This window comes from Silurus meridionalis, chromosome 5, assembly GCF_014805685.1.
Source record: "Silurus meridionalis isolate SWU-2019-XX chromosome 5, ASM1480568v1, whole genome shotgun sequence".
NCBI classification, from domain to species: Eukaryota; Metazoa; Chordata; class Actinopteri; order Siluriformes; family Siluridae; genus Silurus; species Silurus meridionalis.
The window spans coordinates 9867866-9935619 of record NC_060888.1 but is presented as its reverse complement, the minus strand read 5'-3'; the positions used below and the strand labels follow the sequence as shown (position 1 = coordinate 9935619).

The window sequence follows — 67754 nt, the reverse complement described above, 5'->3', positions numbered from 1 at the left end:
TTATGCAGCCAACGACCTCAAACAGGTGCATCTAATTTAGGATAATAAATGTAGTGGAGTCAAGTCAAGTCAAGTGGCTTTTATTGTCATTTTTACTATACACAGTGGTACACAGTACACAGTAAAAACGAAACAACGTTCCTCCGAAACCCTGGTGCTACACTAAACAACAAAACAACATAAAGTGCATCGAGTGCAGCCTGGTGCAAACAGTGCAAACAAAAGAACAGTACAGACAGACAGAGTGCAGACAGACAACACAAGACAAGACAAAAGACAAAAACCAAGTATAGCGCCGACTAGTAAACCTACTGTATACTTAAATATACAGTACTGTGTGAGGAGAAATGTAAAAACTATACCCAGGAGAAAGTACAAACAGAACAGAGCAATGTAGTGCAAAAAAACAGCAGCAAAGAGGTGCAAAGACAGCATGTAAACATTATACTGTAGTATAAAAGGTGCAAAAACAGCATGTAAACATTATACTGAATACAAGGTGAGAGTATAAATAATAATAAATATATAAATGGTGGTGGAGTGGATCGAGATGAGTGATGATTGTGTTTAGTCCAGGTTGTACAGTTCAGTAACAGTAACACACAGTGAGTGTGTGTGTGTGTGTGTGTGTGTGTGTGTGTGTGTGTGTGTGTGTGTAAGTGAGTGTGTGTGAGTTCTGTTCAGTTCTTTGTGTTGAGAAGCCTGATGGCTTGTGGAAAGAAACTGTTACACAGTCTAGTTGTGACGGCCCGAATGCTTCGGAACCGTTTTCCTGATGGTAGGAGGGTGAAGTATGTGTGTGAGGGGTGTGTGTGATCGTCCACAATGCTGTGTGCTTTGCGGATGCAGCCTGTGGTGTAAATGTCCATGATAGAGGGGAGAGAGACTCCGATGATCTTCTCAGCTGTCCTCACTATCCTCTGTAGGGTCTTGCGATCCGAGACGGTGCAATTCCCAAACCAGGCAGTGATGCAGCTGCTCAGGATGCTCTCAATGGCCCCTCTGTAGAACATGGACAGGATGGGGGGAGGGAGATGGGCTTTCCTCAGCCTTCTCAGGAAGTAGAGACGCTGCTGGGCTTTCTTGGTGATGGAGCTGGTGTTAAGTGACCAGGTGAGGTTGTGGCCATTTTAAAGGCAGACTAACAGGTCTTTGAGGGTCAGAATTCTAGCTGATAGACAGGTGTTCAAATACTTATTTGCAGCTGTATCATACAAATAAATAGTTTAAAAATCATATATTGTGATTTTTGTTTTTTCTTTTTTAGATTATGTCTCTCACAGTGGACATGCACCTACTATAACAATTTCAGACCCCTCCATGATTTCTAAGTGGGAGAACTTGCAAAATAGCAGGGTGTTCAAATACTTATTTTTCTCACTGTATATACATACATACATACATACATACATACATATACACAGTATCTCAAAAGTGAGTACACCCCACAAATTTCAGCAACCATTTTGATATCTTCTCAAGGGTCAATACTATAGAAATGAAACTTGGATAAATTTTAGACAATGTGCAGCTTGTATAGCAGTACAGATTTACTGTGGTCTGAAAATGACTCAACATACAGCCATTATTGTCCAAATAACTGACAACAAAAGTGAGTAAACCCAAGTGAACGTGTCAATAGTTCAAAAGTAAAAAGTGTGAATATATTGTGTGAGCACCATTGTTATCTAGCACTGCCTTAATCCTCCTGGGCATGGAATTTACCAGAGCTGCACAGGTTGTTGGATCATCTTCCATTTCTCCAAAATGACATCACCGAGCTGCTGGATGTTACACATATGACGCTTCTCCATCTTCCACTTGAGGATGCCCCACAGGTGCTAAATAGGGATCAGCTCTGGAGATACAGTGCCTTGCGAAAGTATTCGGCCCCCTTGAACTTTGCGACCTTTTGCCACATTTTAGGCTTCAAACATAAAGATATAAACCTGTAACTTTTTGTGAAGAATCAACAACAAGTGGGACACAATCATGAAGTGGAACGAAATTTATTGGATATTTCAAACTTTTTGAACAAATAAAAAACTGAAAAATTAGGTGTGCAAAATTATTCATCCCCATTAAGTTAATACTTTGTAGCGCCACCTTTTGCTGCGATCACAGCTGTAAGTCGCTTGGGGTATGTCTCTATCAGTTTTGCTCCGTCCCAGTCTCAGGTCTTTTGCAGACTCCATCAGGTTTTCTTCCAGAATGGTCCTGTATTTGGCTCCATCCATCTTCCCATCAATTTTAACCATCTTCCCTGTCCCTGCTGAAGAAAAGCAGGCCCAAACCATTATGCTGCCACCACCATGTTTGACAGTGGGGATGGTGTGTTCAGGGTGATGAGCTGTGTTGCTTTTACGCCAAACATAACGTTATGCATTGTTGCCAAAAAGTTCGATTTTGGTTTCATCTGACCAGAGCACCTTCTTCCACATGTTTGGTGTGTCTCCCAGGTGGCTTGTGGCAAACTTTAAACTACATTTTTTATGGATAATTTCAAGAAATGGCTTTCTTCTTGCCACTCTTCCATAAAGGCCAGATTTGTGCAGTATACGACTGATTTGTTGTCTTTTGGACAGAGTCTCCCACCTCAGCTGTAGATCTCTGCAGTTCATCCAGAGTGATCATGGGCCTCTTGACTGCATCTCTGATCAGTCTTCTCCTTGTATGAGCTGAAAGTTTAGAGGGACGGCCAGGTCTTGGTAGATTTGTAGTGGTCTAATACTCCTTCCATTTCAATATTATCGCTTGCACAGTGCTCCTTGGGATGTTTAAAGCTTGGAAAATCTTTTTGTATCCAAATCCGGCTTTAAACTTCTCCACATTAGTATCTCGGACCTGCCTGGTGTGTTCCTTGTTCTTCATGATGCTCTCTGCGCTTTAAACGGACCTCTGAGACTATCACAGTGCAGGTGCATTTATACGGAGACTTGATTACACACAGGTGGATTCTATTTATCATCATTAGTCATTTAGGTCAACATTGGATCATTCAGAGATCCTCACTGAACTTCTGGAGAGAGTTTGCTGCACTGAAAGTAAAGGGGCTGAATAATTTTGCACGCCCAATTTTTCAGTTTTTTATTTGTTAAAAAAGTTTGAAATATCCAATAAATTTCGTTCCACTTCATGATTGTGTCCCACTTGTTGTTGATTCTTTACAAAAAATTACAGTTTCATATCCTTATGTTTGAAGCCTGAAATGTGGCAAAAGGTCGCAAAGTTCAAGGGGGCCGAATACTTTCGCAAGGCACTGTATACTTGGCTAGTCCATCACCTTCACCTTCCTCAGTCTCATCTTGGCGGGGTGTTTGGGGTTGTTTATATGTTGGAAAACTGCCTTTCAACCCAGTTTCTGAATGGAGGGCATAAGCAGAATGTCACAGTACATGTTGGAATCCTTGTTTCCCTCAATGAACAGCAGCCCCCAGTACCAGCAGCAATCATGCAGCCCCAGACCATGATGCTACCACCACCATGCTTGACTGTAGCAATACATAGTTTTCTTTGTCATCCTCAACAGGGCATCACCACATGCTAGACACCATCTGAGCCAAACAAGTTTATCCTAGTCTCATCAGACCATAGAACATGGTGTCAGTAATTCATGCTCTTGGACAGGTTGTCTTTAGCAAACTGTTCTTAGGCTTTCTTGTGATCCCAGGCTTCCTTCTGTGAAGACTGCCATGCAAACCGACTTGTTGCAGTGTGCGGCGTATGGTCTGAGCACTGACAAGCAGACCATCCGCTTCTGCAACCTCTAAAGCAATGCTGGCAGCACTCATGCATCTGTTTTTTTTTTTAAGCCAGCTTCAGCACTTGACCAACAGCACGAGGACTTAACTTCTTTGATGGACCCTTGCGAGGCCTCTTCTCTGGGAAGCCTCTGCATGATCCTGGCCGCTGTACTGTAACTCAGTTTCAGGGTGATATCAATCTTCTTATAGACTAGGCCATCTTAGTGGAGAGCAACAATTCTAATTCTCAAATCCTCAGAGAGTTCTTTGTCATTAGGTGCCATGTTGAACATCCAATCCCTATTTTAACTGCTAATACAAGTGTGTATGGTCCTGTCAAGCAGACAAAAACTTGAACATAATAAATTGGACATGTTTAGCCATAGATTATTTATTAATATATGTACAGCTTTTATAACTTACTGTGTACTCACTTTTGTTGGCAGCTATTTTGACAATAATGGCTGTATGTTGAAAATCTACAAACCCGATTCCAAAAAAGCTAGGACACTGTACAAATTGTGAATAAAAACAGAATGCAATGATGTGGAAGTTTCAAATTTCAATATTTTATTCAGAATTTTCAGAATTTTATTCAGAATACAACATAGATGACATATCATATGTATATCATATGCATAATGACCAGCCTGAAGTCCAGATCTTTCACCCATAGAAAACATTTGGCACATCATAAAGAGGAAGATGCGACAAAGAAGACCTAAGACAGTTGAGCAACTAGAAGCCTGTATTAGACAAGAATGGGACAACATTCCTATTCCTAAACTTGAGCAACTTGTCTCCTCAGTCCCCAGACGTTTGCAGACTGTTATAAAAAGAAGAGGGGATGCCACCCAGTGGTAAACATGGCCTTGTGCCAACTTTTTTGAAATGTGTTGTTGCCACGAAATTTTAAATCAACTTATTTTTCCAGTTTAAACATTTGATATGTCATCTATGTTGTACTCTAAAATAAAATATTGAAACTTCCAAATCATTGCATTGTGTTTTTATTCACAATTTGTACAGTGTCCCAACTTTTTTGGAACCCGGGTTTGTTTATTGTTATACAAGGTGCATATTGACTAAAGTATTGTCCCTTAAGAAGATCTACTAAAAGGGTTGCTGAATATATATATATATATATATATATATATATATATATATATATATATATATATATATATATTCTGTATATACATACAGTGTATTTGATCTTTCTCAATCAGAATGTTTTTACCAGCAGCACCTCAGCTCGCGAGAAATACTCTCAAATACTCAAATCAATCTGCCACCAATAACGATGCCACAAAGACTATATGTACAATGCAGCTGAAAAATGATTGGTTGATTGGATAAATGCATGAATAAGCAGGTATACACATGTAAAGCAAGAAATATAATAAAAAAATTTACATTTTTTAAACAACACATTTTTTAAAAAGTGTCAGACTAAAAGACTAAGAATATGCAGTTGTATAGGATGACAATACTCCTGTAGACAAAGCTCCTTAAAAAAAACTGTACAGCTCTGACCTCAACCCTATTAAATACTTTTGGGGAAAAATTGAAATGCTGACTGCACCCCAGGTCTCCTCACCCTACATCAGTACCTGACTTTACTAACACCCTTGTGGCTGAATGAGCACAAATCTCTACAACCACACTCCAAAATTCTAGTGGAACATCTTCTCAGAAGAAGTTATTATAACAGCAAATGAGCACTAAATCTGGAATGGGATGTTCAAAAAGCACACCCGTGTACTTTACCTTTTCTACTGATATAAAAACATACTTATATTTATCAACTCAATAATGCAAAAGTCATAAAAACAGACATCCAATGCTAAATGATGAATTATGAATTAGCATAAATGTCTAAGACTTTCGCACAGTATTGTATGTGATTTTTTGCCACTAATAATAAAGGAATCGTGTCTTTTTCCTCGCCGTGTATAGTGTGGAGCACATCAAAGAGGTCACGTGGTCGTCATGCGAAAAGATCATGTGGTCCCTGCGACTGAAAGCACTTTCTATTCACTTCTTTAATTGGCATGACTGTATCCACTTTACAGTTCCTGTATTTCAGTGTGCGCAAAAGCAGTAACTTGTAGCTTAGTGGAAAGTGGCTAAGAATATAGATAACAACATTGGTTCTGTGAGAGTTTGGCCCCCAAGGCAAGTCTAATTAACTGGCTGTGGTCACACTGGATCTTTTCTTCATGGCAGAACAAAATATGGTGATTGTTACAGAGAGTACTGGTGTGCCATTTTTTTAAAAGGTGTGAATATAGTGAGTCATTCACCCTAATTTGAATCATGTAGAAATGTAACTTTGAGGACAGGTTTGTTCATATCAGCGAAAGTTTGTAAAGTGAATGCCTGTATATATACTGTATATATACAATTGAGTTCCCCCAGCTTTGTGGTAACAGTTTGGAAAAGAAACACATATGGCAGGAAAGATCAGGTGACCCAATACCTTTGGCAATATAGCTTTACTCTTAATTTAATCTTGACATAGATTTTTTCTTTGTTTTTTTTTGGATGTTTGTTACGTATTATAATGGAGAACGTTTGTAAAATGTGCATCAAATATTTTATTGCTTTACCCAAGCAAGTGCACACAGCTAGTAATATTCTGATAACATTAGTTTATTTGGTTTCTTATAAAACTTTGGTTTTAAAGACACATTATGGCTGCATATCATTACAGATTTATTATTGCTTACTATCCAAACAGTCATTGACACAAAATACAACTCATCAGGAGAGGCTTGAGCTACTGAGTACTGGCAAACTACATCAATTGTTTTGTATATCACGTGTAACTCAATATCACATGTTGTGGTATATAACGGTCTCTGCCATATTTTACCAACATGGGCATACAAGTATCCAGTTTAATAACAGTACATGAAAGGCATCAGCAAAAAATGGAGGCAGACGATTTTATCTTTTTTTATAATTGCCAGTAGGAGTCTTGGATCCTGATACCAGATAAACTTTTACCAAGACACCATAAGCTCAAACATGCTCAGGAGCAGCCATTTCATAAATCAAGATCAGAGATTTAAAAAAGTTCTGTTTTGGAGAAGTGTGTTATGTATGGCACATTGGGATGGATACAATAACAATAAGATGCCATTAAGAGTATGAGAGAGTGTGGAATTGATTCACACACACACAATAAGATGTATATAGACAAATAATGCTATTACACATAATGCAACTGCAGTGCAAGAAGATTTCCCTTTTTGATTAATGAGACATTTTCATTCTTATTTTTATTTTTTAAGTTGTTTTACTTAGTTTCTCCTAACCAGTGTTTCTTCTTTTGTGCACATGAATAGTCATTGAAGTCATAAATAAAATGACATAGTACCTACTACTGTATAGTTATTCAATATGTTGGGATTAGGGCTGTTGCTATTGATTATTTTAGTAATCGAGTATTCTACCGATTATACCAATGATTAATCGATTAATCGGATTAGAAGTGTTTATTCTTTATTAAAGAGCAATACTAAATATACAAGAGAAAATTAGACGGGTCTCTTAAAACGAACAAGTAATTTGTTTTCTTTTTAGATGAATTTATATTTTTATAGCTGAAATTGCATACAGGAATGTCTGTGAAAACTAAACCCATTTTGTGCATTTAATTGCCATATTACATCAAAATGCAAATACAAATATATACATAAAAAATCATAAATATAAATTCCAATTTCTCAAAACAAACAAACAAACAAAAAAAAAGGTAAATGCACTGTGTGGGGTTTTTGTTTTATTTTGAAATGACACAAACTTTGGAAACCTTCTGTCTCTTTATTTGGCCTGAATCATATGAAAGCTCGTTTCAACCACACAAAAAAAGTTTGCCTAATTCCGACTGTTTTCTCGTGATTCCAAGTTTTTTCTCGCAATTCTGACTTTATTTCTCGTAAACATCCGACATATTTGGTGCATCCTCTGGTAACTATGTTGTTAGCGTGAAGTTTCAAGCTGTTGGTGTATGAACGAGTCTATTTTGTTTTCAATATGTAAAGCTTTTTGGAACTACAAAGGAGTGGTGCTGACGACTGGCCAAAAAAACCTCGGAATTGCAAAAAAAACCAGTCAGAATCGGGAGGAAAATTTGTAATCATGGAAACTTTGAAATTGGGCAAACTTTATATTTAATGTGGCGGAAATGGGCTTCCATATGAATCCTCTCCTCGCCCTTTGCTGTTTTATAATTCAATATCAATAATTTGCCTCAATTTTTTTTATCGAATTGCTCGCGTTACTCGAGGAATCGTTACAGCCCTATTTGGATATCTTGTTGTGCTAGAGGTTATCCAGTGCCCAAATCCCTTAGAGACAGAGAATGACCATCTGCTGTATTTCACCCAAGTTGTCATTGTGGACCACTTGCACAACACAACCCTAAGCTTAGAGGCTTTTTGTGCTGAATGTTTGAGACCATCCAACACACAAAGATAAAACGTCCAAAATACATCTTAAAACCTTGTCTATAGTTGTTTAGAACCATGCCCCAGAACATGGAGGTGGCCCTGATCTGCCCAGTGGGTATAGCCATTGATGTCCCTTGTCTAAAGTTCTCTGGTTCTTAGCCTTCTTGCAACAGGAATACCAGTTCAAAGTTTATTATAATGGTGGCCTGTAGCCTTCCCTTGCACACTAAAAATACGTTTCAGGAGAGTTGCATCTAATGCAACAAATTTCGCTAAGTCAACTCCCTGTTGAGAAATAAATGGCTTTCTGGTTCAAACATTATCTCAAAGCTGGCCTTGTGACCTTCTGTATGCATTTCTGCCTCTTTCTCTTTCTCCTATCCACATTGCACAGGATCAGCTGTCAAATGATAGAGTTCTGCTTATGACCCCCACATGACCAGAAAAACCCTGGTTCCCACTCTTAATCTCACTATCGAAGGGAACACCCTGACGACTTCCACAATGAACGGATGTATGGGTAAAGAAGAATAGAAAGAAATCCCTGGCTAGATTATCTGCAGCTGCTGGTTTGGCCCCTCGGAGCAGTGAACAACTTGAAAGCTGTCAGCCTTTCAAGAAATGATACTGAAGTATAGAGCTTCTTATATGGCAAAGTTTAGCCCACTGTTTGAAAGCAGCATATAGATTTGGAAAAATTCTAAATTCACAAATTCACATGTACAGGTGAAAACCTGATTTAAACAGTGATTACAAGCAAAGTGACTACAAGCTACATACTGTATATCAGCAAGCATGAGATTAACCTAATGGATAATAGTTGTAATGAAACCTTGTAACAAAAAAATAGTTAGGATGTACAGTATTTCAACAGTAAGTCGTTTAACCCTGGTTGTTAACCACTAAATAATATTTCTGGTCTTTTATTACAAAATTAAACTCGGTTTAGTCAGTCATGGTATAGTTTGTTCTTTTAACAAATAAGCACCCTACTTCTTCTCCTTCCTCTTCCGTCTTCTTGTTCTTCTTCTTCTTCCTCTTCCGTCTTCTCCCATTAGGGGTCGCCACAGCAGATCATTCGTCTCCATACCTCCCTGTCCTCTACATCTGCCTTTTTCCAATCAACTATCTGCATGTTTTCCTCCACCACATCCATAAACCTCCTCCTTGATCTTCCTCTTTTCCTCCTTTCTGGTGGCTCCATCCTCAGCATTCTCCTACCGATATACCCCATGTCCCTCCTCCGCACATGTCCAAAACATCTCGATCTCACCTCCCTCACCTTGTCTCCAAAAAACTTATTGTATATTTTCATTTATTATTAGATCTGTATTCTATTATATTTATCTCTTAAGTGAGTGCATATAAAGCATTTAGACTCAGTAAATGCCCCACAAAATAAATTAGCAAAACTAGACTAAAAAAAAAAAGTATTTGCTCAAAGCCAGTATTTTCTTTATATATAAAATATGAATATTTAAATCAATTCAATTTAATTTGATTCAATTCAATTTATTTGTATTTGGACATTGTCTCAAAGCAGATTTACACAGATAAAGCAGTTATAAGCTTGTAAAAAGAATATACATTTGCACTAAGGATATAATTCAATTCAATTCAATTTTATTTTATTTGTATATGGCGCTTTTAACAATGAACATTGTCTCAAAGCAGCTTTACACAGATAATGTGTTGATAGAAATTAATAAGATGTTCTTTATAAGTGTTAGTTTGTCCCTGATGACGCCGGTGGCAAGGAAAAACTCCCCGAGATGGCATAAGGAAGAAACCCTGATAGGAACCAGATTTAAGAGGAACCCATCCTCATCTGGGTTGCACCGAATGTCCATTTATTACAGATAAACGATGTTGCGAGGTACAGTGATGGTGATCAGAAGCAAACTGCAGTCAGTGTAGCAAACTGACATTAACTACAGTCCAAGTCTATTCTCAAAGCTCCCATTCTTACTCCGGAATTTCGCGGAACCCCCCATGGCATTGATGAGAAACCGTCCCCAGCTGTACAGAGTGGCCTCCAGTTGAAGAGGCACTATCCAGAGGCAGGCCTGGACGTAGTGGGAAGATCCGCGCAGGGAAGAGGGGCAGGAACAGTGGTCACTGGAACCTCAGGAGCATGTTTATCTCGACCGAGAGAGAGAGAGAGAGAGAGAGAGAGAGAGAGAGAGAGAGAGAGAGAGAGAGAAGAGGGGTGACAGGAAGAGAAGAATATGGATTTTTATGTGTCCTTATTGTTGTATGAAAGTTAAGGACACTGTGTAGTTGGGGACTTCGACAAGATTAGCTATGGCAGCATAACTAAAGGAAAGAACCAGAAGGTAACACAGACATGAGGGATCTTTCGGATCAGAGCGACCCACCACACCATCGTCAACGAACCTGAGTGAACGTGTAAGAGTGAGGGGACAACAGCATACAAATATCACAGTTCACCGAACACTCTATATCCATGATACCTCCAGATCTGCTCCTTTACCTAAGAAAAACCTACTGATCAAAAGCTTGACTAAATAAATGTTTTCAGCCTCGACTTCCCGAACACTGATTGGAAGGCGGTTCCATAACTGTGGGGCTTTATAAGAGAAAGATCTGCCCCCTGCTGTAGTTTTCATTATTTAAGGTACCAACAAATAGCCTGCACCTTTTGATCTAAGTAGGCGTGAAGGATCATACTGGTACAGAAGTTCACTCAGATACTGTGGCGCGAGACCATTAAGCGCTTTATACATCAGTAGTAGTATTTTATAGTCAATGCGAAATTTGTTTGGGAGCAGTGTAGACTGATTAAAACAGTGGTGATGTGGTCATATTTTCTAGATCTAGTAAAGACTCTTGCTGCTGCATTCTGAACTAACTGAAGCTTATTTATGCACTTACTCGCACACCCAGACAGTAAAGCATTACACTAGTCTAATCTAGCTGTAACAAAAGCATGAACTAGTTTTTCTGCATCCTGTAATGACATTATATTTCTAATTTTAGCAATATTTATAAGGGGAAAGAAGACGATCCTTGTAATATTATTCATGTGAGCCTCAAAGGAAAGAGTAGGGTCAATAATTACACTAAGGTTTTTGACTGCTGTACACACTGAGACAGAAACACCATCCAGAGATGCTACGTAATCGGAAAGTTTACTTCTAGCTGCATGTGGTCCAAGTAAAAGTATTTCTGTCTTATCTGAGTTGAGCAGAAGGAACTTATCAAGCATCCACTGTCTAATGTCCTTTACACACTCCTCAAATGTTTAAGCTGATATATAAATGTTATGTATGTGATTTAATTAAAACAGTTTTGTCAGTGTGTATTTTTCTTAGCATATGTCAGCATCAAAAGCTTTGAATAGCAATTTTTTTTTTTATAAATGCAGTTATTGTATTTATAACAATATACTCTATAAGGATGCTAATATAAACCAAATAGAAGAGGAGGGAATGAAGCCCCAAGCCTATGTTTAAGTGAAAAATGTCGAAATATTGAGGAAAGCAGGAGGAATAAAAAAGATAACTGCTAGATTTAAATTATTCCTAATAAATCATGCTTGATGCAGTTTTTACAAATACCTTATTAGTCCTGCTTATAAATTCAGTACATAGGTTTCCTGGGTGGGACAGTCAAATTAATCAAGCGATTTTCTTCTAATCTTATAAGATAGAAAAATGATTGTAGCTTGTGTTTCTGGCATTGTCCAAATTAAACTGAAGCCAAAGAATTTAACACTAAATTTTCCAGCCTGTAGACTGGACAATGTCTTTGCAGTCTAACAGCTCACAAGGCAAGGCTCATGTGACTTCACAGTTTCTCCAAGTATAAGGCAAAGCAAAGATTTCAGAATATCCCAAAGGCATCCCTAACTCCTGATAATGCAATTGGTGGTCATTATTGTTATTGCCTAAGTCAATAGTCCACTTTTTCCCCTTAGGGTGTAGAAAAAAAAAGAGTAACTTGGGACTTTGAACACCGGGAAGCCCCTCTGATAATTGGAAGTCCATTTACCGTCCATGATAAGGGCTGTGTGACTAAAGCTTCCAGCTAAAGAACAAAAGCCAACTATTTTTCAGTTTAACAGCAGAAGCTCATGTGCCCTTCTGCTTGGATGGGAGGATCCGACAACATCCTGTGACTTTTAGCAAAGTGTGTTCTGTGCCCTGAGCTAATCCACAAATCCACACACATTTAATGGATTGCCAATGAACCAGGAAACTTTCTGTCTCTTTAATCATTGTGACATTTCTTCATATATATATATATATATATATATATATATATATATATATATATATATATATATATATATATGTGTGCCAAATGCCATCCAAATGCCATACATTTCATACAGTGTCTTATTCACATGTATGGCATTTGGCATATGCTAATCCAGAGATATCAGAGCGATTTATTTATAATTTTCTTTACAACTGAGCAGTTGAGAGTTAAGGACCTTGCTCAAAGGCAATGCAGTGACAGTTTTGTGGGGCTCACTACCATCCAATCTAAAATCTAACACTGTGACCACTGAGCAACCACTTTATCATAATGCAGCGTTTAAAAATGATATTTAAACAATTATTAATCAGTTATTGATTTACATAACAAACTGGTTCCCCTGATTATTATATCAAATATTATATTAGATATTACTCCCTTAGATTTAGATATTGCCCAATATATTATTTTATTAGCCTTTCAAACAGTGTGAAGATCAATTCCATTTGAACTGCATTGATCCCAAGGGCACATTCCTCATGCTTTCTTATAACCTCTGACACAGAGCTGTCTTGCTATGTTTTGTCACAGTTTATTTTTCACTAGCACTATGTAGCATCTGACAGCAAAGTGAGGCCAAACAGCCTAATAGGTTATCCTAGAAAAAAACATCATCGAGGCAGGCATTGTTCACGGGGGGTCTGTTACATAGAATAAGTGCCTGTTTAGAGATGTGCTTTGACTCAGACTCATGTTCTGCCATGACAGCCCTTTGGAACCTGTATTCTAATAAATACACTTGGGTAGTTCTTTACAGTTTTTTGGGGGGTCTTGTGCAAACTGTAGACAAATTGACTGCAATATCGCAAGCATAAAAGAAGATACGCATTTGTGATATTGCCTTATGAAAGGAAACGCCTTGGGTGGTTCCATGGAATTCCGGAGAAAGAACGGGAGCTTTGAAGATGGATTTGGACTGTAGTTAATGTCAACAGTCTGCTACATTGACTCAGGACTGCAGTTTGCTTCTGATCACCATCACTGCACCCCACAACATCGTATATCTGTAATAAATGGACATTTGGTGCAACCCAGATGAGGATGGGTTCCTTCTTGGGTCTGGTTCCTCTCAAGGTTCCTTCCTTTGCCATCTCGGGGGGTTTTCCTTGCCACAGCCACCACCAGTGTCATCAGGGACAAACTTACTTATAAAGAACATTAATTTTTTATCACCACTTGTATCTGTGCTTAGAGACAATGTTTATTGTTAAAAGCACTATACAAATAAAAATGAATTGAATTGAATCAAACAAGTTATAGATTTAAAGCACTGGATCTGTTTCCATGGATTTCTTTTAGAATTTTGAAAGCAGGTTTTACTTATTTGTGTGGAATCATATTTGTCTGTTAGACACACTTAAACTATATAATAATGTTTAATTTCCCAATGTTAGATTCAATCTTATAGTTAAAGCTGAGTTACTGTTATGCTTTTTAAAATTAAAACCTAGTGTCTATATTCTTATAGATAAACTGAGATGGAAAAAAGTGTCACATTAAAAAAATATATATCCTGCAAATAATTGCATGTACATGCATTCCTGTCTTTTATAATGTAGCTATAATAATTAATAATTAGGTTAAATGCATATATTGTCAGAATTGCTGGCTGTAAATTCCCTAAAGATGGACTAGTCAGTTGTTTTGCTTTTTTTCTTCACAGACTGTCTATTGTATTCTGGTCTCTCATCACATGATTCCTGGTCACTCAGTCATCAAAACACAGGAGTCACAGGAGTATATGCAGTATGTGAAATCTATAGAAGAATGTTAAATAACTTCTGAAATATACAGCAACATAAATCTGTATGTTTGATAATTGGGTCCATACAGTAATTATGATACAACTTTCATCATTTTGATTATACAACATAAAAACAAACAAACAAGCACAGAACAGGAACAGGAACATAAAGATGCTTGAACTATTCTGCATGGAGGAAGATCAAGAACTCTCCGCAGATGTCTTCAGCTTTAGAGGTTACAGGATACGGCATTACTGTTAATAAATATCAGTTATGGGGTACCATTACTTTCGAAGCTATTGTTCTGAAGACAAAAGAAAGAATGGCTTAAGAATCAACATGTCTTGTTTGGGATACTGATATACTATTAAAACTGCACTATGTGCAATTTTGGCTAACCAAATAAATATATATTAGATAAATATTTGATTACCCATGAGCACTGACTCTTATTACTAGCAAACAATTGAATGAAATATGTTCCTTTCCAATAAGGCAGGATGTCTATTTTAAATGAAGCCCACACATGGGTAGAGCCAAAAATGCTTCTTTGGGCACACAGACACTGGGCGTCTTTGAGCATTTCTATGATTTACATTTAACTGGATTTGCATGTGTTTTTAATAAGCATTTCACGATACGATTGTTTCCTGAACTCCAGTTTAAAATATTTTATATAAAAATTGCTGTTTTTGTTAATGATCCATTTCAGCTGGGCTGGACTGTAAAAGCTGTGTATACAAGCGATTTTAATAAGCGATAAACTTGTTGTCATGGTTATAGATTTATCTGCACTATAACTTTCCATGCCTGGTTTCTGATTAATGCTATTAACCACACGAAAAGCCTTGGGAAAGCTTAGATAAAACTTTATGCATTTTTATGCTAGTTTTTTATTTGAGTATTCTTATAGTATTAGTTTTTTAAGTTTACATGGAACAATACTTTTGATTTCTATTATATTGCTCTATAATATTTTTAATTCACTTTGGAATGTTTGTTCATTTTTGAATGTAAATAAAATCATACTTGATACACAGGGTAATGTATGATTGTTTTGATTTATGTTCCTGTTCATGGCATTTGGTAGACACCAGAGTGACTTACTGAAGTGATGAAAGAAAACAAATAAACTCTTTATGGAAGCAAAGGTGAGAAAAAACACAAGAACATTTAATATGTCAGTGTTAATATATTCTATATCAAAGATAAGGAATTCCTTTAGATAAAATGTAGGAAGATTTTTAGAACTTTTAGAACTGCTGCTTAATAAATAATTTTAAGATTGTTTTAAAGATTTATATTGATTTATATTAATCCTTATTTTGTCCTTTTCGCCAGTCCAGGTGATCTCTGTTCTATGATCTCTGTACAAAAGAGTTGCCCAGTATTTGTCCTAAAGGGGCCGAAAATCTAACTTGATTGAGGGCCACAGGCTGAAAATAAAGGTTGCTTTATTCAAAACGTGATATTACAATAAGTTGGTATTGTTCCTGCAATTATAATGTTATTATTAAAAAAATAATAATAATAAATACAAAACATTACTCTCTAATTTGCTTAGAAATGCACTTTTATATAACTTATAGTACAACGAGAAACAATTAAATTTATTGTAAGAAAGTTCAATAGAGTTCAATAACTTAATACAGCTATTTAGTGACCTCTAATTAGACATGAAACTAGTCCTTATTCTTCAAAAGTTTTTCCAAATGGCATTTCCCCCTTTTTTTCCCTCCTTTTATATAAGGCATGGCAAATCAAAGGTCACCATGGATCAATTTTGGCCTGCGGGCTGTAGTTCTGGCATCTCTGTTGTAGATGAAAAAGAATAATGTTCTGATTATTGATATTTGTATATTTCTCTTTTATATTCACCCTGTTGTTGGAAATACCTCCCTTAAATGTGTGTGTACATGTGGAGTTTAATAATTTGAGACATTACTCCATAAAGTCAAACTCAACCTGCTAAATCAGTATTGCAAATTAGTATTTCTGCTTGATGCTGCAGTATATCAGTATATCTTTTTTTAGATGCACAGAACCCAGTGTCCATAATTAATAATACGTCCTGACGTAGTTTTTGCTTTTTCTTTCCTGTCCTTCTCTGTCCTGAGGTCAGCCACCTACACTAGCACTTGTTTTCTCATAGACATGTAGAGCTCCTGATGGAGAGTACAGGAGAAAGGAAGTGCCTGCCTTTCCTGAGTATCTCTCCCTTTTCTTTTATATTGTTGCTGGACAGGAAAATTGACCTTCTCATCCCCTTTCCCATGAGGCCCCTCTATGTGGATATAAACCAATAGCAAGGAAGTGTATATCTGAAATGTTCTGTGCTGGACATTGTGGGTGTAGGCTGACTACCAGTAGGCTGTTATCTCTAGATTTTCATTCATCCACAAGCAGTGAATTAAACGATTTCACAAGAAAAAAACGATTAGTCAGCATAAGGGTAGTCTTCCATATACATATTTAACACCACAATGAACCTAATGTAATGTTTATTAGTGTTGTTAATGAATCCATAAGGCAGTGAACACGATTCGGTTTAATTTAAAATCTAGATTCATTCCAAAAAGAAACTTGAATATTTACAATATTCTTCAGAGTGAGAAAGTTTCAACCAGTGTCAGCTCTTGGCCATGTTTATTAAGAAAATAAACCTCTTATTTTGTGGACATAGTTTGTTTTCACTGCACAGTGGTAGTTTACTAAGTAATTTTGGGCACATAAGGGAAAATAAAATATGATTTGTTGTGTATTTGTTTTTTTGTCAAAGAATAGATCAGTATTTATTTTAACTGATATTTTTTATAGACTTTTTTTAGCCATTCTCTTGAAGAGGCAATAATTGAGTCATCCACATATGTGCATATTCTATTAAATGGATCCATATTTAACTGATATTTCTGCTGGTTTATTGACTTAAATTTGGCCTCATTTTATATGGTGAAAGACGTGCTTTGCAACACATGTTTACTTTTGTTTTACACAGCATTTTGGCTTATTTTCAAACATAAAAAAAGAATGATCATGGCCATAACTGAAAAGAACCTTAGTTAAAAAGATTTTTCGTGTGAAAAAATTAAGCTAATTAAATGAAATACATATAAAACTTATCTGAACTGGACCCCACAATGTTTATTTGCTTCCTGGTTGTTTCCTTCTTAATGGCTTTGGAAAAATGTGCTATAAAATTATGTCACTTTCAGTCACTAACAAAAATATCAGCGAGAGAATTATTATTGAAAATGAAAATTTAAATAAATAATCTTGGACAAATTAGTGAACAAAAGTACAGTAGAATTCTGATTCCTGTAAACTTCACTTTCGTCTGGAATTCAGAGCCTTTGTAAGAGCATTACATTCAGCACTACGTCTTTTCCAGCTCTCAGTAATGCGTGAGTGACGAGCTCAGCACTATATTTTCTATGCTTGAGTAATATCTTGAGATCCTGCATGCAATAAAAGTCTATGAAGCATAACAGGGTTTTTATTTTAATGCTCTTGCACAGGGTTAAACTCAGTTGAGATGCAGGTCATTTTTAAGAGTTTATGACTTTTATAGTGTAAACATTTCACAATGTTTCTGAACATAGATAAAACCTTCAAATTCTAAGGTCACAAGCAGGCACTGAGCAGGACGAGCTCTGACCGGATGAATGTACTCTCTGCAAGAGGGGCTATTGTGGTTTTCTTGGAACAATTATAAAGGATATGTTCACTTAAACTGCTGATTCTAAAACATCTGGATCTAGACAAATGGTATTGTGTAATGTTATCCAGTGTATCTTGAAACCTGGACAGCTTGGTGCAGTAGAAATTATGTCAATCAACTCCTTATGCACATAAAGCTTTATTCGGATAATTGAAAAAAAAAGAAAGAAATAGAATTAAGCCAACTTATAAATAATTGATTCAATTAGTTAAAAGGTTATTTACTGAAATTATTTGTTTTTATTTAGTTGCTGTTTGTTGTAGCATTTACATTAGTACATTAGTAATTGAATCAAACTATATTTAGCTAATAATGTGTTTAATTTAATATTTCACAAAACCATATGTAGTGGGACGAACTGTGGGTGTCTCTTTAAATTGTCATGAAAGCATCAGTTGTCCAATCAGATACATGCACGACTATATAAAAGGGGACTTTTAATGCACCATGTTGTGTGATCACCGCTTGTGTGTCATTGCCCGAGGCCCGCCCTTTCCTGGTTTAGACTCTTCCTGTCTCACAGGTATGTGCTTGCTAGCAAGTGTGTATCAACGTGTGTGTTTGTGGTAACCAGCTTTATTTGAATCACAGTTTCCAACGTGTAATCATTCCATGTTGCTCGGCGACTGCTTTTAAACATGAACCCGCCGTAATCCCGTGCCTTCTTTCCGGTTTGATGTCCGTTTGCCTGTGCGGCTGGACTTGTGGTCGAAACGACAATATTAAGGTGGAATAGTTTTAAGAGGAGTCATTCAGTGCGGCCTGCGGGGCAACGTACTTTGATGCTGCTGCTTTGTTTACTTTACTTTGTTTGTTTATGTAGGTTGTCTGATTTGTGATTGTGCTTTGTTTGATTTAAGTTTTTATTTGTTTGATTCATTGTATATTCATTTAACACTCAACATTCAATTATTATTCTCATTATTATTTCTTTGATTACTATTATTTCTTGCTTTGAGATTTAAATTTGGTTAACAGTGTCTTTTGTTATAGGAACCGAGGCTTCAGGCAGACGGCTAGTTGGCCTTTGCGTGCGGTGGTGGGACTCTATCACAGGGTGCAGTGTGTTCATGCTTGATCTTACCATGTGTATGTGAGTGTGTGTGTGTGTGTGGTGCGTCTTGTGCACTTGGCGTTATGCTCCTGGCGATATAGTAGCCGCATACTCATTAAGCTAGTTTACCTGCTTTAGGTAAGCCTCGGTTTCCTTTTTGTTTTTTATGCCTATTTTATTCCAGCCCATATTTATGTATTAAGATTAATACCCATATTTATTGGTGAAATAAAACATTTTTTTGTATTTTTGGTATCCACGTCTCTTGCCTCTGTTTCTTGAAACCACGTACCTGTGTGTCTTTTGTAGATGATTAATCTATAATAGTGTTCCGTGTTAACAGGCTGGCGTAGTCAGCTGAGTTATAGTTTCTGTCTAATTAACCTCCCGCCACACTTTGGCGTAGTCGGCAGGGCCCGTTTCTCTTTGTTGGGCTGAGACGTGGATGCTTATTGTTATTTTGTTAAAGGTTTTAGTTGTGATTTGTGGAGGGATTAGAGGTTTTTTTTTGTATTTCTTGTGTGCTTTTCTTTCTTTTGTTTTTTTTTGTGTTTAGAGTGTGTGGAACAAAGCAGCAGTGTCATTTCAGTGGACTTGGAGCGTTCCAGCAGTGGGTTTCCATAGCTTTTACTGACTTTGTTTGTTAAGTTTCCCGTAAACAAATGGAAGCGGAATTGCAGGAATTAAGGGATCTTGTTGCTCAATTAAGGGGGGATAATGACAAATTGCGCCAGGAGCAGAGTCATGCTGCTCCATCCAGTCCCATAGCTGGCCCCTCTCGAGAATTTGTGGTGCCACCTATTGATCAACCAGTTAGTGCTAGTGCCACGCTAACCGAACGCCTTGTGTTTATTCCAAGGGATAGAAAATGTCCAATATTCGATGGTAGATCGGGCATTGGCATTAATGAGTGGATCGAGGAAGCAAAAGCTTGTATAAGAACTCGTCATTTGTCAGTGGCAGACCAGGCATTTTTCCTATTTGATCATTTAGGAGGGAACGCACGTGAGGAGGTTAGACATCGCCCTGTTATTGAGCGCGGAGACCCAGAGAGAATCTTTTCCATTTTGCAAGAGCTATATGGATCTGGAGTTCTCTTTGGCTTTAATGAGCCTCTTGGAGAAAGTGAGGCAGAAGTCCCCAAATGCCATGCCAAATGCAGAGATTTTATTAAGGGACCAGTTTGTCGAATATGTTTGTGACCCTTCTCTTCGCCGTGAATTGAAACAATTGGTTCGTCGACAGCCCCATTCTACACTCTTGGAGGTGCGTGGCGAAGCTATTCGTTGGGAGCGGGAGGGAATGCCGGGCGGAGCAAGGGGTCGAAGTCTTTCTGTCCCTTTGGCGCACGGGTTTCAGTATGAAGTTCAGAGCGGCTTGTAGCTCGTCTGAGAAGTCTGAAATAGGGGAGCTTAGAGAAATGTTAAAATTACAACAAGAGCAATTAAATCAGCTTACCCAGAATATTGCCCATTTGCAAGGGCCTCATTCTCGCCTCGCACTCCAAACTTTTGGTAGTGGGCCCATGATCTGTAGGCGTTGTCAAAAACCAGGCCATTTTGCACGGAATGCGAAGGAACGTGTCATGTCCCGGTTACCATTACGCTCGTGTTGATCGGGCCATTGGAGGTGTGCAGTCGCAAGCTAATGTGTCGGAAAACTAATTCCGGCCATGCTGAAGAGTCACAGCTCGGCTGGGAAAATGGCTGACTCAGATGGTAAGAAATCTAGTTCAGTTCCAAATTTAATGTCTTCTTGCCCGCATCTGAATGTTTCAATTGGTGGTGTGTTAGTCCCTTGTTTAATTGACACCGGTTCGATGGTATCAACTATTACGGAAAGTTGTTTTATTCAACATTTTGAGCCATGGGGTCAGGAGCGCTTGAGGTCGTGTTCCTGGTTGCAGCTAAGAGCTGCAAATGGGATCTCAATTCCATATATCGGTTATATGGAATTGGATATTGAGCTCTGTGGTAGGATAGTTCCGCGATGTGGGGTGCTGGTGGTCAGGGATCCTCCTGGTGGCTTGCGCTCTCAAGTCCCTGGTGTGTTGGGTATGAATGTACTTGGGCGATGCTACCAGGAGCTCTTTGGACAGCATGGCCCCGCTTTGTTTGATTTTCCTCCGGTTTCTAGTGCGCCACTTTCAGTTTTTCAAGCCCTACAACACTGCCATCAAGGTAGCGAGCAATCTCTCGTTGAGTGTATGACTAGGGTAAGAGTGCATGGTCCTCGGGCATGTCGTGTCACAGGTGGTACTATTAAGTTGGTTGCGGCAACTTGTGCAGAACAGTTGGCAGGTAGTACAGTACTGTTCGAGCCCATTGGGTCTGGGTTACCCGAAGGGTTGTTGGCATCCCCCGCCTTGGTGCGAGTGATTGGAGGCTCAGTTTATGTGCCAGTGGTCAACATAGGCACGTCTGATGTCCTCCTGTTTCCACGCAGAGTATTAGGGTATTTGGGGACCAACAGTGTCAGTCCTTACTTTTATATCTAGACGATATCGTGGTGTTCTCCACCTCAATTACTCAACATTTGGAGAGGTTAGAGGTTGTTTTAAGCCTTCTGGAACGGGAAGGGTTAAAGGCTAGGCTAGAGAAGTGCACCTTTATTCAGCAAGAGGTGAAATATTTGGGTCATGTTATCTCTTCCAGGGGTGTGGCAACTGACCCTAGTAAGATCGAGGCTGTGGCCCAGTGGCCCCGTCCCTCTAGCATTACAGAGTTAAGATCCTTTCTGGGTTTTTCCAGCTACAATCCGCGGTTTGTGGAGGGGTTTGCCAAGTTGGCTGCCCCGCTGCATAAGCTGGTGGGGGAATTTGCTGGTGTAATGGGTAAGCAGAAAGGTAGGAATTTTGCTAGTGCCTGGAGTGAAAACTGTCAGGTGAGCTTTGAGGGGTTAAAGGAGAAACTGACTACCGCCCCAGTACTCGCGTATGCGGATTTCTCAAAACCGTTTATTCTGGAGGTGGACGCCAGTTATCAAGGGTTAGGGGCAGTCCTTTCCCAGGAAACTTAAGGTAAGGTAAGACCAGTGGCATATGCTAGTCGCAGTTTAAGGCCCACTGAGCGCAACATGTCAAATTATAGCTCTATGAAGTTGGAGTTTGTTGCGCTCAAGTGGGCCATGACGGAGAAATTCCGTGAATATCTGTTGGGTAATAAGTGTGTGGTATTCACAGATAATAATCCCCTTAGCCATCTGACCTCTGCAAAGTTGGGGGCGACTGAGCAGCGTTGGGCTTCTCAGCTGGCGGCTTTCGATTTTGAGATCAAGTATCGCTCTGGTAAGAGTAATAGAAATGCAGATGCGCTGTCACGGAGGGATCCCCTGGAACCTGGTGGGTTGGATGGGTTGACCCCCGGCACTGCAATTCCTGAGTCTTTGCGGTCATTAGCTGGGGTAGATTCTGTGGGTATAGCGACCCAGTGTATGGTCTCTACACTTCCTGGTTATTCTGCTGGTGACTTGCGTTCTTTGCAGGCAGCTGATCCAGTTATTTGGGAAGTGTTGCGATTTTGGAGACAAGGAAATCGCCCAGGACCTAATGAGCGGCACCAAATGACTAAGGCAGCCTTAACCTTGCTCCGCCAGTGGGATCGGTTGAGGGAGTTAGATGGTATGCTGTATCGTCGGGTTTACTGCCCTAATGGTAAGGAAGAGATGTTGCAATTGGTTTTGCCTGCTGCCTTGAGACCAGAGGTGTTAAGGCAGTTGCATCAGCAACATGGACACCAGGGCAGGGAGCGCACCATGGAGTTAGTGCAACAGAGGTGTTATTGGCCGGGTTTGTCCTCGGATGTGGCAAGTTGGTGTCACGAGTGTGACCGGTGCCAGGCAGCCAAAGACACCCAGCCACTGGCTCAGGCTTTTATGGGGCGGTTAATGTCATCTAGGCCAAATGACATCTTGGCAGTGGACTTCAGTGTTAGAGCCCACAAGCTCTGGCATCGAAAACGTTTTGGTGATGACTGACGTTTTCAGTAAGTATACCCTTGCTGTTCCAACGAGGGATCAGCGAGCGGAGACGGTGGCACAAGCCCTGGTGACCGAATGGTTTTACAGGTTCAGTGTTCCGGGCCGTCTCCAGGGTCGAAATTTTGAGTCTTTGTTGATACGTCAGTTATGTGAGCTTTATGGTGTGGTGAAGTCTCGTACTACCCCCTATCACCCGGCCGGCAACGGCCAGTGTGAACGCTTTAATCGCACTTTACATAATCTGTTGCGTACTCTGCCAGTGTCTAGGAAACGAGACTGGGTAGCGTGTCTTCCCCAGGTAGTGTTCAGTTATAATAGCACCCCTCATCAGAGCACAGGGGAATCGCCACACTTCTTGATGTTTGGACAGGAGCCACGATTGCCCGTAGATTTTCTGTTGGGGAGAGAACCACAGCTAAGGGAGGGTAGTGTGCATGACTGGGTCTTGGAACATCAAACGAGGCTCCAGGTGGCCTTTGCAGGTGCACGGGAACGGTTGCAGGTCATGGCTGATAGGCGCCAGGCCAATCATGATCAGCACGTCCGAGATGAACCACTGGTGGAGGGTCAACTGGTGTACCTCCGTGATTATGGGGTAGGGGGCCGCCATAAAATCCAGGACCTGTGGAGCCCAGTGGTCTATCAAGTGACAAGGGCACCCAAGGAAGGTGGTGTAGTGTACACCATTGCGCCTGTAGATGACCTGACCAAGGTAAGGAACGTGCATCGTTCACTGCTAAAGAGAAGAGTCTGTAAGGACACAGTTGGTACTAACCATGGCAGTCCTTTACCTGACCCAGTTGTGTGCACATCCTCGTTAGCTGAGGAAGAGGATGAGGTAGATTTATTAGCTTTGGTCCAAGAACGGGATCAAGTTGATGTCGAATTAAGATTTGGTGGGCTGGCATCTGGGGTGGAACATGGTCCACAGGAGAGGGTGAGTGTTACGGGACCCGTTCCTGCTAACTGGCCAGGATTACAGGCTCCAGCCTGTAATACAGCTATGTTGCCGGAGCCACAGCCTGAAGCCTTGGTTAGGGTGGATGAGGGTGCGTTACGCAGGACAAAACGTGCAAATGCGGGCCAACATCCAAATGTACACCATCTTCCCCGTTCAGTAGGTGGGACAGGTGAGGGCTCCCAGCAGCAAATGCATGGCATGGTGCCAGGCATTTTTAGGCCATGGGATTAGGTAATCCTGACCCTAGTAGTAGGACCGTCGGGGCGACGATCCGTCAGTGGGGGGTAGATTGTAGTGGGACGAACTGTGGGTGTCTCTTTAAATTGTCATGAAAGCATCAGTTGTCCAATCAGATACATGCACGACTATATAAAAGGGGACTTTTAATGCACCATGTTGTGTGATCACCGCTTGTGTGTCATTGCCCGAGGCCCGCCCTTTCCTGGTTTAGACTCTTCCTGTCTCACAGGTATGTGCTTGCTAGCAAGTGTGTATCAACGTGTGTGTTTGTGGTAACCAGCTTTATTTGAATCACAGTTTCCAACGTGTAATCATTCCATGTTGCTCGGCGACTGCTTTTAAACATGAACCCGCCGTAATCCCGTGCCTTCTTTCCGGTTTGATGTCCGTTTGCCTGTGCGGCTGGACTTGTGGTCGAAACGACAATATTAAGGTGGAATAGTTTTAAGAGGAGTCATTCAGTGCGGCCTGCGGGGCAACGTACTTTGATGCTGCTGCTTTGTTTACTTTACTTTGTTTGTTTATGTAAGTTGTCTGATTTGTGATTGTGCTTTGTTTGATTTAAGTTTTTATTTGTTTGATTCATTGTATATTCATTTAACACTCAACATTCAATTATTATTCTCATTATTATTTCTTTGATTACTATTATTTCTTGCTTTGAGATTTAAATTTGGTTAACAGTGTCTTTTGTTATAGGAACCGAGGCTTCAGGCAGACGGCTAGTTGGCCTTTGCGTGCGGTGGTGGGACTCTATCACAGGGTGCAGTGTGTTCACGCTTGATCTTACCGTGTGTGTGAGTGTGTGTGTGTGGTGCGTCTTGTGCACTTGGCGTTATGCTCCTGGCGATATAGTAGCCGCATACTCATTAAGCTAGTTTACCTGCTTTAGGTAAGCCTCGGTTTCCTTTTGGTTTTTTATGCCTATTTTATTCCAGCCCATAGTTATGTTTTAAGATTAATACCCATATTTATTGGTGAAATAAAACATTTTTTTGTATTTTTGGTATCCACGTCTCTTGCCTTTGTTTCTTGAAACCATGTACCTGTGTGTCTTTTGTAGATGATTAATCTATAATAGTGTTCCCTGTTAACAGGGTGGCGTAGTCAGCTGAGTTATAGTTTCTGTCTAATTAACCTCCCGCCACACATACACTGTCTGCAAACAAATAATCATCTACTCTATGTTCCATACATCAGAGTGCATTATGGGAAGTTTAGCCAGGAGTTTAGCCAGCAGTTTATTGCTCCTTGTGAGGCCAAATGTATATTTCTTGAGATCTTTTTCTTTTGTGGCCACAAAGTACTTAACTATTTGGCAACTACTATATTTTGAAATGAGTGAAACCTAGAGATATTAGTGCACCATTGTCGGTGCAGAAACATGGAGATGATGGAATATTGCACAAAGACATACAGGATTCCATTATTATATATTATATTATATTATATATTTTTTGATAGATTCTCAAATTGGCAAATACACTTTTCTATAAATAAGCAAATAGACTTTCTTCTAAATAAAAAACAAAGAACATATTGCTCAAGATTTTATGGCCATTAGTTAATATATTGTAATCCTGAGATTTGTTGAAGTTGTCACAAAGGCTCAAGTAAATAATTCAGAATAAAGATTAGTTTGCGCATCCGTACATAATGATTATATAAGCATACATTTACTTCAATAAATGGTTATTTCAACACTTTATGACACTTCTTATGAGTGAATATATTTATATTTATTTATATTTATAGGCAACTTTATTTGTTTGATAAGTGTATGTTCTGTTGAGCGGATGCTGTTAGAAAGTTAGGCACCAGCATGTTTATTTGATCTTATGATCTTATTATTGATCTTGTGTTACTGACTGATATTTATTTAGAAATCAAATTTGTTTTCAGTGATAAACTGGTTTAGAATGCCATAGTAATCTGATAAATTATGTCCAAATGTAATATAACTTCTTATTAGTTCATATTACCGAAAGGCATGCTTGCCCAGGACATTTATTTAAACCATGTGATATTTGAAAATGTCCAATTACACTTTAATGGCAAAAAATTATGGACACCTGACCATCGCACCCATATGTGCCTATTCAAAAAACAATGGACCATATAGAGTTGTTTACTTCCCCTTTGGTTTTAAAAAGTAACCTTGACTCATTGTGAAGCCTTTCCAATAGATTGGGGAATGCTGTTTTGGGGGATTTGTGCTTTCAGCTTCAGATGAGGAGGTGTGGAGTTCATTGGAACACCATGTCATAAAGCTCGCTTTAAACACAGGGGCATCGTCATGATGAAACATGTTTGTGTCCCTTAAAACATCGTATGCAAATTTTTACTTTGAGTTTGTAGCAACAGTTTGGAGAAATGATCAAAATTTTTTTGTCATATAGTCTATGTTTTACTGTCACTTATATGCTTTATTACAAATATATATAAAAGGAAGCTTATCATAAGGCTAACGTTTTGTGCAATATGTTATTCTATTCTGAATAACAGCCAAAGACCCTTCAATAACACTTAACAGTAGCAAAGCAAAAGGTCTTACTTGAGTCTTGATCACAAAAGGATGATGCATTTTGCGGAATATGGGAGCCGTTTTTTATTTTATCTACTGTTTATGCAAATGTTTATGCGTAGCCCTGTTAGTTTTTTAAATGCTTAGCTGGAGACAGTAGTAAAAAATTAGTAGTAAGCATTAACAAAATATTGCATTACTATAGTTGCAATTTGGCATAATGGATAGTTTTTTTTGTTTTTTGCTGATATAAGCAAATGATCGCAATGATTTCAGCCTTTTGGCTCTTAGTTTTAATATTGTTATTATTATAACGTCTCTTGTCAGTTATACATTTTAAAAATAGGCAAGTTTGTGGGCTGCTGAAATGATTAGGAAGGAAGGAAATTACTAAAACTTTGGCGCACAACTCTAGTCCTAGAAGGTCACACCTGGGAAATGAATGACTTAAGTAAATAATTGAGTTGGGTGTGTCAGCATGTATTCAGGAAACATTTTGTCTTTAAAACTGCAAATCTGCAAATCTCTTGTAATTATGGATGAGGGAAAGTTATAGAAATGATTGAGAGCAAATGGAGTGACTATGTAGATTAGATAATATTTTTGAAGTGTCCAGTGTATCACAGATTGTGATGACAATAAGTTCAAACTGATCTCATGGACAACACTGTAATTAATAGAGGTCCAATAAAGGACTGTTGGAAACAAGTTGATCTTCTATTCATTTATCCCATCTGGAAGCATATAAACCCTGATTTAAACTTCACATGCAGCATCAGTCTTCTTTTTTCATACACAGTTTACCAAAGCAAGCTTGATCTATGGATGTAATAATGTTTTCTGTTTTATCTGAAAACTTCATTTATTTTTGATTTTTTCATCTACAGTAACAGCTTTATCATGGTAAAGGCGGTTTCATCACAGGATACACACACATTCACACCTAGGGCCAAGTTCTATTAGTCAATATTTACAGAATAAACGTTAGGTGCTCTCCTCAGGCACTCATTTATGTAACTGTAGCTGTCAGCCAGAAGCAGATGTCATCATGTGGTACCCGGTTTCATCACAGGACACACACACACACACACACACACACACACACACACACACACACACACACACACACACACACACACACATTCACACCCTAAGGTGAAGTTTTATTAGTCAATACGAATATTCAAATATCTGAATATTCAATTTGTATTTACTTTTTAAACATCCCATTGCACTAGTTCCACTTCAACCAGTATCTGGTGTGACCACCATTTGCCTCACACATTTTGCCCCGTACAGTGAAAACCGGGATTCATCCGTGAAGAGAACACTTCTCCAAAGTGCCAGACACCAGCATTTGCCCACTCAAGTCGTTTGCGATGATGAACTGCAGTCAGGCTGAGACCCCGATGAGGATGACGAGCATGTAGATGAGCTTCCCTAAGACACTTCCTGACAGTTTGAGCAGAAATTCTTTGGTTGGCTGGTGTCAGACAATCTTGGAGGTGAAGATGCTGGATGTGGAGGTCTTGAGCTGGTGTGGTTACACGTGGTCTGCGGTAGTGAGGCCGGTTGGATGTACTGCCAAATTCTCTGAAAAACCTTTCTAGATGGCTTATGGTAAAGAAATCAACATTCAATTCACGGGCAACAGCTCTGGTGGACATTCCTGCAGTCAACATGCCAACTGCACGCTTCCTCAAAACTTGGCGACATCGGTGGCATTGTGCTGCATGATAAAACTGCACATTTTAGACTGGCCTTTTATTGTGTCCAGCCTAAAGCACACCTTTGCAATAATCATGCTGTCTAATCAGCATCTTAATATGCCACACCTGTGAGGTGGATGGATTATTTCTGCAATGAAGAAGTGCTTACTGGCACAGATTTACACAGATTTGTGAACAATATTTAAGAGAAATAGGTCTTTTGTGTAAATAGAAAAAGTCTTAGATCTTTGAGTTCAGCTCATGAAAAATGGGGACAAAAACAAAAGTGTTGCACTTATAATTTTGTTCAGTATACAAAAACACATACGATTGTGTGCTGTTTGATTTGGCACATTTTTTACGCTGGATGCCCTTCCTAACACAGCCCTCCCCATTTATCCGGGCTTGGGACCACCACTAAGAGTGGCTGGGGTTGGTTCCCTGACCGGGGATCGAACCCAGGCCGCAGCGGTGTGAGCGCCGCATCCTAACCACTAGACCACCAGGGACCCTAAATCCAATTGTTGCTTAATTCTGAATGATTGTCTTATACCACCTAATGAAAACAAGCAGGATGGTCAAACGACAGCTTTGTGAGTATTTACCTGTCTATCAGTTAACATACAGTACATCCGGAAAGTGTTCACAAGGTTTTTACTTTTTCTACATTTTGTTATTTTACAACCTTATTCCAAAAAGGATTAAATTCATGATTTTCCTAAAAATTCTCCAAACAATACCCCATAATGACAATGTAAAAGAAGTTTGTTTAAAAGCTTTGCAAATGTATTAAAAAAAATAAAAATAAAAAATCAGCTGTGAATAAGTATTCACAGCTTTTTCCATGACACTCAAAATTGAGCTCAGGTGCATCCTGGTTCCACTGACCATAATTGAGATGTTCAGTTGATTGGACATGATGTGGAAAGCCACACATCTGTCTATCGAAGGTTCCACAGTTAACAGTGTGTGTCAGAGCACAAACCAAGCCATGAAACCCAAAGAATTATCTGTAGACCTCAGAGACAGGATTGTATCGAGGCACAGCTCTGGGGAAGGGTACAGAAAGGTTTCTGCAGCATTGAAAATCCCAATAAGCACAGTGGCCTTCATCATCCCTAAATGGAAGAAGTTTGGAATAAGGCTGTAACATAGCAAAATGTGGAAAAAAAGGAGAAAATAAAACTTTCTGGATGCACTGTATATTGATAAACCTCCACTGATAAACTTTCACACCTTTATTGAACTAAAATGAAAATGTATTTATGATTTAGAGCCTTAAATATGGAAAGATTCTCATATGTTTATACTATTTGAGGTAAAGCTAAACAATTAATGAGTTTCACATTGTTTACAAAATGTCCTGAAAGTAAACTGCAGTTTCTGCAGTTGTCAACTGATAAAACTCATAGCCTGTGAGGACCAGAGTTCTGATGCGTGTTTTCTATTAATAGCATAACACTACTAATGCTTCTTACAATGTGCATTGTTATGTCATGTTGATGCCTTGGAGGTCAAAGTAGCAACGGACATTGAGGTAACCAGGGTTCCTTTCTCCTAGCTGTCCACGTGCAGAATTAAAGATAAACCCTAAAGCCTGTCTTGCCTAAGGCTTCATCTCACTATATTTAGCAAGTCGTCAAGCTATTTTGAGGCACTTTCTGTGCATTTTACACCCGCAATCCAGCCCAAAGACAGGCTGCCTTTGTTGGAAACAGCCCATGCTCAATTTAAAGCTATTTAGGAGTCATGTGCTGTCATTGGGTGCTGTTTTCTTTTCCCAAATTGTCATGGAGTTGTTACATCCACAGCAGGCAGCAGTGTCATTGTCAGGAATACTCTCAGTCCAAGTTTCACAGCTTTATATTACAGTTTATATAGAGTTATATAATGACATCTTTTGGATTTGAACAGCTTTGGTGAATGTACAAAAAAGAAAGAAAGAAAGAAAGAAAGAAAGAAAGAAAGAAAGAAAGAAAGAAAACAATGATTTTTTTTTAAGTCTGCAAACAATTTTTAAAGCTTGCCTGAGAGTATCACTGCAGGAGATTTTAGCTGTTTGTCTATAATGTTTACTAGGAGTATTGACTGTTTTCTTGCTAAGTAAGTGTGTGTGTGTGTGTGTGTGTGTGTGTGTGTGTGTGTGTGTGTGTGTGTGTGAGAGAGAGAGAGAGAGAGAGAGAGAGAGAGAGAGAGAGAGAGAGAGAGAGAGAGAGAGGAGTAAAGCTCTGGAACTCAATAGGAGGTGAGCTAATGTTGCATATGTAAATAGTAAAATAAATACCATATTATCTGAATTCACCCTGCAGTTATTATAAAGGTTATACATAGTCTTCTTTTTTTTTTTTATCTCACTCTAATGGTGTAAAAAAATTCATAAGAGTAAGCAATTTACATTCGTGGTTGAAAAATGGGCCAGATTTTAAAAGAAACACATCCCCGGCCAGAAAATGAAAAACAATAAAACAAATGTACACATGAGAATCTCATGTGTTGCAATTTATTTATTTATTTTTTTTTTGCTGCAGTCTAGTTTTTGGGGAAAACCCTAGAAAAGGAACATTTTTACTAAAACTTGTAAATACAGTGTTATCTAATGCAAAAAATAAACTCAGGATAATGATTTAAATGTTTTATGCAAAATTCAACTATTTAAAAGGAAAAATCTCTCCTATACTCACTTACTTTATGTATTTAATTCTTGCAGATTTCCTGACCACTGAATCCTTATGCATTTATTTATTTAATTTAAAACATGAGTGCATTTATTGTGTTAATTCAAATAAATAAAAAATGTTCTCTGTAATCAGGTGCTAGGAAGCTTTTTTTTCTTCTTCTTCTTCAGCAGATAGGAATGATTCTCTGCTGCAGAAAGTGTGAGAATCCTGCTCTAGAGGAATGGATATGGAAATGAGGGTGAAGATGTGAATAGATGTGATCAGTGTGGCGGGAGGGAATGAAGCGGTGAGCGCGTATATAACTCCAGCACACACACACACTGAAGCTCACACACACTGAAGCTCACACACACTGAAACACGGTGATCTCAGAGGATCAGATCGGTCACGTCAAGAAACACTCGATGGATGAGAAACGCGACAAATCACTGAGATAACTGTTACACCGCGGACATATTTGTGGATAAACAGACGAGCACAGAGTTCAGGAGGAGACCAGAAGCAGCTTAAAGAGCAGGTGAGATTCGCAAATGTGTGCAAATGTGTGTTTCTCTCTATTTATAAGGGATTGGAATTAAGGCTGATTGAATAAATACAACAGCAGTGCGACAGTGGCATGAGGTTCGAATGGGGTTAATAGTTTTTGCACAGGGATCTGTTCTTTTTCTTGCACTTCTACATGTTTATGAGATGTTCAGATTTGTTGCATTATTTATAGTCTTTGGACTATTTGGATGAAGGAAACTAACTGATCATCTAGTTTTAGTAAAATGTTCATTTTTTGTATTTTTTTAATTTCTTCATTAAAAAAAATGAAAAATATTATTACTCTTTTTTTTTAACATACATTTAATAAGGGGTTCATAGAACAATAGACAATAAATACATTATATAAACCAATCAATAATATTATTACTCGTTTCTTTTTTTTTATACATAAACAATTCAACTGGCCAATAACTATATTTAGTAATTTAGTAATGTGTATTAACTTTGATCTTTTATATAACCTATTATTATTATTTTTTATTATTATTATTATTATTATTGATATTATCATTTGTAGTAGTAATGTAGATTGTTTTATTATCCCTTGTAAAAATAAATAAATAAATAAATAAATAAATAAATAAATAAATAAATAGAATATGGCTGCTTTACAAACCCCACTTTGCAAATCAGAAACACAAGAATTCATTTATTAAAGTTTTACAGCTTTGGAAATAATTAAGTGATGTAAAAACACTGCAGAAAAACACATTGATCACATTTATCTTGTATTATAGATATATAGTTATAAAATTGTAGTCAATCAATTATCTGTGGACATTATTGCTCATTTCACACTTTGTAATTCTACTGACAGTTTATTTTGTTTCTTTCTAAAAATAAATGTTGAAACTGAGTAAAATTATCTGACTATATATCAGTTAAGACTAATTCAAGCTTTTTATTTATTGAAATATGTTTCATAATATTATATTTGGTTTGTTGTTATCTTATAAAAAAGGACATACTAGATCAGTTTGATTATATTCAGGATATTTCCACTTGTTTGTGCAATAAAATATAGGGGAATATTTAACTTCTATCAATGAGATCCATACTTACTTGTTTTGTCTGCTGCAAGACTGATGCACTTTTTTTAAATTTAATGATTACTTTCATTGAGCTGTTCTAGTCATGTGTGAGCACGCTGTCTCTGAAAGTTCACATGTGCTGATACAAAAGAAGGATTTTAAACCCCATTATTGCCCTGAGGGTGCTATGGGATGACTTGATGAAATGGTACATGTGAGCAATGCAGCCGTTGTATTATGTTTTCTTCCCCGAAAACATCTTGAGTTTTGGTGTCCGTACTAATCTGTGTAATGTCTGCTGAAGGTTATGGCCCTTGCCCTCCACCTCTATTGCTGAGCTCCATACTCAGTGCCATTGTGGGGATTTACATTGACTCCATTGTATTGTGTTGTTATTTATGTGTTTTTGGCTGTTTATGAAATTTGTGAATTTCAATAAAAATTACTGAAATTGCGTGCCATAATTTTAAAGATAACTTGCAAGAATTTCTATTCAACTGGTACTAAAACGTACAGTGTCTTCCATTGGACCTGAGCAATTTCTTTTGTTAAAAGAAGGATAGTTTAATTCTTAACCAATTCTGTTTTCAGAAAAATTGCAAAATTGCACCCAAAGTCTTTTGCACTCTTTCCAGCATTAATCCTCAATTACTAATCTGGCTTGCCAGTATTCAAGTTGTCTCACATATGCTTCAGTGGTTGATCAATCAAGCTATTCATACTGGGGAGGCGCACATGACTTCTAATGCCCCTAAGTCTAGAAATTGAAAGGACCTTTCTGTCTATAGACCCGCCCCAGCTCTCCCAGCTCTCAGCAACTAATATAATAATATATAGTAGCTGGAGGGGGAGATTTTATGGGAAATGAAAGAGCATAGTATAAAAGTTGTCACACCATAGCCACCTCATTTGGACTTTAGAAATCTTTGTTTACAAGCAAATGCCAAAGAAAAAAAATATATCCCTCTCAGTATCATTGGGCAATATTATTCTGAACAGACATGACGAGTCATTTATCATGTCTGTAAGCTGTCTGCTGTGTGCATTTGTACAGATAAGATAAAAAAGTGAAGGAAAATGTGAAGGTGGTGGTCTATTCTGATAAGACTAAAAGACTTCTCTTGGCATGCTTTCATTTTACACAGTAGGATGTACTATGACTCAGAGAGATCTGGCTAAAATACAAACAACATCGTGACTTCTCTCAGCAAAGATCTTGTCTTATGTCTTCAGCATGCTACACTGCATGTGTAAGATGTTCTTTTGGATTGTCTAACACAAATGTACTTTTTTGCCACAGGTGCACCAAAAGAACCTTATAAACCTGTGTCCACATCTCGTGCAGTGTTTCAACTGAGAATGAAGCCCGTGTGGCTGGTGATTCTACTCCTGACAGGCTGCTGTTGGGCTTCCCGTTTCAGTCGTGACTCAACTCGAGTTGCACTCAGCCGTGTTCCCAGTGACGAGGTAGAGAGCACGGCCTGGAATGACTCCAACACAGAGCAGCCTGGGTCAAGGAACTCGCCACGCATCCCGTTCCCACCTATGTGTGCCAGACCCAGTGAGATCAAGCACACATTTAAGTACATCAACACCGTCATATCCTGCATGATTTTTGTGGTGGGCATCATTGGAAACTCAACACTACTGCGTATCATCTACAAGAACAAGTGCATGAGGAACGGGCCGAACGTGCTCATTGGCAGCTTAGCTTTAGGAGATCTCCTCTACATCCTCATCGCCATCCCTATCAATGTGTTTAAGGTAGGATACACATTTTGTATGCACGTAAGAAAAAACAAGTTGGGTCACATGGCATCCAGTGTGTAATTAATTGCAGTTGCATGTGAAGAAGCCAATATTAAACTAAGATTTGTTAGCATAGGCTGCAGAATTTTTTTTTTGGTTGGACCCAGCTGTAAAATACATAAAAGACCTCTTATTCTAGGGCAGTTACACAGTCAATTATTACGCTTATAGCTTGAGGTTGGTTGGATATAAATGGTTGCAGATCTCATAGTAGTTTAAGCTCTGGAACGATAAATTGCTTCATTGTGTATATGTAACTTGGACATTAATGGAGTTTAGAGCTCAGCCAAATAGTGAGCTTTTAAAGGAAATGGAAACCGAAAATGACTGACACCATTTGGAAAATTATGTAGTTATCAAAGCATTTTAGAGATGCGAATGCAAAGTCATTTAAATCTGAAATATTAAATGCATTTAAACTTGGTGAAAGGTTAATGATCAGTAGATGCCAACAGGGCATGATGTTAATATTACATTAATATAAGAAGTTTCAGGGTAATGTGATCTCTATCTACCCACAGAATGGTTTGTCCCAAAATGTTACTGGTTAAATATTACATGGCATGCATGATCATCCACCATCATATATATATATATATATATATATATATATATATATATATATATATATATATATATATATATATATATATATATATATATATATATATATATATATGTATGTATATATATATATATATATATATATATATATATATATATATATATATGTATGTATATATATATATATATATATATATATATATATATATATATATATATATATATGTATATGTAAATTCAGAAACAAATGAGATCTATCAGTCTGGAAAAGGTTATAAAGCCATTTCTAAAGCTTTGGGACTCAAGCCACAGTGAGAGACATTATTCACAAATGGCAAAAACATGGAACAGTGGAGAACCTTCCCAGGAGTGTCTGGCCGACCAAAATTACCCCAAGAGCACAGCAACGACTCAAAAGACCCCACAACAACATCTAAAGATCTGCAGGTCTCACTTGTCTCAGTTTAGGTCAGTGTTCATGACTCCACCATAAGAAAGAGACTGGGCAAAAATGTTCTGCATGGCAGAGTTCCAAGACGAAAACCGCTGCTAAACAAAAAGAACATAATGGCTTGTCTCAGTTTTGCCAGAAAACATCTTGATGATCCCCAAGACATTTGGGAAAATACTCTGTGGACTGACGAGACAAAAGTTGAACTTTTTGAAAGGTGTGTGTCCAATTACGTCTGCCGTAAAAGTAACACCCCATTTTAGAAAAAGACATCATACCAACAGTAAAATATGGTGGTGGGAGTGTGATGGTCTTGGGCTGTTTTGCTGCTTCAGGACCTGGAAGACTTGCTGTGATAAATGGAACCATGAATTCTGCTGTTTACCAAAAAATCCTGAAGAAGAATGTCCTGCCATCTGTTCGTGACCTCAAGCTAACGCAAACTTGGGTTCTGCAGCAGGACAATGATCCAAAACACACTAACAAGTCCACCTCTGAATGGCTGAAGAATAACAAAATGTAGACTTTGGAGTGGCCTAGTCAAAGTCCTGACCTGAATCCTATTGAGATGCTGTGGCATGACCTTAAAAAGGGGTTCATGCTCAAAACCCTCCAATGTGGCTGAATTACAACAATTCTGCATAGATGAGTGGACCAAAATTCCTCCACAGCGCTGTAACAGACTCATTGCAAGTTATCGCAAACGCTTGATTGCAGTTGTTGCTGCTAAGGGTGGCCCAACCAGTTATTAGGTTTAGGGGGCAAACACTTTTTCACACAGGGCCATGTAGTTTTGGATTTTGTTTTCCCTCAATAATATAAACCTTCATTTAAAAACTGCATGTTGTGTTCACTTGTGTTATCTTTTACTAATTTTTTAATTAGTTTGATGATCTGAAACTTCAAAGTGTGACAAACCTGCAAAAAAAAAATTATATAAAAAAGTATATATTGGCTGTCAATCGATTAAAATATTTAATCATTAGTAATCGCATGATTGTCATGAGTTAACTTACGATTAATTGTGAAAAAAATATTTTTTTATCTGTTCTAAATGTACCTTAAATTAATACCTTTCAACGTTTTTATACTCTAATCAACATAGGCATGGACAAATATTGATGCTTTATGCAAATGTATGTCTATTGATCTTACTCAAAATAGAGCAGGAAGACAAAATATTCTTGTAAATGTTTTAAAGTAATTATGGTGTTTTAAATTCCATAAATCAGCAGGACACCAAAAATAACTTTTGCTCTATATATATAAATTACAATAAAGACAGTACTTTTTCCTTATACTTAGAAATCTGTAGGTAGGTTTATGAGCCAAGGATAAGAATACAAACAACTTCAGACGATGCTTTGAAGGAAATAGAGAAAGAAATTAATTCTTTAATCTGTATGTTGTCAAATACATATTTTACTGACATGTGGTGGTCATTGAAAAAAAATAATAATAATAATCATTGTTTTTCTTCTCAGCTGCTGGCAGAAGATTGGCCATTTGGTGTGTACATCTGCAAGCTAATGCCATTCATCCAAAAAGCCTCAGTGGGCATCACGGTTCTCAGCTTATGTGCCCTCAGCATTGACAGGTTAGTAAGAAAGTGTGGCTACAAATGTACATACAGGCTATGGAATTAAAAAATATTTTGTCTAAATATTCAAATGCCAAACAAGATTAAAAAATACCAAAGATTTAAAAGAATAAGCATCGGATTTTAATCAGACATTCATGACATGTTGGTCAAGGACAAGATAGTAAAAATAAAGAGAACCAAATGGCAACAACTAAAACTTACAACTGGGAATAATTACAGCATCAATCATAAGTGTTTACACATGCATTCAAGCAACTACCAGCTTCAGTTAATTTTCACATCAAATATCAGAATGGGGGAATGTGTGATCACATTGACTTCTAATGTGGAACGGTTGTTGGTACCAGATGGGCTGGTTTGCGGATTTCATGAACTACTGCACTAGTATCTTCAAACACAACAGTTCACTGGAACTGGACAGATGAAGATGTTAAGATTAAAATGGCCAGGAAACAAAGCCTGGTACAGTGTAGTATCAGATTTTTGTTCAGGAGGAAACCCATTTTCTTCTGCTGCTGTAGCCAATCTGCCTCAAGGTTAGATGTTAGAGGTTTGTTGTTCATCAGGTTTGCACACAGTGGTTATTTGAGCTGCCAGCATTTTGGCTCACTTTGGCCATGTAATAAATATTTTTTGTTTTATGCATCACTCTATAGAGACTGTTGTATGTGAAAATCCCAGGTCAGTTTCTTTTTTTTTTTTAATATTTAAACTGTCCATGATCAAACCAAGCCAAAATTATTCCACATCTAAGCCACCTTGATCACATTTTTTTTATCATGCTGATGTCTGATGTAAGCATTAGCTTAAGGTCTTAAAATGTGAGTGGTTAGAGTATGAAAATCACAATACAGATAATTATTTTTGAAAAAAAACAAAAAACAATTGATCAAACCATGTGTCACTTTGCAATCAGATACCATGCTGTTACTTCATGGAGCCGAGTGAAGGGGATGGGGATTCCCTTATGGAAAGCTGTGGAAGTAACACTCATCTGGCTACTGTCAGTGATCCTAGCAGTGCCTGAGGCTTTGGCCTTTGACCTAATGGAGACAGTTTACAGAGGCCAGAAACTGCGGGTGTGCTTGCTTCATCCTGTACAGACCACACCATTCCTGCAGGTATTATTACATTCCCCTTGCATTTAATCACATATGAGACTTTATATGTTTAACCACAGGTTCATGCATAGACAGATTCTAAGGGTAGATTTTTTTTTCTGTATTCAATTGAGCCATAATTATTTAGATTATCTTCATAGATGCACTTTACAGAAGATTTCTGATCTTCAAAAGAATCTGAAACATGAGAATGCATTTTACCAGATTCTTCAAATGTACTAAATATTTTAAATCTCTGTCCTTCAAGTTTTATCAGGATATAAAGGACTGGTGGCTGTTTGGCTTTTACTTCTGTTTACCACTGGCTTGCACTGGTGTCTTCTATACCCTTATGTCATGCGAGATGCTGAAAAGGAAGAAAGGAATGCGCATCGCCCTTAATGATCATATGAAGCAGGTACTGGCACCTTTTTTTATGCTTTTGGTATTTAATATGAAACACAATTTAGTCTTCCAAATCATATTTTAATATGACCTTTAATGCTTTGTGTTTTGACTTTTCTTCAAGCGACGGGAAGTGGCGAAAACGATATTCTGCCTTGTGGTCATCTTTGCTCTCTGCTGGTTACCTCTGCACCTCAGCCGCATCCTGAAAAAGACTATCTACAATCCGACAGACCCTAACCGCTGTGAGCTCTTAAGGTAGTTCATTTCTCTATATTTGATCATCTACCAACTGACAACCCAAATTTGTAACCACCAATAGCACACTGAACACGTCATCAGCTGTGACTTTTGCTAGTATTTAAATCAGCAGATCTTCACACAAGGAAATTTCAGTTCAGTCCCATATCTCACTTCCTGTTTATGTCTCCCTCACCTTTCCCTTTTGACCTTGTCTGCATTGCTAGCTTTCTTCTTGTGATGGACTACATCGGCATCAATATGGCTTCCCTCAACTCGTGCATCAACCCTGTGGCTCTCTACTTTGTCAGTCAGAAGTTCAAAAATTGCTTCAAGGTATGGAACTTAAACTTGCATTGCATTTGACATGCCTGAGCAGTTAACACAGCTCTAATTTACTTTTGTCTTTTAATCCCGTAGTCATGTCTCTGTTGCTGGTGCCAGAGGAACTCTCCAGCAATTGAGCAGGGCTCAGGAGTCCACTGGAAAGGGTCAAGTCATGGTAATGGTCTGGATCGGTCCAGCTCGCGGTCTAGTCAGAAGTACAGTTCCTCCTAAATACTCCATGATGCCTCAGGTTCCTGGGTTTAGAAGCAACTAGATTTGCTCTTAGTACCACATCAATGGTTCCTGAGGACTCAAACTGACACTGATTCTCATCAGACTTCCACTTCAAAGCTAGTATTTGACTTGGATGGCTGAGCAGTCTCACCACTTCTGATCAAGAAGATTTCCAACACAAAGAACACATTTACAGGTTTTATTCACAGACTAGCTGTGTGTTGTAAGATATCTAAGTCGCATGTAGCCCATGCAGGCTGGATCCTGGTGGTCCATGCTAGAGATCTAAATATAGTACTGCCACTGGATGGCTCCACTTTAGGGGACTTTAGGGGTTCATGATAAGACTGAAATACTGAGACTGCACTGGAGTGAAGCACCATGTAAAGTAAATCACCTTGAGTTTCTGGTGTTCTACTTTACCTTAGACAAAGCTTAAGAACTTCCATAAAACAACTGAAGTGTTGCTGGTGGAACAGCACTGATGATATGCATTGTACGTTGCAATCTGTAGTAATTTGAGCGATAAGTCATAAAAGAAATGACTGTGTAAAACATTTTGTTACATTGAGGTAAACTGTGCAAGCTGTATTATTATAGTATTTTAGGAGGTGATAAAACTGATTGTTGTTTTATCACTGCAGTGATCAGCTGCACAAAATCCATATTTTATGTACAATACAGTGTAACTGATTTGCCTGCTACTAAAGGAAATGTGTAAACTACTGGATATAAGCAAGGCAAACTTTTCCATGTTTGCTTTTTATATATATATATATATATATATATATATATATATATATATATATATATATATATATATATATATATATATATTTATTGAATCGTGAAACCACCATATTATTATTACCTTGATTCACTTTTGTTAAAAATAAAGAAATATAATATTTTAGTGCATTCTTTATTGTGTATATAAGAGCGCCAATATTGCCTGTAGATGTAGTAATGGTGGTAAGTAAGTAGAGACCCAGTTCAGTCTTCAATTTGAAAATATATCTTATTACTGAACTACTAACACTAATCTGATTTAATGTGACATTTAGCCATTGACATGGCTTCAATGTTAAACTGTTCTATACCCGTTTTAAATATTTGGTGTATTTACCCCCACCCCAAAAAAAAGAAAAAAAAAAAAGAGTGTACATTCATTTATCCTCAAAGGATTCTATTTTTCATTATTAACAATGCTTTTATATTGTACCAGCTTAGTAAATAGGCTGCAATAAATGCTATTTTATCACACTGATGTTGCTGGTGTTTGTTTGAAAGAGCTTGTTGTAAGAAACTAAATGTCCAATACCAATTAATTTGCATAATTGCTGCAATCACATGATACAGTTATAATACACTGTATCTTTATGATATATTACAGGTTTTCTGTACAAAAGTCCTTGTTGGCAAAGAGAGCTTTAAAATGAGTCCAGGATCAGATGTAGCTCATATGGCAATTCTCTTGGTCCGGGTTATTCCATCGCCTCTCCTTGCTGTTGTCTGAAGTCTTTAATTTGTGCCTGTCGAATCAAGAATTCAGCAGTTAGCAAAATTGCCTAATTCTTGGAAATGATTGTGGCACTAAAAACATTTATGAGCTCGACTCATTACACAAAAACATGCAAACCATTGTCAAATATTGCATGACCAAATATAATTATATAAATAGTATACTACTACTGCTGAGAATATATTTGCAATTTACTTTGTTACATTCAGAAGTAATGAATATTTCTAGATAAAGAGGAAGACTTTATATTATAGCTATCAAACTCTCTTTGGGCCACTACCAAAACTACACACCTCTGATCACACAGTGTGTGTGATGCTTGCCACTACTAACAGGAAATCCAGGAAATGAGGTTGAAGAGTTTATCTGAGCAAACAGCAGGTGGAGAGCTGAGGAAGAGGTTGGATGGGAATGTGTGGGAGTGTGTGTTTTGGGGTTGTCTCACCTCAAATGTGTGCAGGACGTGTTTACAGACATCAGTGAGGTCGTTCAAGCCCTTGCGTAAGGGTTCGGTTGCTGGGAGGCCTCCTGGGAATATCACAGAAAATAAATATATGCTAAAAACACACAGGAGGACAAGTAACAACAACAACAATAAAGTGTACGCATGTACTGTGTGACCTCCTTAATGTATATCTGCTTCTGAGTGTCTCGCTGCACAGCTGGCTTTGTACTTTGAATGCAAAGATTATGACTTCACAAAGTACAATCACACCACTAGCCTGCTTTATCTATATATTTTTTGCAATAGACGGTCATGGGTCATATCCATTTTAAGCAGCACAGGCCTTGTATTCAACCCTAAATACTTCTATTAAGATTAATTTTGAGAACAAGATATACAGTAAAAGATATACCAAAACACTTCTCGTGAATCAGGATACTCCCGCCAGCAGGTGGGTCACTGATTTGTAAACCGCAGCTAGTGACAATCGTGTACACCACTGTTTGTGAACGTTCATTGCTAAAATTACCTGACTATAACCTTGAGAATATATGGAATATGGAGCATGCACTTCAACAGTGTTTAGGCTACAATTGAAAATGTATCATTCAATTGCAAGATGGAGCATTGTGAATTCTGAAAATTGTTCAAAAGTCTGGAGCCATGCCTTCAAATGAATCCATTAAACTAGGCAATTCTGCGTAATATTCCTTCAGAGAAGCCACAGCAAAAAAACAGAAAGATCCTCTTTCTTGGCCAAAGTGCTGCACTTTATTTAGAATAAACCATGTGTTTGAATGCGTAAAATGTAAATGAAGATCCTCCTTCTGTTCTAACAGACAAAGCTTTGGGCTTTCTGAAATTTGCTCTGGAAAACTGTGCTGGTGAAGTATAACGATTTTAATCCTACATTTAACTACTGGCACGGCTTCAATCAAGGCAGACTAAACAAAACATACAGAAAAACTTTGGTATCAGAACTGTTATACACCTAAAAAACTGAAATCCGGGAGGATCTTGTGCGACTTTTAGGTGAGGAAACACAAATAAAGTCGCCTTTGGCATGCTTATTTGGGGCTTATTTGTGAATTTAAAATTTATATTCTAATCTTAATTTCTATTTTAACCTTATTATTGCAATAAAGCTGCTTTGTGACAAATCCCATTGTTGAAACTACCAAACAAACAAAACGGAACTGAAGGTGCTGATATTAACTTATCCTTTACAGATTCTAATTAACAATCTTCCCCCCCCCCAAAAAAAATATCCATTTTGTCATATTATAAAAGCAATAAATATTGCTAACAAAGAATTAACAAACATATAACAAAGAATTGCTATGATTTATAGATATATTATTATGAAATTGAGTTTTGGAATCAATTGTTAAACAATAAAATCAGACAGAGGCAGCAGAGCTCCTCCAACAGCTGTATACACAAACCACCGGACTCCAATTAGCTTCCATAAAAGTCTAAGATTCTTGTCATGCGTTCCAAGTTGCTGTGCCAAGAGGAGTAACAGTGAAGTAACTGACCCTACTGATATGTCTTATTGAATTCTGCTTGGAGATAATGACATTAAGTAATCTTTGAGTGATTTTTTATTTATTTTTTTTTACTCGGATTTTAGGTGTGTTTTGCATGATGTGTTTGTGTCAAGCAAAACTGCACTGGATTGGGAGACACTACAGAGAAGTCAAAAGAAAAAGAAAGTCTCTTTTTGTGGAGTCTGCTCAAGTGTAACTGAAGAGCTGCTTTTGTTCTGTGTCCTGCTTCATTCAGGACAAGAATAATCTAATTAACATGGAATACCCTCATCTCTTGCCACTGGCAGTCACTGTTAATGAGAAAAGAATGTGCTTCAAGGTTCAAGAAAGTGTCTCTGACTGCCATCCTTCAAGAAATAAAATTCATTACATAATATCAACAGCAAAATTTGAAAGCCTGAAGAATGTAGAACAAGATACAAGAAGACTTAAAAATGTGTTTCTTTCACTGGTTAAATGTATTACTTATTATTATTATTATTATTATTATTATTATTATTATTATATTGGAAATGGCTTCTGTAATATTTGATAGTATTATCAAGCATTGTTCTATTTTTAAAACATTGTTGTTTTTTTTGTGTGTCTTTTGCCAGATCACTCTTGATTGTACTCCTGATTGAGCTTTAGCCTGGTTATATAAATGTGACCATGTAACTTATTTATTATTACTTTTTTGGTAAAACCGTATTACAGCTGTGCAAAAGGCAGTCGATGCAGTTTTTTAGAATAGTTCCGATTCTCACCTCGAGTCTGTATGCGGAAGTTGATCTTGCTCTCTGATGGGTGTGTAATGCTGTAGCCACAAAACTCCACTTCAGTACTGTGGAAACGAAACATGTCAAGTCCCATGCAGCTGTTAAATGGATAAATGCTTAACAATTTTGTGACATTAGTAAAAACATTTGCCAAATCGAACATGCAGATTATGAATAGGCATGATCCGCTGTGGCGACCCCTAATGGGTAAAGCTGAATGAATGAATGAAAGAATGAATGAAAGAAAGAAATGATTACAGGTTCCTTTATGCTTGTCGTAAACCCTATTTGTGCTTACTGTGCACTCACTACATCCATTTACTTGGTACTAGATATAATTTAGTTCAGCCTGTCCAGAAAGTTTACTGCAGTGTATGTCAGTATCAAAACTGAAGTTTGTTATGATTAAAAGTGTTGCAAAAAATATAACCCAATAATTATTTCAAAACAATCCCCCGAACAGAGAAATCTGTGGTGGGAAATCCCTGATGTAGAAACAGAAATAAGAAAATAGAAACCTCTGCAAAAATGCATCCTCATTTTGTGTCGAAATGCAATTTGACAGACAGAAAGACATATGAGTTTTCCTAAGTTGCTGTTTCTTTGCCGAGTATCAGTAGCATCGTCACCTTGAGACTAAAAGGTCAATCACGTTCACTCCGCATTCAAGTGCTGATACAGCTTTTAGACAACAGAGCAGTTGTATGGGACAATGTTATAGTTTTTTTTAATAAAAAAAAAAAAAAAAAAAAAAAAAGGGAACAGGAAAGAGATCTCCAGTAAAAAATAAATAGATGAAGTTCTGGCAAATATACTTAGTCAAAGAACTACATTTACATACAGTGTCTCACAAAAGTGAGTACTACCCCCTAACCCCTATTGAGCACCTGTGGGGCATCCTCAAGCAAAAGGTGGAGAAGCGCCATGTGTCTAACATCCAGCAGCTCGGCGATTTCATTATGGAGGAATGGAAAAGGATCCCAACAACAACCTGTGCAGCTCTGGTGAATTCCATCCCCAGGAAGATTAAGGCAGTGCTGGATAACAATGGTGCTCACACAAAATATTGACACTTTCGACCAAGTTTTGACATGTTCACTTAGGGACTTTTTAGACAATTTAGAGAATACTGACTATTTGTTGAGTTATTTTTAGACCACAGTAAATTTGCATTGCAATACAAGCTGCACATTGACTCCTCAGAAAAATATCCAAGTTTAATTTCTATAGTATTGACCCTTGAGATGCTAAAACGGCTACCAAATGTGAGGGGTGCATTCACTTTTGTGAGATGCTGTACATAATTTAAGGTTTGGGAATTGAAATACTGATCGATATATAATTTGCTCCTTACTATTAGCACTAAACATATGAGTGTTTTGCTAGGCCTATTTTCTTATACGTGTATGTGTGTGTGTATATATATATATATATATATATATATATATATATATATATATATATATATATATATATATATATATTTTTTTAGTTTTGGTCTGGTAGGTGATATAGTTACATCATCCATCATCACAATAATATGGACAGAGGCTGTTTTTTTTTTTTGTCATATACTAATCTTGAATTTCTACATTCTTAGATCTCAAAATGCCATTATTGATCATTTTGCTGAAAACAACCCATGGGTTTTATAGACCCTGACCAATTACAGATGGGAACAATTTCTTACTTCTTCATGACCATGTATCTGAGAGAATTGCCCAGTGTGTGGTCCTCTTCATGCAAGACAAATGTCACACATCCTTCATCTGCACCATCCGCTTGCACCTGCACAAATATGGAACACAATAGCAGCAGCTTTGAGTAAATCTGACGAATTTCTCTTTAGGAGGAAGTACGAAGAAAGCTAGAAGAAAGTCCTTGTTGTCTTTGTGATTTTTTTTATTTAGATTCTTAAACAAATATATAACATGGTTTTACATCACAGAAATGCAATGCTGACAGCGGTGTGTAGATTTGTTATATTAGCTAATACTTTGCTAATTAGCCAACAATCTATTTGAAGAAAATAAAAAACCTGGCTTGTTGGAAATGGAACTACCTGTTTTCAGGATAATAATGTTTAATAACTTTTTGTGTATGCATGTGGGATTATTAAGTGAAGCTAGAATACCACTAACATAAGACATCTTTACATGCAGAAGAATTTTAATCTCTATGAAGCCAATGTTTCTCAAAACTGGAGTTGCAGATGTCATGTGGCCGTCCCCCTGACCTCTACCACACTAATCAAGTTTGGGATGAACTGGAACACTCACTGCCTTCCTTATCCAACATCACTAATGCTCATGTAAATCAATAAAATCAAATTCACACAGCTATGCTCTAAACAATCTAGCAGAAAGCCAATCCAGAAGATTTCATACTTAGGTAGCCACATATACACAAATCAGTCCTAAGTATTCGGACAGTGTCAATTTTTGTAATTCTGCCTTGAGTGTGACAACGGATTTTAAATGAAAGAATCTATTTAATGATTTAAAGCTCCACTCCAATTACATATTACTTATTTATTAACATATACTTTATTTCCTGATTGCTTTATTGTCCACTGTGGTGGTGCACTGAGGCAAAATTAAAAACTAATGTTTTAAGCTTCAAAAATTAAATAAAATAAAAAAACTAATCCAAACCAAACCCAAAATCACATTTAGAACATTAAACATGCAACACTCAATGGTGTCATCAGGAATTCATTTAAAATGGATCTTATCACCACAAAATTAAGAAAAATCAATGTATATGGATATTTCATCACAGGCTCACCATATATTAAGGACCTGCTATTTATTGAGACTGTAAGCCAAAAAAAATCCCAATAATTAATGACTAATAAAAGCTAATTTGGTCACCTAAGCACTGAAGAGAATCAGCTGTTAATACAAGACCGGAAAGGTGGAGAGGTCATATTTTGTTTTGGGACGGAAAGCTCTGTTGACACAGGACAGGAGGGGCAGTTTGAGGCAAAACTACGAGAAGATAAATAATAAGGGGCTGACAGATTAAAGTTACATTCGCATGGTGCTAAGCTTTAACTTCTGTTTATCAGATCAACAGAAGATCAGAGCAAATTCAGACGGTTTGGTACAAATATCAACACTGAACGTTTTGTTCAACTTTTCTGATTGTTATCTCTCTCTCTCTCTCTCTTTCACTCTCTCTCATATTTACAGTGCTGTGCAGAACTCTGGCCTACTCTATTACTGAATTACAAATTATCCTTCGAAATGTTATTCTGCTTTATATTTTTTGTAGACAAGGAAACTCTTGTATAAGTTTTCAACCCCTGTGTTGTGATAGCTCCCACTGATGAAAGAAATTGCTCTAATAAGGACACAATCACCTTACTATTTTGGCACTTTGGCATCCACCTGCGAATCATTACAATTTCTCAAATTCTCTGAATAAAACCCCCCATTGTTAAAAGCTAATTAGTTAGGCTGCAAGTGTAAAGAAATACTGAAGACCAATCAACAATTGGTCCTCAGTAAAGAAGATAGAGTACATGCAAATGCATAGAGTATGAAAAGGGTAAAAAATATACAAGTGCTCAGTTGGCTCAATAATCAGGAAGTGGAAGCTGTCCCTCAAAACTCAGCACTAAAAAAAAAAAAAAGGAGACCTGTGAGAAGAAGAAAGGCCAACAATCAAGCTGTTAGAGTTCAGTTGCTGGGAGTGGAGTAATGGTGCAATGGGGAAGCAAGGTGGCCAGAACAAGCCGTTATGGTACGAGTATTATGAACGTATAAGAGCGAACCAGTTACAACGTGGAAAAAGGATTTATAGTCAGATGATCATTAGAACTTGTTGAACGGTAGATTTATTGTAAATCTTAAACTTCCTATTCCCCAAAACACACCATGCCTACAGTGAAGTATGGTGGTGGCGGCATTGCGCTGTGAGGATGCTCTTTGGTTTCACACTTCGGTTTGCTTAAAAACTGAAGCTTTAAAAGAAATGTAGCTTTCAGCAGGCAACGATGCTAGGCTAAAAACAACACTAGAATAGCTCAGGAACAAAAGAGTACATTTCTTACAATAGCCCAGTCCAACTATTGACCCCAATCTGATTGAGAATCATTAAAACTATTTGAAAATTGGAGTCTACAAGCAACACCCAAGCAACCTCAAAAACCTGGAGTAGGGCTGCAGGATTTGGGAAAAATGTCATGTTGCGATTATTGTGATAAATGTTATCATTAGTCTACCTGATTAGTTATCAAGGAAATTGCACACAGATTAGTGATAGAGCTGAAATGTGTATTTGGAAAAAAACAATGGTTTTTAAAATGAATATTTTTTTTACAAAATCAAATAACGATGTCAATAATATGAAAAATTTGTAACGTCTCACTGTTTCTGGGATGGAACAAAGACGACAGGTGATGGCTCACTTGTTTCTCATCAAATCGCAACATTTGCCGTTATATAATCGCACATGCAGACATCGTGATTGCGATACAATTAATCGTGCAGCACATAATCCATAAAAACAGAACAACATTTTAAATCCCGTTAATAATTCGGTAAAATAAGGTCAGATATTGTTTGCTTTTTGATGGTCATTTACCTCTGGACTTATACCTGTGGTCAGTAGTAATGCACCACTCCCACTTTGTTTCTTTTTATACACAAAGATTTCTATGTGTTATGCGATCTGTGCTGACCCCCTGATCTTTAGAAGGAGGACTATATATTGTCTTTTTTGTCCTGTGCTTACATGCAAGATCTGTGAATGTGATCACACATTCATCAGAAACAATTGAAGAATTATCTGGATGATCAGAGCAATGAGTTAAAGAGCTTGGTAAAGCGATTGAGTTTGTTTTTACAACGCACCTTTCTATGGTATCAATAAAGCTTTGAAAGCCAATTTGGCTGATGCTTTTGTACAGGATGACCTATGGAAATACATCGATATTTTTGATACTTACAAATTTATGGCATTTGGTAGACACCCTTATCAAGAGTTACCTCAGTTATACAGTTATTATTGGGTTAAGGCCTAAAGGGCCTTTTTTAAGGGCCCAGCAGGAGCAGCTTGGTGGTGCTGGGATTCGAAAGCATGAACCTCCACTGAGAACATCTTATCCACTGAGCTACCACTTCTCAAAGAGGTACTAATGAACAAATAAATAAGGAAATATAATAAGGAGGTGATTAGTGTACATTCAGATACTTACTAAAAAAAAGCTATTGAATTATTTTTGTTTTAAAACTCCCAGCTTTGAATGCCAAGATAAGATTTTTTGAGCTACAGCAAAGACGATTATATACTAATGGAAAAAACACTACTTGTTCTATTTTCTAACATTAGAAAAGGTTTTAAGTCTGAGACATGGTTTCTACGGTAGAATTAAAAGTTTCACAAAGTACTAATATATTTGGCTTCCCTACAGAGCTAATACAGCCGGGTTTGGGCTAAACTAACAGTGCCACCTAGTGGTCAGAAATAATCGTCTCATTTCATCCACCTAGTATTAAATTATAAGTGTCTTTGACTGAATTTAAAAGTAAGTAATTCAGGGCGCAGGATCGTGTGGAAAAACGTAACAAAAGCGGTGATTTCTCTTTCAGTAATATATGTGATACAGTAGCTTTCTATAGAACCAGACCACATAGATCAGCGGTCGTTGTCCACACCAAAAAAAGAGCTTTCGGGATTTGTTTTTCTTCCCAATTAGTTTTTCTGCAAGCTGCATTATTTGAGAGCTCGTATGACATTATAAGGTGAATGCAACTAATCAGGAACTGTCCAACGTGCTCTTTATTCTGCTGAAATTCGCAGTGTGGTGTTGTATCTTTCTCGCATTTGAAATGATAAGGGAAAACAACACATTAAACCAGTTTCCAGGTTAATTCAGTATTTATATAAATATATTTTAACTCACCATCTCCAAAACCGGTTTCTTTTCAATATCAATCCCAGCCATGCTTGTAACGCTGAAGCTGTCGCTCAGTGATGACGTTTCACCTGCGACGCAGACACATGACGTTATTTGTTTTTCCTTTGCCTGAGCCTCCCAGGAAAGTCCCAAATAGTCCCTGTACTGGCTAAATGAAAAAAAGAAAAACAATTAGACTGCTTTGAGTGTTACTTCATATAACAGTTCTACGAACATCCATAACTGTCTGGTTAGGTTCAGCTACTAAATCAGACATCAAGACGTTCATGACTGCAGAGAGGATTATAGGTGTTCCACTGCCCAACCTTAAAGATCACTCCTTCAGAATCCCCGTCCACCAGAACTGCCAGGCACATAAACAGATTTTATATACTCAGCCTGAACGATTAAAATATTCATAACTACACATTGTCCATCATAACTGACACATTTATACATAGAATCCAAATGGTACATTTGTAAACTGCCCACTTGTAAATAACATCTGTACATTAATTTAAACACTATGTCTACTTCTGTATATAGTGCATTATTTAATTGTATGTTTTACTTATATTTTGTTATATTATGTCTGTACTTTCCCCTGCACTGGAAGCTCCTGTCGCCAAGTCAAATTCCTTGTATGTGTAAACATACTTGGAAATAAAGCTATTTCTGATTCTGATAAATATTAATATAACACCCCACAACACTACTCCCCCTCACAATATCCAACAGCCCTGTGTCATCTGTGATGACCCTCAAGTTTCTGTGAACTGCCATTATCAAAGACCTGAAATGAGAGTCCAAAATAAACCCTAAAAAAGGCCCAGAAGAGGATGTACATTCTATGCCAATTATGAAAGTAGGAAGTGATGATACAGTTCTACACTGCAGTCTTTGAATCTGTCCTGTGCACATCCATCACCATTTGTTTTGGAGCAGCAACAAAACAGAACAGGGACAGACTGCAGCAAACAGTTAAAACAGCAGAAATAAATTATTGGTGCTCCCCTGCCCACTCTCCAAAACTTGTACCATAACAAGAACAAAAAAAGAAAAACGAGCAGGAAAATAACTACCGACCCTTTGCCCCCCCGCTAACACATCCTCTTTCATCTCCTCCCTTCTGGCAGGTGCTACATGACTTTGTTCACCAAAAGTGCCATACACAGGAACAGTTTCTTTCATTAACAACTGAGCCTAAGTATATGCCCTGCTTCATAACTATAAGTACTGCATTATCAAAACAATCAGTCATCACATCATCCCCTTATGTTACACACACTATTGCTGCTGTATATTGTACAAAGTTTCTAAAGTAACCTCTTTATCGTAGGTGATGCAAAATACTGTTATTTACACTATAATGCACTCTCACACTTTATGTAAATTGCTGATCTGTCATAACCTCTGTATATTGTGTTCTATTTAATACCCTATTGTCTGTGCCATCTCATATTGTCTGTACTGCCTCGTTTAGTCTGTTTTGTCTTGTGTAGCCTAAACTAAATGTATAAATGGACATGTTATATGTAACAGCTGGAACCAAATTCATTGTGTGTGTCAACACACTTGGCCAATTAACTTGATTCTGATTTGCAAAAAATAGATTGGGAAATTAGCTACCTCTTTTCACTCTTATTCCCAATTAAATTGACATCTAATAGAATAAATATTATCCATTAATAGTATCAGTTTTTTTATTGTTTTTTTTTTTATTATTCGTCCTTAAATCGCTGGGCTTCAGATAAAGCAGTGGTAGCGAGTGGACGAAACCAGTGAAATTGATGTATTTGTTAAAATGGACAAATCAGGTCAATGTCCATGTTTTAAATCACAGTATGAGAAATGTGCTATAAATGCAATTTTTTTCTTCCTAAAAACAGACAGCACGGTTGTATCTACACGTAGTGTTTTCTTTAAGTAACTGTAAAAAAAAATAAAATAAAAAAAAAAAAATATATATATATATATATATATATATATATATATATATATATATATATATATATATATATATATATATATATATATATATATAAAACCGTCCAAAACTGTGTAGTCAGAGAAAACGTCACTTCCTGAGATGCAGTGGGGCGGAAGTCACTGGACCCTGCGGAAGGAACTTGCAGGAGCCTTTATGCCTTTAATGTTTCCAACGCAAACAAAGCCTAGACGCCTTGATTAAATTGTATCAGGTATGAGCACGATCATTTATTTATCCCTGTAGTGTTTGTATAAATTGCCTGTCTATGTAGAAGGATACATTTCCGTCGATATGTTTGCTTTAGCTCGTTTAGCTTTCATCTTTCATGTTATGCTAGTAGCTGTATTAATGTAGTCATTTCTTTTCCTACCTGTATTCATATAAACCCACCTACTGTGACAGGATTGGCTAAGTGTCCCCTATTATTTTCGATTGTGAGCGAGAATAGCCAATCCTGGCTGGAGACTGATAGTCAATCACTGTACACGAGGCGGGATTTGTCGGAATACAGGTGGGAAAGAAAAGTGCTTGAGTGAGTCAGAGTGAAAGCTAGTTTTGTGTGCTCATGTGATGTGTGTACTGAATGATCGATCAGGGCAGGGGTTTATCAAGAGATCTAGTGTGATGAAACAGTAAGTTTGGGTTTTATTGTCAGTAGCTAACACACAAGTTTTTTTTTATTTATTTATTTATTTTTTTGTTTAGTTTAGTTTTTTAGCTCTGCTGATTGTGTGTGTGTGTGTGTGTGTGTGTGTGTGTGTGTGTGTGTGTGTGTGTGTGTTTAGTTAACCTGCCTATTGTTACACATTTAACCCACAATATATATATATATATATATATATATTACACATTATATAACAGTTCATATAACTTAAAAAAAAATAATAATACATGCAATAATATAAATATAAGATAAATAATTGATCAAAAAAAGAGAGAGAGGAAAACACTTGGATTTGGTATGATGTGGCCTGAATGCATTATTTGTTTATTTTTTACCATTAACAGCAGTGTTCTATTTTTCTGATACCACATCAACGCTCCACTGAAATGATCATTTATGCACCATTATTTGCTATATGTATGCTGCCCTGTTATACCACAATATATATAACATTGTATATAACTGTTTTAAATGGGATGCTGAAAATGTATGTATTAGTGTAAAAAAAAAAACCTAATACAAATAATAATAAAATAATAATAATAATAATAATAATAAAAAACAAGGAGAGAAACACCTGGATTTGGTGTGATGTGCCCAGATGTTGGTTGTTTTTAATAATTTAGAGCAGCGTTTTATTACTGACACCACAGCAATGCTCCAATGAAATGATCATTTATTAAAGACTGATATGTTGTGGCCTTTTGGCCACTTATAATTGTAATTAGGGCTGAAACGATTCCTCAAGTAACTCGAGCAATTCGAATACAACAAATCAGAAAGGCAAATTATTTGCCTCGATGCTTCATTTAGTCGATTTAACTGAAAATGAAAAAGAGAAGATTCATATAAAAGCCTGTTTCCGCCACACAGAGTTTTTTTGTTTTTCATTGCAATTCCAAAAATTCTTTATTTATTTATTTATTTATTTATTTTTTGGCCCTTGGACGTTTGTTTTAATTAATCGGCTTTCATTTAAAGCATCAGTGGGAGACGATTCATACACATTGGTGTTGCAACAGTTTATTTAATCCACATGAAAACTAGGAACTAAATTGCTGTCGGAAATTCTAGTGTTCAGGTTTCCGAAAAACAAAACAAAACGTGACTTGGATTGCAGCAGAGAAGAGAGAAGACTGGATACTGGACTGGATCTACTTTAATCTAACAACAAACAACACGTGATCAATTCGAATTAAATATGAATTGCTTAATATATTACACTGCATTGCATTTTTCGCACCTTTTTGTTTGTTTGTGACCAAACACAGCACTCAGATAGAGCATTCAGCACTCAGATAGAGCATTCAGCACTCAGATAGAGCATTCAGCACTCAGATAGAGCATTCAGCACTCAGATAGAGCATTCAGCACTCAGATAGAACAGTAGTCCTTAACCCCCGGCACTGGTCCATGGGACAATTGGCCGCACAGAAAGAATACATTACTTACATTATTTCCGCTCTGTCACATCTGTCTATGACTCACTCTTGATGCATGCCATGGTGCCTCGGTCACATGTCTTACCAACATCCACTACCTTCGTAAAGGGGCTGCTCCGGCCGCAAACACATAATACATTACAGCTAAATTCAAACCCCCAAGCGAGCAAAATGAACAAAAAACAAAACAGTGGATTCACGTTTAATATTCTATTTAGAAAATACCAGTTTTTATGCCGTTGTATCATTTTATTTTGTTGTATTTATCCGCCACACTTTAAAGGCCGGTCTGTGAAAATATTGTCTGACATTAAACCAGTCCGTGGCGCAAAAAAGTTTGGGGGACCACTGAGAGAGCATTCACTCATATCGCTCTCGCTCTCTCTCGCGCTCGCTCTCTCGCTCTCTCGCGCGCTCTCTCTCTCTCGCGCTCTCTCTCGCCCCCGTTATCACCACTTTCTATTTCAAGTAGTGCATCATGTATAACTTTTAATTTCACTCCCTAAACTGTAATTTATATCAGTTCATTTCAGATATCATTGTGAGTTCTTATTAGCATAGCCATACCGATTTACCCAGACATGTAAGTGCAACGCTTACCAATATTCAACCCGGTTACCATAGCAACATAACAGCGCGTGACGCTCCAACCCTCACCAAACACATTATAAACATCATCCACGCTGATGACCGACTTTTCCGCTAAAGGAGTAATTGTAGGCATCCGATAAATCTTCACGCCGTCTCAAACAGATGATAATACACACCTGGATGAGGTATAAGGGTTTTTGTGGTTTTTTTTTTAAGTTTTTAAAAAAATTTTAAATAATAAAATACAGTTTTTTTTTGCTCCAATAAAGTTTTACTGATATGTTGTGCCCTTTTAACCCTTTCTAGCTGTAGTCAGCAAACCAGTTAGTTCCTCTTATCATAGCACGTGTTCATCTTTTTTTTTTTTTTTTTTGGTTTAGGTTAATAACATTCTAAACTATTTCCATGAGCGCTAAAAATAAATACACTCCTAAAGACACATTTTTAGCTTCTCTTATTTTTTTTTAACCCTTGCTGGTCTTTAATCTGTTTATTTTTACCATTAGAACATAAACTGAGTTGTGACTACAGAAACCATAACCTATATTATTAAAATGAACATCGATTTACAGCTGACACTGTAAAAAGAGCTGTGATACATTTTAAGCTGTTTAGTGGATAGAAAAGTATTTGTGCCACATAGATATGGATATGTTTTGTTAACATGGTAATAATAGGTGTTTAGTTGTGGTGCAACACAATGTCTGCTTGGTGCTGCACATATTTATCTGTGTTTGGAAAAATCTGATAATTCCTGGCAATTTAACAAATTTATTGGGTATAGTTTTTCACAAGAAAAAAGAAACAAAATGGTTGCGCAATTTCAATACCCACATCCTGAACCAAACAGTTACTGTGGACAAATGAATGAAAGTTCTCAGTATGCAAAGATTTTTGTTAAAAGAAAACCACACACGAGTGAACCTCATATAAAAACTTTCCTAATGAAATATCAATAGTGCCTTCAAAACATTTAAAGGCACATGTGCCACATATGTTAGATGAATCATTGTAACATTTCACTTCCTTCTTTTTATAATACGCGATCGAAGTGCAAATTCGATCCCCTGCATGAATATCTGAGTGAAATCAAGACAACTTCAAAGTTTTTTTTGTTTGTTTTTAATGCAGTGATGAATTCTTTTAAAGATTTACAAACGTAAAAAACAAACATTAAAATCACCATTGTGACACAGATAAGGTCTACTGGTGTAAGATTGGATCTGTGTCACTGTTGTAATCCCATCAGTTAAGCAACCAGGTCAGTTGGCCACACTGTGTGAGAGTACACTCGCCCGATACATGTTCTCTCAGTGTGTTTAACATTGTTTTTCCATTTCCAGATCGGTGTTATGGCGATCCTTTTCGCTGTGGTAGCTCGTGGAACCACTATACTTGCCAAACATGCCTGGTGTGGAGGAAACTTTCTCGAGGTGACGGAGCAAATTTTGGCAAAGATTCCATCCGAAAACAACAAATTAACCTACTCGCATGGCAGGTAGGAAAACAGGAATGTCTGCTGAATCTACGTTTTTATATTGGTTGTTTTTTTTCTTATTTTTATGTAACACCTGATGTTATCGCTCTTGTTTTTAGCTACCTCTTCCACTACATCTGTCATGACCGAATTATCTATTTATGCATCACCGATGACGTGAGTATCAGCTAGTTCTCTATCTGTTGAATTTCTCTGATAGCTCAGGCCTTTTTCCACTGCAAAAATGATCGGAAATGTTGCGCCACAGGTTGGCATGGAGCGCTTTTTCACTTCCTGTCAACCTGTACAAATGTTTCATTGTCAAAATGGTATTAATGGACACAATGGCTTCTCTTGTCTGTCTTGCAGTAAAGATGTAAGTGCTTGCCTTTTACTTCCCGTTTACAAACGTTTCAGAAACACTGATGTCTTAATCACATGATTAACCCTAAAGTGAAACGTGCGTTCCTGACGCAACTCATTTGCATTTAATGACGGCCGCAAAATGTGGTCTGCACTAATTCATTCATTTGATGAGACATTTGTTTACAGTTAATGGCTATCCTACGACAGACTGGCCCATTCTCTGTATTATTTTTTTATTTATTTTTTTTGTTTCTGAATTACTAGCTTTTATCGGTAGATGTTTAACCTCTTTTTCAAATGATTTAATTTGGGCCAATAATACAAAAACCATTATTTGCATTTCGTGAGTTTAGCCAGCTTTAGACATTTTTTAAATTATTTATTTTTATTACACTTTAAATGAATTTAGTGTAACTGATCACTTAATAAAATACACTGCATTGCATTTCATGCACCTTTTTTGTTTGTTTGTGACCAAACACAGGGTTCAGATAGAGCATTCCCCAACCCCCCCGGGCCACGGACCGGCACCAGTCTGTGGGTCAATTGGTACTGGGCCGCACAGAAAGAATACATTAGTTACATTCCGTTTTATTTAATATCTGATTTTGAACAATGTTTTATTTTGGAAAATTACCAGATTCTTTCCACCACCTCTGTCCATAGCCCTATTCGGACAGGACTAGTTTTACAGGGGGTCGTTAAAGAAATTTCTGTTTCACAGACGTACTTTGTGATTTTAATCCCGTCCGAATCTGCCATGTCTGTCTTTCTCTCACACGACCTCTGTAAAAATTCTTCGGCAGTCCTCTGAGAAATGTAATCCCGTCCGAATGTGAATGTCTGTGATTGCCGAAGATGTTTTTTCAAAAACGCGTTTTCTTGTGTGTTTTGGTCAACTTGTATTACCGTACTAACCCTAGCGCGCCGGTATTCAAGTTTCTGCTCGGTCATATGACCATACGCAATCCACGGATCCTGGACATGTGGTCTTGTGCAACGCCTACATGTAAAACACAGACACTCCTACCTCCGTAATAAACACAGAGATGTTAGTCCCGTCCGAATCCATACATGAAACTCCAGACGTCAGCTGAAAAAAATTCTTACTTAAACGTCACTGAGTAATATATATATATATATAAGTATTTGAACACCCTGCTATTTTGCAAGTTCTCCCACTTAGAAATCATGGAGGGGTCTGAAATTGTGATCGTAGGTGCATGTCCACTGTGAGAGACATAATCTAAATAAAAAAAATTTAGAAATCACAATATATGATTTTTTTTTTTACTATTTATGAACCCAATCACCTTCAGCAGGCACGTTTGAAGGCAACAGTGTGGTCTGAGAAGAGAAGGTTGTGGTCCAAACCAACAAATATTGTAGGGAAAAGGCACTACAGGTTCACCAGATATTAAAAATATATACATTAGTAAATTCTCTCAAAAGTTTAAACAAAGTCTCTGAATTGGGGAAGATGATTTAATTTCTAAAGTAGCACATTAGGAAATAGAGTAACAAAGTAGGCTAAGATGACCGATTTCCACCGCTTCTTTCTCAAGCACTGCACATTGCAGAAGCACTGAGCTGTTGTCATTTGAAAGCTATTGAAGAACCTATTTTATTTGCCATTTTTGTATAATAAACATTTGTTGGTTGTTGTGATCTGGAACCTTGAACCTTGTGAATTGACCTCGATCCCTAAACTCTGTTGAAACCTCTTTTGAAATGTACAGTGGAAAAACTCCATTGTTCGGTGTTTAAACTGTTTCAATTTGTTCATTTCTTTCTGTTAATGATGGATAACAGTTTTTGTGGATTTGTGTGCAGGACTTTGAGCGGTCACGTGCATTCGGTTTTCTGAATGAAATCAAGAAACGTTTCCAGACCACCTATGGATCTCGGGCTCAGACGGCGTTACCCTACGCCATGAACAGCGAGTTCTCCAGCACGCTTGCTGCGCAAATGGTGCGTGACCTTTCACACAACATTTTCCCTATTCAAGCTTTCGTTCCTGTCTGCACATCGGGAGCGCCTGTTTGTTTGCATTCATTTTCTCTTTCTCGCTCGCTCACACACCAACAACACACACACACAAACACACACACACTCACACACACAGCGAAAAAAAAAAACATTTACACTAGGTATCCATTTGGAATTCCCTCTGTTTTAAAAAATGAGCACAGAATCACCTCAAAAGGTAGCTTCCAGCAGTCATGATGGGTTTCTGTTGCATTTTCACACGAAAAAGCTGCTTTTCACCAGATATCATAGAACTATAAGGCTGTCACTGACACGGTTACAAACCCTGAGTGAATTCCATCATTTTGAGGTAATGTCACTGGTTTTGTACTGTATTATTATGACATGTATACTGACATGTTTTTTATATTTGCAAACAAAAAGAACCAACAATCAAGTTCTATTAGCGTCAGAACGCCATGTATACAAAAAAGTCACCTTAAAGCTGCATTTGAGAACACAATATATATATATATATATATATATATATATATATATATATATATATATATATATATATATATATATATATATACAGTGAGGAAAAAATAAGTATTTAAACACCCTGCTATTTTGCAAGTTCTCCCACTTAGAAATCATGGAGGGGTCTGAAATTGTCATCGTAGGTGCATGTCCACTGTGAGAGACATAATCTAAAAAAAAAAATCCAGAAATCACAATATATGATTTTTGAACTATTTATTTGTATGATACAGCTGCAAATAAGTATTTGAACACCTGTCTATCAGCTAGAATTCTGACCCTCAAAGACCTGTTAGTCTGCCTTTAAAATGTCCACCTCCACTACATTTATTATCCTAAATTAGATGCACCTGTTTGAGGTCGTTAGCTGCATAAAGACACCTGTCCACCCCATACAATCAGTAAGAATCCAACTACTAACATGGCCAAGACCAAAGAGCTGTCCAAAGACACTAGAGACAAAATTGTACACCTCCACAAGGCTGGAAAGGGCTACGGGGAAATTGCCAAGCAGCTTGGTGAAAAAAGGTCCACTGTTGGAGCAATCATTAGAAAATGGAAGAAGCTAAACATGACTGTCAATCTCCCTTGGACTGGGGCTCCATGCAAGATCTCACCTCGTGGGGTCTCAATGATCCTAAGGAAGGTGAGAAATCAGCCCAGAACTACACGGGAGGAGCTGGTCAATGACCTGAAAAGAGCTGGGACCACCGTTTTCAAGGTTACTGTTGGTAATACACTAAGAAGGTTCCCCTGCTTAAACCAGCACATGTCCAGGCACGTCTTAAGTTTGCCAATGACCATTTGGATGATCCAGAGGAGTCATGGAGAAAGTCATGTGGTCAGATGAGACCAAAATAGAACTTTTGGGTCATAATTCCACTAAACGTGTTTGAAGGAAGAAGAATGATGAGTACCATCCCAAGAACACCATCCCTACTGTGAAGCATGGGGGTGGTAGCATCATGCTTTGGGGGTGTTTTTTCTGCACATGGGACAGGGCGACTGCACTGTATTAAGGAGAGGATGACTGGGGCCATGTATTGCAAGATTTTGGGGAACAACCTCCTTCCCTCAGTTAGAGCATTGAAGATGGTTCGAGGCTGAGTCTTCCAACATGACAATGACCCGAAGCACACAGCCAGGATAACAAGGAGTGGCTCTGTAAGAAGCATATCAAGGTTCTGGCATGGCCTAGCCAGTCTCCAGACCTAAACCCAATAGAGAATCTTTGGAGGGAGCTCAAACTCCGTGTTTTCCAGCGACAGACCAAAAACCTGACTGATCTAGAGAAGATCTGTGTGGAGGAGTGGGCCAAAATCCCTCCTGCGGTGTGTGCAAACCTGGTGAAAAACTACAGGAAACGTTTGACCTCTGTAATTGCAAACAAAGGCTACTGTACCAAATATTAACATTGACTTTCTCAGGTGTTCAAATACTTATTTGCAGCTGTATCATACAAATAAATAGTTAAAAAATCATACATTGTGATTTCTGGATTTTTTTTTTAGATTATGTCTCTCACAGTGGACATGCACCTACGATGACAATTTCAGGCCCCCCATGATTTCTAAGTGAGAGAACTTGCAAAATATCAGGGTGTTCAAATACTTATTTTCCTCACTGTATGTTACGTGAAAAAGAGGCACTGATGGTAAAATATAAATTAAACATATGGAAATCCACATCAAAGTGTTTATTAAGTTGTTGTTGGTAGAATTGTGGACGCAGAGAAAATGTTTCAAGAGTGCATTATCACTCTGGTAGAGTGTATAAACTGTAGTCATGAAGAGATAAACCCAGTCTGTGCACACATTCCTCAGTTTGCAAGGATAACGCCATTTTAGCTCATTTAAGACAATGTCTGGTACATAATTGATTATAAAATTATAATTGAATTATAAAATGTGGTACATTAGTTGCCTAGTGTGCAGTGTGCCTAATCTGTTGCATATTTGTTTTGTGATTTACAGGATTACCAAGTACTTTTGTATGCACAAGCCTTCATTAACACATTAATCTGTGCATAAACCTGTGAATATTTTAGGACCAGTCATGTGATTGGTGTTTAAATGTACCATTTTTGGTACAGTGCTTTCAGAATGTATTTAGACCCCCTTCACTATTTTCAATTTTGTTGATACTACAATCATTCAAAAAAAAATTTTTCCCTTAATAATCGACACTAAGTACTTCATAATGGCTTGTATAAAAAATTTAAAAAAGAAATGTATGTAAATGTTTAACAAAGAAAAGAACTGAAATATCAAATGTACTGTATTCAGACCCTTCACTTGAAATTTAGCTCAGGTGCCTCCTAATTTCTTGACCATTGCTGAGATCAAGACAACAAGATTGAGATTGCTGCTGACCTCAACAATATTGTATTGTTCTTTACACCACTACTGTAGGTATTGGTCTGAATTATTTTTTTATTTTTGTAACTTATCACAGAAACATCACTCAGATCCAAGAGGCGGGGATCGACTGGTAGAGACACAGGTGCAGGTGGATGACTTGAAAGGCATTATGGTCCGGAATATAGGTAAGATGACTTCTTCCCTTTTTTTTATTTTTTTTTTTTATTTTATTTTATTTTTTTTAAAAAGGAAAACAGGTCAATGTATTAAAATGACAAATCCATGGTATTATTTTTGATATACACTAAAGGTGGGGTTGGGATCAAAAGATGAATATGAGATGATCGATTCTTTGCTTTGATTTAATCATCTTTACATCTAGATGTGTTAAACAGATCAAACCCACTTATTATTTATGTGATCAAAAATATTTGAAGGTGTGATTGACTGGTGTTGCTTATTGCCCACTTGGGTCCTGTCAGAGTAATAAATAATGAATAGTCCTAAATGTCTATTTCTAGCTTGATATTTTTGTTAAAAAAAAGTAAACCAGTAAGACCAAAAAGCAGTGTATGGAGGTAAAACTTATAAGTCTGAGAAATAAGGAAAAAAGTAGGGGGAGCATCTTATGCTCATCCTTTGATATAAAAAGGAAGTATCTTCAGTGTATATGAAAAAAATAAAGAATTGGTCTTGATGTTCCTGTATATTTAGATTTAAATATTTAATATAAATTGTGAATATTGTTGGTGCCATACAGGCTGGTTCGGCATCTGTAGATCTTGGGGGTTTCACACACAACAGTCTAGAATTCACACATTATAGTGTGAAAGACAAACAACATCCACCTCGAGGCACTGGGAGAGTTCTGATGAGAATGGTCACAGTGGTTTGTGCTGACAGGAAAGCTCAAAAGCTACTCAAATAACTAACCTTCACAGCCATGGCAAGCATTAACTTATCTCAAAATGCAATGTTCTTGTTTTAGATCTCGTGGCACAAAGAGGAGAGAAGCTGGAACTTCTCATTGACAAGACGGAGAACTTGGTGGACTCGGTCAGTGTCTGCCGAATTCTGCATTTTGTCATTTTGCAAAAATCGACAGCAATAATATTTTCCTTTGCTTCTTGTTCCTTTTTCAATGCAGTCCGTCACCTTTAAAACAACGAGTCGCAACCTGGCTCGGGCCATGTGTATGAAGAACCTAAAAATGACGATCATCATCGTAATTGTAGTAATCGTGAGTAAAACATTTAGTCCAGAATTGCTGCAAAATACAAAGTTCAGCTCACCAGCTGTTACGGTAAATTACACCAAATCTGCTGTGGGTTACAGGTATGGGTATGCAGATGAATCATATGGGCTTTTAAAAATATTTAATTATGTAAACTAATGAGGCTTGTGTCCATTCTATATATAAAAAAAACAAAACAGAACACCTCCTAATGTTTTATTCTTCATACCACAGCAATTAGCCAAAGATTACAATGATTAATGTATTAATAATTTACATCATCATTCATAGCCATTGATAATTGTAATTAATTTGTAGAAACCAAATTTCTGTGATCACTTTACCAAAACTATTATAGGCCCTTCATCCTGCCAGCCCAAAAAAAAATGCTCATTGCATGCAAAGTCATCACAGCTTTACCTTTCTGCTGATATACAAACACTGGAAACTCTAAATAAACATGTCCATGCAGAAAGCTTCATAATATTAGTGATAAATATGAACATTTTATGTAGTATTGTAGTTTTAAAGCATGTCATACATTAAAACTGCCCAGATTACAATTTAGCAGCAAATATCCCTTTTGTATTTAAAAACTTGACTTCTTTGTAAACCTTGGTAAAATTGGATTTTTATGTACACTGTAACGCCAAAGTTTTGTCCACACCTCACTATCATACCCACATATGCTTTTTGAGTATCCCATTCAAGGTTTTGTATTTGTTTGTTTGCTGTTCAAAATAGCTCCAGTCTTCTGAAAATGCTTTTCACTAGATTTTAGAGTGTGACTGGTAATTTTTCCATTAAGCCATTAGAATATTAGAGCTGTATCTATCGATTATTTTAGTAATCTTGTATTCTACCGATTAATCGAGTAATCGGATAAGAAGTACTTTTTCTTTATTAATGAGCAATATTAAAATATACAGTACAAGGGAAACTTGTTTGCAACTTGTTACCTTTTTAGAAAAATGTACATTTTTATTGCTGAAATTGCATACAAGATTATCTGTGAAAACGAAACCCATTTAGTGCATTCAATTGCCATATTACCGTAATTTCCGGACTATTAAATATAAGCCGCACCCACTGAATTTTACAAAGATTTTTATTTTGAACATAAATACTCCGCACCTGTCTATAAGCCGCAGGTGTCTCATTGAATCAAATGAATTTTACACAGGCTTTAATGAAAGACAGTGTCTGTTACACGGCTTGTATCTAAACAGTAGCCTACCAAGAAAGTCATTGTTCACTGTCTTCCTTCTTCCTTTCACAACAATTTCTCTCGAGAGTTTATCTTTTGTCATCGTTGTGCGTTTAAAAATCACCATCGGTAAAGCTTTTCTCCCGATGCCGTGCAGCTCAGAACACAGGTGAAGTGCGTGTTTTCATGCCCGGTTGTTTTCAGCGTGACGAATGATTCGCATTTCCTGTAGAAAGTCTGAGTGAGCGGCAGGTCAAACGTCAGAGGATGTTAAACGTCATCCATGTTTATGATGTGGTGCGGCCCGATTCAGTGGGAGCGCATCTGATTTAATATAAAGAGTTTTATTGGTTCACCTGAACCCGTTCAGCAATAACAGTCTAATGTTATGGGGTTCAGTTTTTTGGCTTGAAGTTTATGAAACCGGGAAAAACCCAGGAAAAATCCATAAATTAGCCGCAGGGTTCAAAGCGTGGGAAAAAAGTAGCGGCTTATAGTCTGGAAAATACGGTACATCAAAATGCAAATACAAATAATATAAATGATAGATTCCTAAATAAAAATATAAAAATAAATCAGATTACTCTTCATAAAAAAAAATTTAAAAAGGAAACGCACTGTATGGCGTTTACTTTGTTTTAGTTTGAAATGATCCCAACTTTGGAAACTTTCTGTTGTTTTCATTTACCTGAATCTATGAGAACCTGTTTCTGCCACATGAAAAAAAAGTTTGACTAATTCTGGCTTTTTTCTAGCAATTCTGAGTTTTTCTCTCGCAATTCCGATTTTTCTTCTTACAATTACGACTTTTTTTTCTCACAATTGTGACTTTATTTCTCATAAACATCCAACATTTTTGGTGCATCCACCCATATCCATGTTGTTTGCCTGAAGTGTGAAGCTGTTGGACTATTTTATTATCAATATGTAAAGCTTTTTAGCACTACAGAGGGGGTGACATCACCTGAATGGCTTAAAAAAAAAGTCGTAATTGCGAGGATAATTAGGCAAACTTTATTTATTGTGGTGGAAACAAGCTTCAATATGAATCTTCTCTTTGCCCCTCGCTGTTTTCTCCCCATTCCTCCATCTCCCAGGGTTTAGCAGGCAGTGCATCAGTAATATGGTCCACGATGAAACACAATGCTCCGTGTGTAGTTAAATGCACTTAGCGAAGCATCGAGGCAAATCATTTACCTCAATGAATCTTTTTGTAGTCGAATTACTTGAGTTTCTCGAAGAATCGTTTCAGTTTTAAATATTAGTGCAGTCTGGTACTAATACCAGGTGAGGAAGCCTTGGTGCAGTTCCAATTCCAAACTGACTGAGGTCAGGTTTCTGTGCAGGTTTTTCCAGTCCAACCTTGATAGACTATTTTTAGGCAGTGAAGGAAGCTCAAAAATGTACAGCATACAAAGACATTGTACCCAATAAGTGTATAATAAGAATAAGATAAGACCCACATATGGGTGTGATGGGCAGGTGTCCACATATTTTTGACCAGATAGTATGCATGTAATGTGTGTTTGCAAATATAATTTTTTTTTCTACATTTGAATCTGTGCATTTTCAGGTGATCCTGTTGATCATAGTGACGGCTGCATGCGGAGGCGTGAATTGGCCCAACTGCCGGAGCAAGTAGCTTCATCCTTCACGCTAACTGACCTGGAGGGGAAACAAACCACTCACTCAAAACCATTATGCCATCATTAGATTTATCAGGTATTCCTGAACTGTCTTCTGTTTAACCCTCATCATAATGACTTTGCAGCTTTACACATACCCAGGACTCCCAGGAGAGCCACACACTCTTTCCAAATCCCTTCGTCTTAATCCAGGATTCAATCCAGCCAATGTTTGTGAGTGCGATTTCTTTCTGGACTGTTTTCTCTTATCCCATATTGTAAAACAGTTCTGTTGGTAATGAACATGTATGTTAGCATGGCACAGTTTTATGCGAACGCATTTGTGCACATTTAGCACACTGTTTGTGTGCGAGGTGGTTTTTCAGTGCACCACGCAGAGATCTTAAATCACAACCCCCAGTTAAGAACTACTCATCAGCCTAATGCCTAGAGCGTACACTTCATCCTGCGGAATAAAAAGAAATATTCATGAAATGTTATGTATTAATAAATCGAAAGTTTATACATTGTATTATACACTATTATATCACTGATATATGAAGTGATTGAAATATTGAAATTCCAGATATATTAGAGATATTAGTGTTTAATATCTGAAGGAAAAAAGTGAGAAAACAAGCAGTGTCCGTGTGTAGGAAAGTGTGTGTAAAGCTCACAGATACAGATTTTTCAGTTCTTCCCTCTTAGGAGATAAATAACCAATGCACAGTTCTAACATGGTGGGATGGTATAAGTGCCACTTGTTCATGTTTTTTTAAGAGCAAATTATAATCTAATTTAGATTATAGACTTTTATTCATCTATAAGAACCCAAAATAGAGTAACCCTGTACAGGCCATTTTTTTTTTTTTTATTATTATTATTACGTGTATATAGACATCTATCTGAACTACAGTAATGCTGGCTTAATGATTTCTCTAAACAGTTTTATCTCAAAGTTTATAGTTTCACTTAATCTATAGATTATGTGTAATAACATGGATTATGTTTTCTACTTCTGATCAATGTGATGTGCATTGTATCACAGTAACTACGCACCACTTCAGTACAGACAAACAGATCAGACAGCCTAAAGTTCTATTACGTACATGCCTCGACTCATATTGAGCTCGAATACAATAAAATTGTGTGTAATTGTATGTATACAATTAGTATACAATAGTAGTATTTTAAGAGCTACAAAGGATTAGTATACACTGGTGAGTGTGAAGAGACTTTCTCTTGTCTCCCTTGATTGTTACATATGTGTCAATTAATAAATTTTTTTTTTTTTTTTATCCGCAATGCACTTTTTAGTTTGCTTTTTGCCATAATAATGTAATTATTAAGAATCTTGTAATTATTTAATTCTTCATCAAATTGAAAAGAATAAAGTTTTATCTTAAGTGCTTGTATTGTATTTCTTTTAAAGGGAAAATTAAATAATGAAAGTTTGCAATCTTTTGAGTGTGTTTTTAAATTGATGCTTCTGGCCATGCACCTTTGTTTGCCACAGAGCATTCATGGAACTGGATCTGGACTCCTCTTTTTTTGACTAAATTGTTCATTGTCCATCTTGAAACATTTATATAATAGTGCTATCGGACAAAAAATAGACAATGCGACTAGTTCAGCTAGGATTGTATTCCTCCTATATGCGGTGCCAAAAGTGAAATTAAATCGGATACGAAGCATTTTAGCCATACAGTCTAATATTATTTTTATTCGAAAGGTTTAAATTCATGGATATGTGAAAGTGATTTAAGAATTTACTTGTAGCCATGATCAGATCTAAACCATAACTGTCCACAATTCACAAAACGTGTACATGATTAATCTTATACTATTATCTGAATTAATAGTTAATGGTGAATGAAAGCATGGGCTGTAGTCATGAGTTTTCTTGTGTTGACTTTATTAGCACATAGTTGGAGGTTAATGTATTAAGCAACCACTACAAGTAAACTTGAAAAGAAATAGACTTTATCTCAGACTTTATTAAAGAATGACCTTAATCTGAATTAGCATGCTTAGCATGTTTATTTGCCATGTCTGTGATGGTCATGGACCATTGTTTGTCCTGACTTAAATGCCATGTGTTGATATCATGTGTGAATTTCCCTCTGGGATAAATAAAGCTGTCTGTCACTTACTCCAGCATGTATTTTATTTCATGATCATTAATTGCACAATGTTTCTGCTTGGCGTCTTTGCAAAAATGCAGTATATTACAAATAGTACAAAAAAGTATACATTCTATCTTATTTCATCCAAATATAATCCTAATCTTTTCAGTCTCAAAGGATTTGGGTACTTTGTGTAGTGTTGCATGTGTAATTATTAAGGGCCCCTAACAAATATATTCATGACATAAAGATGCAAAGCAAAATTGGTGAAATAATAAACAGATAAGGCAGCATTGTTTATTACCAGTGTTGTCCTTCTCTCAGACTTCCATTATTCCATTACATTGCAACATTACAGGAATTAACTAAGAATGACTTTTCTGCAGATGGCCATCAAAACTGAACACCAATCAGGTCAGATTGTGTATTGATGTTCCAGTTCCAACTTACCATTTGTCCTGTCTGTACTTTTACACTGTGCATTTTTTGGGCTCATTATCGGTATTTGATCACATTTAATTTGTGTTTCAATAGATCTTTTGGAGATTTGTGCCCATTTAGCCACAAATGCATA

At 37.3% G+C, this 67754-nt stretch overlaps 4 protein-coding genes and 1 non-coding gene across 10 annotated transcripts; 3 read left to right on the top strand and 2 right to left on the bottom strand.

Moving 5' to 3' along the window:
• Positions 1-20634: 20634 nt before the first annotated feature.
• On the top strand, positions 20635-31387 carry LOC124385823. 4 transcript variants are annotated; one of them, XM_046849192.1, is made up of 2 exons: positions 20635-24412; positions 31265-31387. In XM_046849192.1, exon 1 carries the CDS (start codon positions 22906-22908, stop codon positions 24172-24174), a length of 1269 nt encoding a protein of 422 aa, XP_046705148.1. In that variant the 5' UTR covers positions 20635-22905; the 3' UTR covers positions 24175-24412; positions 31265-31387. The 4 variants fall into 4 exon arrangements, with proteins under 4 accessions (XP_046705148.1, XP_046705146.1, XP_046705147.1 ...); XM_046849190.1 differs by lacking the exon at positions 31265-31387 and adding an exon at positions 24481-25183; XM_046849191.1 differs by lacking the exon at positions 31265-31387 and adding an exon at positions 24883-25183 and having other exon boundaries at positions 20635-24616.
• trnav-cac lies at positions 28854-28925 on the bottom strand. The gene has a single exon. It is a non-coding gene; the product is annotated as a tRNA-Val (tRNA).
• Positions 31388-31406: 19 nt separating the features above from the next.
• Positions 31407-40670, top strand: LOC124385824 (endothelin receptor type B-like). Its single transcript, XM_046849193.1, has 8 exons — positions 31407-31611; positions 33975-34438; positions 36983-37095; positions 38018-38222; positions 38470-38619; positions 38731-38864; positions 39074-39182; positions 39267-40670. The coding sequence occupies exons 2-8, from the start codon at positions 34034-34036 to the stop codon at positions 39402-39404; spliced, it is 1254 nt and encodes a 417-aa protein (XP_046705149.1). The 5' UTR covers positions 31407-31611; positions 33975-34033; the 3' UTR covers positions 39405-40670.
• Positions 40314-54422, bottom strand: polr1d (RNA polymerase I and III subunit D). Of its 2 annotated transcripts, none has more exons than XM_046849197.1 (6): positions 54284-54422; positions 49594-49676; positions 45373-45470; positions 43671-43747; positions 41375-41457; positions 40314-40939 (listed from the first exon to the last, which is right to left on the bottom strand). In XM_046849197.1, exons 1-6 carry the CDS (start codon positions 54405-54407, stop codon positions 40892-40894), a joined length of 513 nt encoding a protein of 170 aa, XP_046705153.1. In that variant the 5' UTR covers positions 54408-54422; the 3' UTR covers positions 40314-40891. The 2 variants fall into 2 exon arrangements, with proteins under 2 accessions (XP_046705153.1, XP_046705154.1); XM_046849198.1 differs by lacking the exon at positions 54284-54422 and adding an exon at positions 51026-51062 and having other exon boundaries at positions 49594-49756.
• Positions 51658-66463, top strand: sybl1 (synaptobrevin-like 1). Of its 2 annotated transcripts, none has more exons than XM_046849196.1 (8): positions 51658-51788; positions 55618-55772; positions 55871-55928; positions 57951-58088; positions 61083-61173; positions 61977-62044; positions 62136-62228; positions 65003-66463. In XM_046849196.1, the coding sequence occupies exons 2-8, from the start codon at positions 55627-55629 to the stop codon at positions 65069-65071; spliced, it is 663 nt and encodes a 220-aa protein (XP_046705152.1). In that variant the 5' UTR covers positions 51658-51788; positions 55618-55626; the 3' UTR covers positions 65072-66463. The 2 variants fall into 2 exon arrangements, with proteins under 2 accessions (XP_046705152.1, XP_046705150.1); XM_046849194.1 differs by lacking the exon at positions 51658-51788 and adding an exon at positions 52131-52209.
• The last annotated feature ends 1291 nt before the right edge of the window (positions 66464-67754 follow it).

Bases quoted from the DNA above. Each gene is read 5' to 3' on its own strand.
- LOC124385823 (XM_046849192.1), top strand. From the start codon at position 22,906: ATGACATCTTGGCAGTGGACTTCAGTGTTAGAGCCCACAAGCTCTGGC.
- LOC124385824 (XM_046849193.1), top strand. From the start codon at position 34,034: ATGAAGCCCGTGTGGCTGGTGATTCTACTCCTGACAGGCTGCTGTTGG. The intron at 38,620-38,730 runs GTACTGGCACCT...CTTTTCTTCAAG, and splicing joins TTAATGATCATATGAAGCAG to CGACGGGAAGTGGCGAAAAC. The intron at 39,183-39,266 runs GTATGGAACTTA...TTAATCCCGTAG, and splicing joins AGTTCAAAAATTGCTTCAAG to TCATGTCTCTGTTGCTGGTG.
- polr1d (XM_046849197.1), bottom strand. From the start codon at position 54,407: ATGCCTACAATTACTCCTTTAGCGGAAAAGTCGGTCATCAGCGTGGAT. The intron at 43,748-45,372 runs GTAAGAAATTGT...TCGTTTCCACAG, and splicing joins AGATACATGGTCATGAAGAA to TACTGAAGTGGAGTTTTGTG. The intron at 40,940-41,374 runs GTGAGACAACCC...TTGATTCGACAG, and splicing joins ACGTCCTGCACACATTTGAG to GCACAAATTAAAGACTTCAG.
- sybl1 (XM_046849196.1), top strand. From the start codon at position 55,627: ATGGCGATCCTTTTCGCTGTGGTAGCTCGTGGAACCACTATACTTGCC. The intron at 55,773-55,870 runs GTAGGAAAACAG...TCTTGTTTTTAG, and splicing joins TTAACCTACTCGCATGGCAG to CTACCTCTTCCACTACATCT. The intron at 62,229-65,002 runs GTGAGTAAAACA...GTGCATTTTCAG, and splicing joins TCATCGTAATTGTAGTAATC to GTGATCCTGTTGATCATAGT.